The sequence below is a fragment of the Daphnia pulicaria genome, chromosome 1 (assembly GCF_021234035.1).
Source record: "Daphnia pulicaria isolate SC F1-1A chromosome 1, SC_F0-13Bv2, whole genome shotgun sequence".
NCBI lineage: Eukaryota > Metazoa > Arthropoda > Branchiopoda > Diplostraca > Daphniidae > Daphnia > Daphnia pulicaria.
This window is the reverse complement of record NC_060913.1, coordinates 23,225,791-23,297,358: the sequence shown is the minus strand read 5'-3', so window position 1 is coordinate 23,297,358 and position 71,568 is coordinate 23,225,791. Positions and strand designations below refer to the sequence as shown.

General features: G+C 44.2%; 1 protein-coding gene and 18 non-coding genes across 19 annotated transcripts; 17 read left to right on the top strand and 2 right to left on the bottom strand.

The window, feature by feature from the left end:
- Positions 1-31,199: 31,199 nt before the first annotated feature.
- Positions 31,200-31,272, top strand: Trnak-cuu. The gene has a single exon. It is a non-coding gene; the product is annotated as a tRNA-Lys (tRNA).
- A 97-nt stretch (positions 31,273-31,369) lies between these two features.
- Positions 31,370-31,442, top strand: Trnav-cac. The gene has a single exon. It is a non-coding gene; the product is annotated as a tRNA-Val (tRNA).
- Positions 31,443-31,672: 230 nt separating this feature from the next.
- Trnae-cuc lies at positions 31,673-31,745 on the top strand. The gene has a single exon. It is a non-coding gene; the product is annotated as a tRNA-Glu (tRNA).
- Positions 31,746-31,842: 97 nt separating this feature from the next.
- On the top strand, positions 31,843-31,915 carry Trnav-aac. Its single transcript has one exon. It is a non-coding gene; the product is annotated as a tRNA-Val (tRNA).
- Positions 31,916-41,636: 9,721 nt separating this feature from the next.
- Positions 41,637-41,709, top strand: Trnav-cac. The gene has a single exon. It is a non-coding gene; the product is annotated as a tRNA-Val (tRNA).
- A 230-nt stretch (positions 41,710-41,939) lies between these two features.
- Trnak-cuu lies at positions 41,940-42,012 on the top strand. The gene has a single exon. It is a non-coding gene; the product is annotated as a tRNA-Lys (tRNA).
- A 97-nt stretch (positions 42,013-42,109) lies between these two features.
- On the top strand, positions 42,110-42,182 carry Trnav-cac. The gene has a single exon. It is a non-coding gene; the product is annotated as a tRNA-Val (tRNA).
- A 400-nt stretch (positions 42,183-42,582) lies between these two features.
- On the top strand, positions 42,583-42,655 carry Trnav-aac. Its single transcript has one exon. It is a non-coding gene; the product is annotated as a tRNA-Val (tRNA).
- A 1,951-nt stretch (positions 42,656-44,606) lies between these two features.
- Positions 44,607-44,679, top strand: Trnav-cac. Its single transcript has one exon. It is a non-coding gene; the product is annotated as a tRNA-Val (tRNA).
- Positions 44,680-44,909: 230 nt separating this feature from the next.
- On the top strand, positions 44,910-44,982 carry Trnak-cuu. The gene has a single exon. It is a non-coding gene; the product is annotated as a tRNA-Lys (tRNA).
- A 97-nt stretch (positions 44,983-45,079) lies between these two features.
- Trnav-aac lies at positions 45,080-45,152 on the top strand. Its single transcript has one exon. It is a non-coding gene; the product is annotated as a tRNA-Val (tRNA).
- A 515-nt stretch (positions 45,153-45,667) lies between these two features.
- Trnan-guu lies at positions 45,668-45,741 on the bottom strand. The gene has a single exon. It is a non-coding gene; the product is annotated as a tRNA-Asn (tRNA).
- Positions 45,742-45,846: 105 nt separating this feature from the next.
- Trnav-cac lies at positions 45,847-45,919 on the top strand. Its single transcript has one exon. It is a non-coding gene; the product is annotated as a tRNA-Val (tRNA).
- A 230-nt stretch (positions 45,920-46,149) lies between these two features.
- Positions 46,150-46,222, top strand: Trnak-cuu. Its single transcript has one exon. It is a non-coding gene; the product is annotated as a tRNA-Lys (tRNA).
- A 97-nt stretch (positions 46,223-46,319) lies between these two features.
- Positions 46,320-46,392, top strand: Trnav-aac. The gene has a single exon. It is a non-coding gene; the product is annotated as a tRNA-Val (tRNA).
- Positions 46,393-52,846: 6,454 nt separating this feature from the next.
- On the bottom strand, positions 52,847-52,920 carry Trnan-guu. Its single transcript has one exon. It is a non-coding gene; the product is annotated as a tRNA-Asn (tRNA).
- A 106-nt stretch (positions 52,921-53,026) lies between these two features.
- On the top strand, positions 53,027-53,099 carry Trnav-cac. The gene has a single exon. It is a non-coding gene; the product is annotated as a tRNA-Val (tRNA).
- Positions 53,100-54,215: 1,116 nt separating this feature from the next.
- LOC124313041 lies at positions 54,216-59,762 on the top strand. The gene has a single exon (XM_046777760.1). It carries the CDS (start codon positions 54,216-54,218, stop codon positions 59,760-59,762), a length of 5,547 nt encoding a protein of 1,848 aa, XP_046633716.1.
- A 756-nt stretch (positions 59,763-60,518) lies between these two features.
- On the top strand, positions 60,519-60,591 carry Trnav-aac. The gene has a single exon. It is a non-coding gene; the product is annotated as a tRNA-Val (tRNA).
- The last annotated feature ends 10,977 nt before the right edge of the window (positions 60,592-71,568 follow it).

The window sequence follows — 71,568 nt, the reverse complement described above, 5'->3', positions numbered from 1 at the left end:
TTTTCATCCATTTATGGACTTTTACATCTTCCACCGTGAGCCAGTCGGACTTTTGGGGGTTTTTTTGGACTTTGTTTTTTCGTTGCAACCAAGTATCGGTGGCATTTGGGTTTATTTTTGGGACTTACTTTTTTCAGAGTTTGGTTTTATTGGAATTGACACAGTCCTTTTTGGGTATTTTGGGCGTTATTTTAGACTTGTACTTTTTTTCGTGGTCTTTGGGTTCCATTTGGGGACTTTGTCGTTACCCACTGTAAGGCTGTAGGTGTTGTAAGGTGTTTTGGGACTCCTAAATTTTCGAAGTATTGGTATCGGGGACTTGTGTTTAATTCCGATTTTGTTTGTGTTCTACTTGACATTTATTGATATTTACTGTATTTATTCCCACTTGACTTTATAGCAACCCATCTATTTATCCCTTACCCGTCGAGTACCTGCCCGTGTATTCTACAATTTACTGGAAACTGTCTTGAGTGTTGTTTGAACTCTGGTCCGCTGAATCTTGAATCCGCCGCTCTAACCACTGAGCCTTGGAGTTGTGAGAGAATGTTGTCAGAATTGCTATAAATCGTCATTTAATCTGCGGACAAAATTGTAAATGTGTCTAATCTTTTTACTATTTCCTGCTTGCGATTCATTTGCATGTTAGATTTTAGCTTATATTTTTTTCCCGATAGCGGGTTTGAACCAACAACCTTTGGATTACTAATCCAATGCTATAACCACTACACCATCAGCGGTGTATATAACCAAGTTCCGACGTGACCAATTGGATAACACATACTTACACAATGTCATAGTTATCACCCAGCGTGAGCAAAAGCGTTTAGATTTCATCGGAGTTTAACTTTATCGATATTAAGACTATTTGATTCAGTAGACAGTTCTTTGCCGAGAGTGGGTTTGAACCAAGATCCCTTATGTTACCAATCCAATGCTATAACCACTACACCAACAGCGGTGTTAAGTGGCAAGTCTCAACGTGATCAAATGGATAGTGCATACATCTATATTGTCATGGTCAGCGAAAATGAACGAAAAAGGGTGCATTATTTTAAGCCCGGCGTGAGCAAGTTACGGTCGATTATTTTAAGCACGTCGTGGGCGAAATAGGGTGAATTATTTTAAGCCCGCTGTGAGGGAAATGGGGTGAATTATTTCCAGCTTGTCGTGAGCGAAATACAGTGAATTAGTTTAAGCCCGGTGTGAGCAATTTAGGGTGAATTATTTTCAGCCCGCCGTGAGCACTTTGTGGTGAATTATTTTCAGCCCGTCGTGAGAAAAGTAGGGTGAATTATTTCAAGCCCGGCGTGAGCAACTTAGTGAGAATGTTTTTCAGCCCGTCAAAGCGAAATAGAGTGAATTATTTTGAGCCCGGCGTGATTAACGTTGGATGAATTTTTTGAAGCCTTGACTTAGCAATGTAGGGTGATTTATTTTCAACCCGTCATTAACGGAATGAATGAATTATTTGCAGCCCGTCGTGAGCGAAATAGAGTCAATTATTTTCAGCCCGCCATGATTAATGTGAGATGAATTATTGTAATCCCAGAGTTAGCAACGTAAGGTGAATTATTTTAAGTCCGGCGGAAGCAGCATAGAGCGAATTTATTTTCAGCCCGCCCTGAGCGAAATGGTGTGAATTATTTTCAGCCCGGTGTAAATGAAATAGAGTGTATTATTTTAAGCACGTAGTAAGCAACGTGAAATGATTTTTTTTTGCCCGTCGTTAGCGACGTATTAAGAATAATGGTCAGCCCGCCGTGGACAAAATAGGGTGAATTAGTTTCAGCCCGCCGTGAGCGTAATACAGTGAATGTTTTTATGCCCGGCGTGAGCAATGTAGGGTGAATTATTTTCAGCCCGCCGTGAGAGAAGTAGGATGAATTTTTTCAAGCCCGGTATGAGCAATGTAGACTGAATTATTTGAAACCCGTCGTGAGCATCGTAGTGTGAATTATGTCGAGTCCGGCGTGAGAAGCATAGAGCGAATTGTTTTCAGCCCAGCCTGAGCGGAATAAGGTGAATTATTTTCAGCCCGGTGTGAGTGAAATAGAGTTTATTATTTTTAGCCCGTATTAAGCAACGTGAAATGAATTTTTTTTGCCCGTCGTTAGCATCGTATTGTGAATAATGGTCAGCCCGCCGTGGACGAAATAGGGTGAATTTATTTCAGCCCGCCGTGAGCGGAATACAGTGAATGTTTTTATGCCCGGCGTGAGCAATGTAGGGTGAATTATTTTCAGCCCGCCGTGAGAGAAGTAGGATGAATTTTTTCAAGCCCGGTATGAGCAATGTAGGCTGAATTATTTTAAACCCGTCGTAAGCATTGTAGGGTGAATTATGTCGAGTCCGGCGTGAGCAGCATAGAGTTGATTATTTTCAGCCCGGCGAGAGCAATGAAGGTTTAAGCATTATCCGTCCAACAATAGTAAAACACGGGTGAATTATTTATGGCCCAGTGGAAGCAATATATAGGGTCAATAACTTTTAGCTTGTCGTGCGACAAATAGGCATTATTATTATCTGCCCGGCGTGAGCCAAATCAAAATAATTAGTCGACAACGGAATGCGTCTCGTCTTTCACGGCGAGCCGCATAGATGACATGTGTGTGTGTGCCGAGTCACTTGAAGTTGAAGTAATTATTAGACATCAATTGGTGGTTCAGTGGATAGAGTGTTCGCTAACCATGTCAGAGGACTCGGGTTCAATCCCCGGGATAAGCGACCATTAATTTCCAATAATTACATTCAGTTCATTAAAATCGAATGTGACTTGATCCGGGTTCGAACTTCGGACCTCTCGCATGCTCAGCGAGCTCGCTAACCACTATACCATGAGCTTATGTAATTTAGCAGCATAGCAGGGATTATATGCAGAATCATGAGTCGACGATGGCTTGCGTCTCGTCTCTCACGGTGAGCCGCATAGCTGTGTGTGACATATGTGTGTCGTGCCACTTGAAGTTGAAGTAAACAAAAAAAAGTGTGATATCAATTGGTGGTCCAGTGGTTAGAGCGTTCGCTTACCATGCCAGAGAACTCGGGTTCAATCCCCGAGATAAGCGACCACTAATTTCAAATAATTACTTTCAGTTCATTAAAATCAAATGATCTCTTGGGCCGGGATCGAACCTCGGACCTCTCGCATGCTGAGCGAGCACTCTAACCACTATACCATGAGTCGATGAAATACGAAAGCATATCAAGGGTTATATGCAGAAACATAAGGCGACAACGGCTTGCGTCTCGTCTCTCACGATGAGCCGCATAGCTGATGTAGTGTATAGTGTGTGCCGATCTACTTGAAGTTGAAGTAGCAATCTGATATCAATTGGTGGTCCAGTGGTTAGAGTGTTCGCTAACCATGACAGAGGACTCGGGTTCAATCCCCGAGATAAGTGACCATTAATTTCAAATAATTACTTTCAGTTCATTAAAATCGAATGTGATGGCTTGAGCCGGGATTGAACCTCGGATCTCTCGCATGCTGAGCGAGCACGCTAACCACTATACCATGAGCCGATGAGATTCGGTAGCAAGCCATGGGATGGATGGATGTAGTGTGTGGATGCGCAGAAAAAGCACCAAAAGTCGCAACGACAGCAGTTGTGTAGAGTTTCAACTTGGAATGAATATCAGTTCTGATAGTGTAGTGGTTAGAGTATGAGGTGAGGACCGTGTTGCAACGCTATCGGACCCACCAAGTATTCGAAGCCATGGTTCAAACCCAACACTCGATACAAATTAATAGAGGACATTGTGTGATAATTACCAATGGAAAAAAAAAATTCTCAAACCCCCAACCCCCCACTTGGTTCGATCCCGGGTGGTGTATACACACACACACACACTGTGAAGCGAAAGATGCAAGAAGGCACCAGCGCGCAATATGAGAGACGGATGAGTGTGTGTGTGGGATGAAGAAGCGCCTTTAACGATGTATGCGCCTCGTCTCCAATCTTTCGCACCTGGATGCGTCTCGCCGCTACAGACAAACAGCAAAGTTGGATGCTTGGTGATAACAAACAAACAAACCAACAAACAAACATCATCACACACAGAGTCAAGGTTGAATTGGACGTACCGTGGGTGGTAGCAAAGAGACTAGTATACCAGATGCCCGTCCAAGGACGGCGAACCACCTTGCTAGACGCAATCACCCAAGCGCACAGCACAGCACACATGCAGCAAAACGCCACTCGTATAATCCCACTGCCCAATTCCTTACTGTCCTGGACTTTTTTTTTCATCCATTTATGGACTTTTACATCTTCCACCGTGAGCCAGTCGGTCTTTTGGGTGTTTTTTTTGGACTTAGTTTTTTTCGTTGCAACCAAGTATCGGTTGATTTTTGGATTTATTTTGGGACTTATATTTTTCAGAGTTTGGTTGTGTTGGATTTGACACATCCCGGGTATTTGGGTTTTTGGGTGTGATTTTGGACTTGTACTTTTTTACGTGATATTTTGGTTTCATTTAAGGACTCTGTCGTTTTTCTCTGTAAGCCCGTTGGGGTTGTAAGGTTTTTTTGGACTTGTAATTTTTCGAGGGATTTGGCACCGGGGTCTTGTGTTTTTTTCAGAATTAAGATGTGTTTCACTCGACATTTATTTATATTTACTGTATTTGTTCCCACTTTACTTTACCCATCTATTTATCCCTTACCCGTTGAGTACCTGCCCATGTATTCTTCAATTATTGGTTACTGTCTGGAGTGTCATTTGAACACTGGTCCGCTGAATCTTGATTCCGACGCTCTAACCACTGCGCCTTGGAGTTGTGAGAGAATGTAGCCAGAGTTGCTATAAATCGTCATTTAATGTGCGACAAAATTGTAAGTATTGTTCTATGGTCCAGTGGAGACTCTTGTATCATTTCCAACTTGCGATTGATATTTTTAGACTGCCTCGTTTTTTCTTAGCCGAGAGTGGGTTTGAACCATCGCCCTTTAGAATACCAATCCAATGCTATAACCACTACACCAACAGCGGTATGTGTAGTCAAGTTCCGTCGTGAACAGTTGGATAGCCCATACTTACACATTGTCATAGTTATCACCCAGCGTGAGCAAAAACGTTTAAATTACATCAGAATTTGACTTTATCGATATTGAGAATAATTGATTCAATAGACAAAGGTTGCCGAGAGGGGATTTGAACCACTATACTTTGAATTACCACTCCAATGCTATGACCACTACACCAACTGCGGTGTTCAGTTGCAAGTCTCGACGTGACCAATTGGATAGAGCATACATCTATATTGTCATGTTCAGCAAAAAGAAGGAAAAAAGGGTGCATGATTTAAAGCCCGGCGTGAGCAACGTACGGTAAATTATTTTAAGCCCGTCATGGGTGAAATAGGGTGAATTATTTTCAGCCCGCTGTGAGTGAAATAGGGTGAATTACTTTCAGCCCGTCATGAGCGAAATAGAGTGAATTATTCGCAGTCCGGTGTGAGCAATTTGTAGTGAATTATTTGCAGCCCGTCGTGAGCGAAATAGGGTGAATTATTTTTAGCCTGGCGGGAGCGATGTAGGGTGAATTCTTTTCAGCCCATCGCGAGCGAAATGGAGCAAACTATTTTCAGCCCGTCGTGAGAGACTTGGTGTAAATTCTTTTCAGGCCGTCGAAAGTGAAATAGGGTGAATATTTTTCAGCCCTCTTTGAGCAGCAAAGGGTTTAATATTTTCAGCACGTCAAGAGCAACTCACGGCGAAATATTTTCATCCCGGCTCGATCAACTTCGGTTGACTAATTTTCAGCCAGTAAAGGGGAAATAGAATGAAATATTTTCAGCCTGCCGTGAGTGAAATAGAGTGGATTATTTTCAGCCCGCCATGATTAATGTGACATGAATTATTTTAATCCCAGAGTTAGCAATGTAGGGTGAATTATTTTAAGTCCGGCATGAGCAGCATAGAGTTTATTTTCAGCCCGCCCTGAGCGAAATAGGGTGAATTATTTTCAGCCCGGCGTGAGTGAAATCGAGTGTATTATTTTAAGCCCGTAGTAAGCAACGTGGGATGATTTTTTTTTGCCCGTCGTTAGCATCGTAATTTTAATAATGGTCAGCCCGCCGTGGAAGAAATAGGGTAAATTAATTTCAGCCCGCCGATAGCGAAATACAATGAATGTTTTTGTGTCCAGCGTGAGCAATGTAGGGTGAATTATTTTCAGCCCCTCGTGAGCATCGTAGGGTGAATTATGTCGTGTCCGGCGTGAGCAGCATAGAATTGATTATTTTCAGCCTGTCGTGAGCAATGTAGCTTTAAGCCCGTCAGGCGCTAGCAAAACTGGGTGAATAATTAATCGCCCGGTAGTAGCAATATATCGGGTGAATTACTTTCAGCCCGTCGTGAGAAAAATAGGGTGCATAATTATTATATGCCCGGTATGAGTGACCATTAATTTCAAATAATTACTTTCAGTTCATAAAAATCGAATGTGACTTGAGCCGGGTTCGAACCTCGGACCTCTAGCATGCTAAGCTAGCACGCTAACCACTATACCATGAGCCGATGAGTTGTGGCCACATAGCATGGGTTATATGCAGAATAATGAGTCGACGATGGCTTGCGTCTCGTCTCTCACGGTGAGCCGCATAGCTGTGTGTGACATGTGTGTGTGTGTAAGTGTGTGCCGATCTACTTGAAGTTGAAGTTGATATCGGACATCAATTGGTGGTCTAATGGTTAGAGTGTCTGCTAACAACGCAGGAAGACACGGGTTCAATCCCGGGTATGAGTGACTATTAATTTCCAATAATTACTTTCAGTTCATTAAAATTGAATGTGACTTGATCCGGGATCGAACCTCGGACCTCTCGCATTCCAAGCGAGCACGCTAACCACTATACCATATGCTGATGAAATGTAGCAGCATGGCAGGGTTTATATGCAGAATCATGAGTCGACGATGGCATGGGTCTCGTCTCTCATGGTGAGCCGCATAGCTGACATTGTGTGTGTGCCGAGTTACTGAAGTAACAAACAGATATCAAATGGTGGTCCAGTGGTTAGAGTGTTCGCTAATCATGACAGAGTACTCGGGTTCAAACCCCGAGAAATGGACCATTGATTTCCAACAATTACAAATTTCAAAATTCGTCAAAAATTGTCACTTGAACCGGGATCGAACCTCGGACTTCTAGCATTCTAAGCGAGTACGCTAATCACTATATCATGAGGTGATGAAATGTAGCAGCATAGCAGGGTTTATATGCAGAATCGTGAGTCGACGTTGGCATGCGTCTCGTCTTTCACGGCGAGCCGCATAGATGACATGTGTGTGTGTGCCGAGTCACTTGAAGTTGAAGTAACAGTCACATGTCAATTGGTGGTCCAGTGGTTAGAGTGTTCGCTAACCATGTCAGATGACTCGGGTTCAATCCCCGTGATAAGCGACCATTAATTTCCAATAATTACTTTCAGTTCAATAAAATTGAATGTGACTTGATCCGGGATCGAACCTCGGACCTCTCGCATTGCAAGCGAGCACGCTAACCACTATAACATGAGGTGATGGAATATAGCAGCATAGCAGGGTTTATATGCAGAATCATGAGTCGACGATGGCATGCGTCTCGTCTCTCACGGTGAGCTTCATAGCTGTGTGTGACATGTGTGTGTCGAGCCACTTGAAGTTGAAGTAAACATGTGATATCAAATGGTGGTCCAGTGGTTAGAGCGTTCGCTTACCATGCTAGAGAACTCGGGTTCAATCCCCGAGATAAGCGACCATTAATTTCCAATAATTAGTTTCAGTTCATTAAAATCGAAAGTGGTGACTTGAGCCGGGATCGAACCTCGGACCTCTCGCATGCTAAGCGAGCACTCTAACCACTATACCATGAGCCGTTGAGGTTCGGTAGCAAGCCATGGGATGGATGGATGTAGTGTGTGGATGCGCACGATAAAAGCACCAAAAGTCGCAACGACAGCAGTTGTGTAGAGTTTCAACTTGGTTTGAATATCAGTTCTGATAGTGTAGTGGTTAGAGTATGAGGTGAGGACCGTGTTGCAACGCTATCGGACCCACCAAGTATTCGAAGCCATGGTTCAAACCCAACACTCGATACAAATTAATAGAGGACATTGTGTGATAATTACCAATGGAAAAAAAATGTCTCAAACCCCCAACCCCCCACTTGGTTCGATCCCGGGTGGTGTGTACACACACACACACACTGTGAAGCGACAGATGCAAGAAGGCAACAGCGCGCAATGAGAGAGACGGATGAGTGTGTGTGTGGGATGATGAAGCGCCTTTAACGATGTATGCGCCTCGTCTCCAATCTTTCGCACCTGGATGCGTCTCGCCGCTACAGACAAACAGCAAAGTTGGATGCTTGGTGATAACAAACAAACAAACCAACAAACAAACATCATCACACACAGAGTCAAGGTTGAATTGGACGTACCGCGGGTGGTAGCAAAGAGACTAGTATACCTAGGCCCGTCCAAGGACGGCGAACCACCTTGCTAGACGCAATCACCCAAGCGCACAGCACAGCACACATGGAGCAAAACGCCACTCGTATAATCCCACTGCCCAATTTCTTACTGTCCGGGACTTGTTTTTTCATCCATTTATGGACTTTTACATCTTCCACCGTGAGCCAGTCGGTCTTTTGGGTTTTGTTTGTGGACTTGTTTTTTTCGTTGCAACCAAGTATCGGTGGCATTTGGATTTATTTTGGGACTTGTATTTTTCAGAGTTTAGTTGAATTGGCTTTGACACATTTCCTCGGATTTTTTCACCGCGAGCTTACGCGGCTGCTGGGGTGGCACTTCGGGGGCCCACCTTCAAGGGCTTGAGTCGCGGTCAAGGTATCTACGGAGTTTTGTAACTTGTTCACGTTTGGCTCGTCGACCTCCCCACTCTTATCCTCCCCTCCTTCTCCCTATCTTTCCTCATCCTTCCCTCCCACTTTCTCCCCTTCCACTTTCTCCCCTCTCACTTTCTCCCCTCCCACTTTCTCCCCTCATACTACCCACTCCCATCCTCCCCCTCTCTATCTCCCCACCCCTCACCATCCCCTCCTTGCACACTCCTCCCTCATGTAACCCTTCTCCTTAGACTCACATGTATCTCGTACTTATCTCGATGAGGGCTTGAACAACGGGCCGTTGTATCCTGGATCCAATGCTCTAACCACTGAGCTGTTGAGTTGTATTATCAGTTAAACAGGGGGAAAAGTCATCAGCCACTTAAGTCAATTCGGATTTGCTCTAAATACCAATAAATATTAATCGCACGACGTAATTCTTTGGCCCGTAATGTATTTGCTCCTGTCTTTTAATGTAAGTTACAAAACTCGCTTTGCGTATAAAATTCGAATAACCACTTGAGAGGTAATAGTGAAATATATGATTGGTGGTGTATTGGTTAGAGTGTTCGCATAGCACATTTGTGTCTTTAGGTTCAATACTCATAAATTATTAAAATAATAATTGATAATAATTGACAAATTGTTTGAAATAATTTACTTGGCTTTCAATCTGAATATCTCATAATTTCCTGTTTTCGTCTATACATTCCTCATGGCCGGTTTGAATAACAGCCCATCGTTTCTTGAGTCCTGTTCTCTAACCACATAGCTATTGAAAATTATTGAAGTATTTTCTTGGGAGGAAGTCATCGACATATATGAGGCAACATCGATAGTGAACAGTTGCGTTTGCAATAAATTGGTAGAATAATTCATCACCCGTCGTTAGCGAATTAGTTGCAATTACTCATGGCCCAACGTAAACAAATTTGTAGATATTATGTTTCACCCAACGTGTTCTGTAGAACACTTAAAATTTCCTGCCCGTTTTTTAACAGTTTAAAAGATTTAATTTCCTGCCCGTGGACAAATCATTTGCCAGTTTAACCAATGTCATTGAATCTCCGATACCTTGTGTTTGACCCGAAAAATTCCCTCGAATTCCTTCACCACGAGCTCTCGCGGCCGCGGGGGTGCCCCTTCGGGGGCCCCACCCCCGCGGGCTCGAGTCGCGGTGAAGGTATCCTCGGTTTTTGGTACCTTGAAAACGTTTCGCCCGTCGAACTCAGTTACGCATTTACCAGTTAAACCACTGCCATTAGATTTCTCATATATCAACTCATGGCACAGCGTATTTTGAAGGAATTTCAAAATTTCCTGCCCCTTAAGCGTGAGCTTGCGCTTAAATTTCCTGCCCGTGGACAAATCATTTGCCAGTTAAACCATTGTCATTGAATGTCTGATACCTTATGTTTCACCCGAAAAATTCCCTCGAATTCGTTCAACACGAGCTCTCGCGGCCGCGGGGGTGCCCCTTCGGGGGCCCCACCCCCGCGGGCTCGAGTCGCGGTGAAGGTGTCCTCGGTTTTTTGTACCTTGAACACGTTTCGCCCGTCGAACGCATTCTCACTTTTTTACAACTATTCTTTGTAGCTGCTTGTTAAGCGTGAGCCAAATCAAGAAAGTTAATCTTCCCACGTAACTTTTAGCCCGTCGTGATTGACTTTTGTTGAATTATTTTCAGCCCGTCGTGAGAAAATAAGGGTGAATTCTTTTCAGCCCGTCGTGAGCGGAATAGGGTGAATAATTTTAAGTTCGGCGTGAGCAACTTAGGGTGAATTATTTTCAGCCCGTCGTGAGCGAAATAGAATGAATTATTTTCAGCCCGTCGTGAGCGAAATAGATTGAATAATTTTCAGCCCGTCGTGAGCGAAATAGAGTGAATTATTTGCAGCCCGTCATGAGCAAATAGGGTGAATTATTTGCAGCCCGTCGTGACAGAAATAGGGCGAATTATTTTCAGCCCGTCGTGAGCAAAGAAGGGTGAATAATTTTCAGCTCGGCGTGAGCAACATAGATTGACCACTATTCAATGAGATCAATATTCAATATTAATTGGTGGCCATGCGGTTAGAGAGTTCGCTTACCATATGTAAGTACTCGGGTTCAATTCCCGTTAGAAGTCAATTTCTAAATTGATAATTAAATTCTGTTTCTTAATTCGTAATTAGTAATAATACAACATATTGCCCGTGATCGAACCTCGAACCTCGAACCTCACGCACGGTAGGCGAGCATGCTAACCAATAAACCATGAGAGATATGGAATTTGATAGGGTGAATTGGATGGAAAAATATGTCGTAGAGCTACGGTGCATCGTGTCGCGCTCACCTGGGTGTGGCAAGAGCAACGCGACGTGTCTGACGAACGCCGAAATGTTAGAAACTACTCTTAATTGAGCTCAGTGATGAATATCAATTGGTGGTCAAGTGGTTAGCGAGTTCGTTTACTATGCGTGAGTTTTCAGGTTCAAATCCCGATAGACACCAATTTCCAAATTGAAAATTGAACATTACAAATTAACAATTTATAACAGTGCTTTGACCGGGATCGAACCTCGGACCTCTCGCATGTTAGCCGATCGCGCTAATCAATACACTATTAGGAGATGATGTAAATAGAGGAAATGTGATGTAAAAATATGTCGTAGAGACACGGTGCGTCGCGTCGCGCTCACCTGTGCGTCATCAGCGACTTGACGCAAGACGCAGATATGTTTGAAATAACTTGTCAATAAGATCAAAGGAAAAATATCAATTGGTGGTCAAGTGGTTAGCGAGTTCGCTTACCATGCGTGAGTATTCGGGTTCAAATCCCGATAGACACACCTATTTCTGCAAATTGAACATTGCAAATTAATAAATAATAACAGCGCCTGGATCAGGGATCGAACCTCAGACCTCTCGCATGGTAGTCGAGCACGCTATCCAATACACGATTAAAACGATGAAATCTATAAAGGGAATTGGATGTAAAAATATGTCTTAGAGACACGGTGCGTCGAGTAGCGCTCACCTGTGCGTCATGAGCGACGTGACGCGAGACGCAGAAATGTTTGAAATAACTTGTCATTAATATCAAATGAAAACATCAATTGGTGGTCAAGTGGTTAGCGAGTTCGCTTACCATGCGTGAGTTTTCAGGTTCAAATCCCGATAAACACCAATTTCTAAATTGAAAAAATTGTACATTGTAAATTAACAATTCGTAACAGCGCCCTGACCCGGGATCGAACCTCACACCTCTCGCATGATAGCCGCGCACGCTAACCAATACACCATCAGAGAGTTAAAATGCAATAGAGGAAATTGAATTTAAAAATGTATGTCCAAGACAAACGACGCGCGCCGCGCACGAAACACGGGAAGCGCAACAACAACAACAACCATCTGTCCAAATTCCAACTCAATCTAAATATCAGTTCTGATAGTGTAGTGGTTAGAGTGTGTGCGACAATGCCATCCTTATCGGATGTGCGGCGGAAGCACCACTCGGACCATGGTTCAAACCCCAAGTAGTACACTCGAATCTAATAGAGGACATCGACATATAACCGATGGAAAAAAAACCTACCCGACTACTAACAAATCCCCCCCCCCTGTCCCAAAAAAAAAAAAAAAAAAAAAAAAAAACGCACACGGTTCGAGCCCGTGTGTGTGTGTATGGCGGGAAGGGCGCGCGCAAACGGACACACGATAGCTGACGTATGTGTGTATCGTCTCGCCTACTCAAATCGAAACTTTCGCCACTGGTTGCTTCTCGCCGATACAGACAAACAACAAACAGACAAACAAACAAACACACCGAATCACAGACAGGCCAAGGTCACTTAGACACGCCCGCGGTTTATAGAGCAGTTGACTAGTATACCTAGGCCCGTCCAAGGACGGCGAACCAGGCGGCTAGACATAATCACCTAAGCGCACAGTATACATGGACCAAAACGCCACTCGTATAATCCCACTGGCCAATTCCTTGCTGTCCGGGACTTTTTTTTTCATCCATTTATGGACTTGTACATCTTCCACCGTGAGCCAGTCGGTCTTTTGGGGTTTTTTTGTGGACTTGTTTTTTTTTCGTTGAAACCAAGTATCGGTTGAGTTTGGGTTTTATTTTGGGACTTTTATTTTTCATAGTTTGGTTGTATTGTATTTGACACATTTCCCACGGTCTCGAGTTTCGGTGAAGTTTTCGATTTTGAATCTTGAACACGTGTGGACCGACAAACAGCCCATTCTGATCCTCAACTCCTTCTTCCTCTCCTTCCTCATCTTCCCGTTTCACTTTTTTCCCTTCCAATTTATTTCTTCCCACTTTTTCCCATCTTCCTCCCCTCTCTCATCCTTCCCCCTCTCTATCGTCCCTCCCTCACCATCCTCTCCCTCACCATCCCGTCCCTCACCATCACCTCCCTCACTATCCCCTCCCTCACCATCCCCTCCCTCACCATCCCCACCCTCACCATCCCTTCTCTGCACACTCCTCCCTCATGTAATGTATCTCTTACTTATCTCGATGTGGGCTTGAACAACGGGCCGTTGTATCCTGGATCCAATGCTCTAACCACTGATCTGTTGAGTTGTATTATCAGTTAAACAGGAAGGAAAGTCATCAGCCACTTAAGTAAATTCGGATTTTCCTTAAATACCAATAAATATTAATCGCACGACGTAATTCTTTGGCCAGTAAGTATTTGCTCCTGTATTTTAATGAAACTTACAAAACTCAGCTTCGCATATAAAATTCGAATAACCACTTGAGAGGTAATAGTCAAATATATGATTGGTGGTGTATTGGTTAGAGTGTTCGCATAGCATATTCATGTCTTTAAGTTCAATACTCATAAATTGTTAAAATATAAATTGACAAAGAGTTTGAAATAATTTACTTGGCTTTCAATCTGAATACCTCATAATTTCCTGTTTTCGTCTAAACATTCCTCATTGCTGGTTTGAACAGCCCATCGTTTCTTGAGTCCTGTTCTCTAACCACATAGCTATTGAGAATTATTGAAGTATTTTCTTGGGAGGAAGTCATCGACATATATGAGGCAACATCGATAGTGAACAGTTGCGTTTGCAATAAATTGGTAGAATAATTCATCACCCGTCGTTAGCGAATTAGTTGCAATTACTCATGGCCCAACGTAAACAAATTTGTAGATATTATGTTTCACCCAACGTGTTCTGTAGGACATTTAAAATTTCCCGCCCGTTTTTTAACAGTTTAAAAGATTTAATATCCTGCCCGTGGACAAATCATTTGCCAGTTTAACCAATGTCATTGAATCTCCGATACCTTGTGTTTGACCCGAAAAATTCCCTCGAATTCCTTCACCACGAGCTCTCGCGGCCGCGGGGGTGCCCCTTCGGGGGCCCCACCCCCGCGGGCTCGAGTCGCGGTGAAGGTATCCTCGGTTTTTGGTACCTTGAAAACGTTTCGCCCGTCGAACTCAGTTACGCATTTACCAGTTAAACCACTGCCATTAGATTTCTCATATATCAACTCATGGCACAGCGTATTTTGAAGGAATTTTAAAATTTCCTGCCCGTTAAGCGTGAGCTTGCGCTTAAATTTCCTGCCCGTGGACAAATCATTTGCCAGTTAAACCATTGTCATTGAATGTCTGATACCTTATGTTTGACCCGAAAAATTCCCTCGAATTCCTTCACCACGAGCTCTCGCGGCCGCGGGGGTGCCCCTTCGGGGGCCCCACCCCCGCGGGCTCGAGTCGCGGTGAAGGTATCCTCGGTTTTTTGTACCTTGAACACGTTTCGCCCGTCGAACGCATTCTCACTTTTTTACAACTATTCTTTGTAGCTACTTGTTAAGCGTGAGCCAAATCAGGAAAGTTAATCATCCCACTTGACTTTTAGCCCGTCGTGATTGACTTTTGTTGAATTATTTTCATCCCTTCGTGAGAAAATAAGGGGTGAATTCTTTTCAGCCCGTCGTGAGCGGAATAGGGTGAAAAATTTTAAGTTCGGCGTGAGCAACGTAGGGTGAATTATTTTCAGCCCGTCGTGAGCGAAATAGATTGAATTATTTTCAGCCCGTCGTGAGCGAAATAGAGTGAATTCTTTTCAGCCCGTCGTGAGCAACTTAGGGTGAATTCTTTTCAGCCCGACGTGAGCGAAAAATAGTGAATAATTTTCAACTCGGCATGAGCAACCACTATACGGTGACCACTCTTCAATGAGATCAACAATAAATTTAAATTAGTGGCGAAGTGGTTAGTGAGTTCGCTTACCATGCGTGAGTACTCGGGTTCAAATCCCGATCGACCCTCCTATTTCTAAATTAAAAATTGAACATTGCAAATTAATAATTAATAACAAAGAATTTGCCCGGGATCAAACCTTGGACCTCTCACATATTAGCTGAGCACGCTATCCAATACACTATTAGAGAGATAAATCTGTTAGAGGAAATTGGATTTAAAAATATTTTGTACAGATACGGTGCGTCACGTCGCGCTCACCTGTGTGAGGCAAGAGCTACGCGACGTGTGTAACGCGAGACGCCAAAATAATTGAAACTACCTCTAAATGAGCTCAGTGATGAATATCAATTGGTGGTCAAGTGGTTAGCAAGTTTGCTTACCATGCGTGAGTATACGGGTTCAAATCCAGATAGACCCTAATTTCTAAATTGAAAATTGAACTTTACAAATAAACAATTCATAATAATGCCTTGACCCGGGATCGAACCTCGGACCTGTCGCTTCGTATCCGTGAACGCTATCCAATATACCATGAGAGAGATGGAATTCAATAGAGAGAATTGGATCTATAAATATGTCGTAGAGACACGGTGCATCGCTTCGCGCTCACCTATGCGTCCTGAGCGACGTGACGCGAGACGCAGATATGTTTGAAACAACTTGTCAGTAAGATCAAAGAAAAAACATCAATTGGTGATCAAGTGGTTAGCATGTTCGCTTACCATGTGTGAGTTTTCAGGTTCAAATCCCAATAGACACCAATTTCCAAATTGAAAATTGAACTTGACAAATTAACAATTCATAACAGTGCTTTGACCCGGGATCGAACCTCGGGTTGTCGCTTCGTAGACGTGAACGCTTACCAATATACCATGAGAGAGATGGAATTCAATAGAGGAAATTGGATGTAAAAATATGTCGTAGAGACACGGTGCATTGCTTCGCGCTCACCTGTGCGTCATGAGCGACGTGAAGCGAGACGCAGATATGTTTGAAACAACTTGTCAATAAGATCAAAGAAAATACATCAATTGGTGGTCAAGTGGTTAGCAAGTTCGCTTACCATGCGTGAGTATTCGGGTTCAAATCCCGATAAACACTCCAATTTCTCCAAATAAAACGTTGCAAATTAATAAATATTAACAGCGCCTTGATCCGGCATCGAACCTCAGACCTTTCGCATGTTAGCCGAGCACGCTAACCAATACACTAATACACCAAGAGAGATATGGATTCTAAAGCAAGTAACGGGATCTATAAATATGTCGTAGAGATATGGTGCGTCGCGTCGCGCTCACCTGTGTGTCATTCGCAACGCGAGATGCAGAGATGTTTGAAACCACACTTCAATGAAATCAACCTTGAATATCAATTGGTGGGCAAGTGGTTAGCGAGTTCGCTTACCATGTATGAGTTTTCAGGTTCAAATCCCGATAGACACCAATTTCTAAATTGAAAATTGAAGTTTACAAATTAACAATTCATAACAATGCCTTGTACCGGGATCGAACCTCGGACCTCTCGCATGGTGGCAGGTCGCGCTAACCAATACACCATGAGAGAGTTGGAATGAAACAGAGGAAATTGGATGTAAAAATTCATGTCCAAGACAAACGGCGCGCGCCGCGCACGAAACACTGGAAGGGCAACAACAAACAACCATCAGTCCAAATTCCAACTCGATATGAATATCAGTTCTGATAGTGTAGTGGTTAGAGTGTGTGCGACAATGCCATCCTTATCGGATGTGCGGCGGAAGCACCTCTCCGACCATGGTTCAAACCCCAAGTAGTACACTCGAATCTAATAGAGGACATCGACATATCACCGATGGAAAAAAAAACCCTACCCGACTACTAACAAATTCTACCCCCCTCTCCCCCCCCCTGTCCCAATAAAAAAAAAAAAAAAAAAAAAAAAACGCACACGGTTCGAGCCCGTGTGTGTGTGTGTGGCGAGAAGGGCGCGCGCAAACGGACAAACGGTGAGGAATGCTGACGTGTGTATCGCCTCGCTTACTCAATTCGAAACTTTCGCCACTGGTTGCGTCTCGCCGATACAGACAAACGACTCTGGACCTCGGTTGGGACAAACAAACAAACAAACAAACAAACAGACAGATCCACAGACACGCCAAGGTCACCTACCCACGCCCGCGGTTTATAGAGCAGTAGACTAGTATACCTAGGCCCGTCCAAGGACGGCGAACCAGGCGGCTAGACATAATCACCTAAGCGCACAGTATACATGGACCAAAACGCCACTCGTATAATCCCACTGGCCAATTCCTTGCTGTCCGGGACTTTTTTTTCATCCATTTATGGACTTGTACATCTTCCACCGTGAGCCATTCGGTCTTTTGGGTTTTTTTTGTGGACTTGTTTTTTTTTCGTTGAAACCAAGTGTCGGTTGAGTTTTGGTTTTATTTTGGGACTTTTATTTTACAGAGTTTGGTTGTATTGTATTTGACACATTTCCCACGGGCTCGAGTTTCGGTGAAGTTTTCCACGGTTTTTTGAATCTTGAACACGTTTGGAACGTCAAATACCCCATTCTGATCCTCAACTCCTTCTTCCTCTCCTTCCTCATCTACCCGTTTCACTTTCTTCCCTTCCAATTTATTTCTTCCCACTTTTTCCCATCTTCCTCCCCTCTCTCATCCTTCCCCCTCTCTATCTTCCCTCCCTCACCATCCTCTCCCTCACCATCCCCTCCCTCACCATCCCCTCCCTCACCAGCCCCTCCCTCACTATCCCCTCCCTCACCATACCCTCCCTCACCATCCCCACCCTCACCATTTCTTCTCTGCACATTCCTCCCTCATGTAATCCTTCCCCTTAGACTCACATGTATCTCGTACTTATCTCGATGTGGGCTTGAACAACGGGCCGTTGTATCCTGGATCCAATGCTCTAACTACTGAGCTGTTGAGTTGTATTATCAGTTAAACAGGAAGGAAAGTCATCAGCCACTTAAGTAAATTCGGATTTTCCTTAAATACCAATAAATATTAATCGCACGACGTAATTCTTTGGCCAGTAAGTATTTGCTCCTGTATTTTAATGAAACTTACAAAACTCAGCTTCGCATATAAAATTCGAATAACCACTTGAGAGGTAATAGTCAAATATATGATTGGTGGTGTATTGGTTAGAGTGTTCGCATAGCATATTCATGTCTTTAAGTTCAATACTCATAAATTGTTAAAATATAAATTGACAAAGAGTTTGAAATAATTTACTTGGCTTTCAATCTGAATACCTCATAATTTCCTGTTTTCGTCTAAACATTCCTCATTGCTGGTTTGAACAGCCCATCGTTTCTTGAGTCCTGTTCTCTAACCACATAGCTATTGAGAATTATTGAAGTATTTTCTTGGGAGGAAGTCATCGACATATATGAGGCAACATCGATAGTGAACAGTTGCGTTTGCAATAAATTGGTAGAATAATTCATCACCCGTCGTTAGCGAATTAGTTGCAATTACTCATGGCCCAACGTAAACAAATTTGTAGATATTATGTTTCACCCAACGTGTTCTGTAGGACATTTAAAATTTCCCGCCCGTTTTTTAACAGTTTAAAAGATTTAATATCCTGCCCGTGGACAAATCATTTGCCAGTTTAACCAATGTCATTGAATCTCCGATACCTTGTGTTTGACCCGAAAAATTCCCTCGAATTCCTTCACCACGAGCTCTCGCGGCCGCGGGGGTGCCCCTTCGGGGGCCCCACCCCCGCGGGCTCGAGTCGCGGTGAAGGTATCCTCGGTTTTTGGTACCTTGAAAACGTTTCGCCCGTCGAACTCAGTTACGCATTTACCAGTTAAACCACTGCCATTAGATTTCTCATATATCAACTCATGGCACAGCGTATTTTGAAGGAATTTTAAAATTTCCTGCCCGTTAAGCGTGAGCTTGCGCTTAAATTTCCTGCCCGTGGACAAATCATTTGCCAGTTAAACCATTGTCATTGAATGTCTGATACCTTATGTTTGACCCGAAAAATTCCCTCGAATTCCTTCACCACGAGCTCTCGCGGCCGCGGGGGTGCCCCTTCGGGGGCCCCACCCCCGCGGGCTCGAGTCGCGGTGAAGGTATCCTCGGTTTTTTGTACCTTGAACACGTTTCGCCCGTCGAACGCATTCTCACTTTTTTACAACTATTCTTTGTAGCTACTTGTTAAGCGTGAGCCAAATCAGGAAAGTTAATCATCCCACTTGACTTTTAGCCCGTCGTGATTGACTTTTGTTGAATTATTTTCATCCCTTCGTGAGAAAATAAGGGGTGAATTCTTTTCAGCCCGTCGTGAGCGGAATAGGGTGAAAAATTTTAAGTTCGGCGTGAGCAACGTAGGGTGAATTATTTTCAGCCCGTCGTGAGCGAAATAGATTGAATTATTTTCAGCCCGTCGTGAGCGAAATAGAGTGAATTCTTTTCAGCCCGTCGTGAGCAACTTAGGGTGAATTCTTTTCAGCCCGACGTGAGCGAAAAATAGTGAATAATTTTCAACTCGGCATGAGCAACCACTATACGGTGACCACTCTTCAATGAGATCAACAATAAATTTAAATTAGTGGCGAAGTGGTTAGTGAGTTCGCTTACCATGCGTGAGTACTCGGGTTCAAATCCCGATCGACCCTCCTATTTCTAAATTAAAAATTGAACATTGCAAATTAATAATTAATAACAAAGAATTTGCCCGGGATCAAACCTTGGACCTCTCACATATTAGCTGAGCACGCTATCCAATACACTATTAGAGAGATAAATCTGTTAGAGGAAATTGGATTTAAAAATATTTTGTACAGATACGGTGCGTCACGTCGCGCTCACCTGTGTGAGGCAAGAGCTACGCGACGTGTGTAACGCGAGACGCCAAAATAATTGAAACTACCTCTAAATGAGCTCAGTGATGAATATCAATTGGTGGTCAAGTGGTTAGCAAGTTTGCTTACCATGCGTGAGTATACGGGTTCAAATCCAGATAGACCCTAATTTCTAAATTGAAAATTGAACTTTACAAATAAACAATTCATAATAATGCCTTGACCCGGGATCGAACCTCGGACCTGTCGCTTCGTATCCGTGAACGCTATCCAATATACCATGAGAGAGATGGAATTCAATAGAGAGAATTGGATCTATAAATATGTCGTAGAGACACGGTGCATCGCTTCGCGCTCACCTATGCGTCCTGAGCGACGTGACGCGAGACGCAGATATGTTTGAAACAACTTGTCAGTAAGATCAAAGAAAAAACATCAATTGGTGATCAAGTGGTTAGCATGTTCGCTTACCATGTGTGAGTTTTCAGGTTCAAATCCCAATAGACACCAATTTCCAAATTGAAAATTGAACTTGACAAATTAACAATTCATAACAGTGCTTTGACCCGGGATCGAACCTCGGGTTGTCGCTTCGTAGACGTGAACGCTTACCAATATACCATGAGAGAGATGGAATTCAATAGAGGAAATTGGATGTAAAAATATGTCGTAGAGACACGGTGCATTGCTTCGCGCTCACCTGTGCGTCATGAGCGACGTGAAGCGAGACGCAGATATGTTTGAAACAACTTGTCAATAAGATCAAAGAAAATACATCAATTGGTGGTCAAGTGGTTAGCAAGTTCGCTTACCATGCGTGAGTATTCGGGTTCAAATCCCGATAAACACTCCAATTTCTCCAAATAAAACGTTGCAAATTAATAAATATTAACAGCGCCTTGATCCGGCATCGAACCTCAGACCTTTCGCATGTTAGCCGAGCACGCTAACCAATACACTAATACACCAAGAGAGATATGGATTCTAAAGCAAGTAACGGGATCTATAAATATGTCGTAGAGATATGGTGCGTCGCGTCGCGCTCACCTGTGTGTCATTCGCAACGCGAGATGCAGAGATGTTTGAAACCACACTTCAATGAAATCAACCTTGAATATCAATTGGTGGGCAAGTGGTTAGCGAGTTCGCTTACCATGTATGAGTTTTCAGGTTCAAATCCCGATAGACACCAATTTCTAAATTGAAAATTGAAGTTTACAAATTAACAATTCATAACAATGCCTTGTACCGGGATCGAACCTCGGACCTCTCGCATGGTGGCAGGTCGCGCTAACCAATACACCATGAGAGAGTTGGAATGAAACAGAGGAAATTGGATGTAAAAATTCATGTCCAAGACAAACGGCGCGCGCCGCGCACGAAACACTGGAAGGGCAACAACAAACAACCATCAGTCCAAATTCCAACTCGATATGAATATCAGTTCTGATAGTGTAGTGGTTAGAGTGTGTGCGACAATGCCATCCTTATCGGATGTGCGGCGGAAGCACCTCTCCGACCATGGTTCAAACCCCAAGTAGTACACTCGAATCTAATAGAGGACATCGACATATCACCGATGGAAAAAAAAACCCTACCCGACTACTAACAAATTCTACCCCCCTCTCCCCCCCCCTGTCCCAATAAAAAAAAAAAAAAAAAAAAAAAAACGCACACGGTTCGAGCCCGTGTGTGTGTGTGTGGCGAGAAGGGCGCGCGCAAACGGACAAACGGTGAGGAATGCTGACGTGTGTATCGCCTCGCTTACTCAATTCGAAACTTTCGCCACTGGTTGCGTCTCGCCGATACAGACAAACGACTCTGGACCTCGGTTGGGACAAACAAACAAACAAACAAACAAACAGACAGATCCACAGACACGCCAAGGTCACCTACCCACGCCCGCGGTTTATAGAGCAGTAGAAGACTAGTATACCAGATGCCCGTCCAAGGACGGCGAACCACCTTGCTAGACGCAATCACCCAAGCGCACAGCACAGCACACATGCAGCAAAACGCCACTCGTATAATCCCACTGCCCGATTCCTTACTGCCCGGGACTTGTTTTTTCATCCATTTATGGACTTTTACATCTTCCACCGTGAGCCAGTCGGTCGTTTGGTTTTTTTTGTGGATTTAGTTTTTTTCGTTGCAACCAAGTATCGGTTGAGTTTCGGATTTATTTTGGGACTTATATTTTTCAGAGTTTGGTTGTGTTGGATTTGACACATCTCGGGTATTTGGGTGTTTTGGGTGTGATTTTGGACTTGTACTTTTTTACGTGATAGTTTGGTTTCATTTTAGGACTCTGTCGTTTTTCTCTGTAAGCCCGTTGGGGTTATTAGGGTTTTTTGGACTTGTAATTTTTCTAGGGATTTTGTACCGGGGTTTTGTGTTTTATTCAGAATTTAGATGTGTTCCACTTGACATTTATTGATATTTACTGTATTTGTTCCCACTTTATTTTACCCATCTATTTATCCCTTACCTATTGATTACCTGCCCGTGTATTCTTCATTTTACTTGTTACTATTTTGAGTGTCATTTGAACATTGGTCCGCTGAATCCTGAATCCGTCACTCTAACCACTGAGCCATGGAGTTGTGAATGAATGTTGCAAGAGTTGCTATAAATCGTCGTTTAATGTGCGGACAAAACTGTAACAGTGTCAAATCTTTATTCATACCCAACTTGCGATTTATTTATGACATATTTTGGCAACTTATTGTTTTTGCCGAGAGCGGGTTTGATCCGACAACCTTTGGATTACCTATCCATTGCTATAACCACTACACCATCAGCGGTGTATGTAACCGAGTTCCGACGTGACCATGTGGATAGCGCATACTTACACATGGTCATAGTTATCACCCAGCGTGAGCAAAAGCTTTTATGTCACATCGGAGTTGGACTTTATCGATATTGAGACAATTTACTTGATTACACAGTTTTTTGCCGAGAGTGGGTTTGAACCATCATTCTTTGAGTTGCCAATCCAATGCTATAACCACTACACCAACAGCGGTATTTCGTTTCACGTCTCGATGTGAACAAATGGATAGTTCATACATCTATATTGTCATATTCAACGAAAATAAGCGAAGAAGGGTGCATTATTTTAAGCCCGGCGCGAGCAACGTACGGTAAATTATTTTAAGCCCGTCGTGGGTGAAATAGGGATAATTATTTTCAGCCCGCTGTGAGTGAAATAGGTTGAATTATTTCCAGCGCGTCGTGAGCGAAATATATTGAATTAGTTTAAGCCCGGCGTTAGCGAAATAGAGTGAATTATTTTCAGCCCGCTGTGAGTGAAATAGGGTTAATTCTTTTCAGCCCGTCGTGGGCGAAATGGAGCAAACTATTTTCAGCCCGTCGTGAGAAACTTGGTGTACATTCTTTTCAGACCGTCGAAAGTGAAATAGGGTGAATATTTTTCAGCCCGGTGTGAGCAGCAAAGGGTTTAATATTTTCAGCCCGTCATGATCAATGTAAGGGGAATTTTTTTCAGCCCGTCAAGAGCAACACACGGCGAAATATTTCCAGCCCGGCGTGATCAACCTGGGTTGACTAATTTTAAGCCAGTAAAAGGGAAATAGAGTGAAATATTTTCATCCTGCCGCGAGTGAAATAGAGTGAATTATTTTCAGCCCGCCATGATTAATGTGAGATGAATTATTTTAATCCCAGAGTAAGCAATATAGAGTGAATTATTTTCAGCCCGCTCTGAGCGAAATAGGGTGAATTATTTTGAGCCCGGTGTGAGTGAAATAGAGTGTATTATTTTAATCCCGTAGTAAGCAACGTGGGATGAATTATTTTTGCCCGTCGTTAGCATCGTAGAATGAATAATGGTCAGCCCGCCGTGGACGAAATAGGGTGAATAAATTTCAGCCCGCCGATAGCGAAATACAATGAATGTTTTTATGTCCGGCGTGAACAATGTAGGGTGAATTATTGTCAGCCCGTCGTGAGCATCGTAGGATGAATTATGTCGTGTCCGGCGTGAGCAGCATAGAATTGATTATTTTCAGCCCGGCGTGAGCAATGTAGCTTTGAGCCCGTCAGGCGCTAGCAAAACTGGGTGAATAATTTATCGCACGGTAGTAGCAATATATCGGGTGAATTACTTTCAGCCCGTCGTGAGACAAATAGGGTACATTATTATTATATGCCCGGCGTGAGCCAAATCAAAGTAATGAGTCGACGACGGAATGCGTCTCGTCTCTAACGGCGAGCCACATAGCTGATGTATTTGTGTGTTCAAAACTTCTTGAAGTTTAAGTATCACTTAAATATTAATTGGTAGTCCTGTGGTTAAAGTGTTCGCTAACCTTGTCACAGGATTCGGGTTCAGTTCCCGGTATGAGTGAACAATATATTCAAAAAATTACTTTCATTTCACTAAAATTGATTGTGCCTTGAGCCAGGTTCGAACATCGGACGTCTCCAATGCTGAGCGAAGACGCTAACCACTATACCAGGAGCTGATAAAATGTAGCAGCATAGCATGGGTTATATGCTGAATCATGGGTCGACGATGGCATGCGTCTAGTCTCTCAACGCGAGCCGCATAGCTGTGTGTGACATGTGTGTGTCGAACCACTTGAAGTGCAAGTTACTATCTGATATCATTGGTGGTCCAGTGGTTAGAGCCTTCGTCAACCATACCAGAGAACTCGGGTTCAATCCCCGAGATAAGCGACCACTAATTTCAAATAATTACTTTCAGTTCATTAAAATTGAATGTGACTTGATCCGGGATCGAACCTCGAACCACTCGCATTCCAAGCAAGCACGCTAACCACTATACCATGAGCTGATGGAATGTAGCAGCATGGCAGGGTTTATATGCAGAATCATGAGTCGACGATGGCATGGGTCTCGTCTCTCATAGTGAGCCATATAGTTGACATTGTGTGTGTGCCGAGTTACTTGAAGTTGAAGTAACCATCAGATATAAATTGGTGCTCCAGTGGTTAGAGTGTTCGTTAACCATGCTAGAGGACTCGGGTTCAATCCCAGTGATAAGTGACCATTAATTTCAAATAATTACTTTCAGTTCATTAAAATTGAATGTGGCTTGATCCGGGATCGAACCTCGGACCTCTCGCATTCCAAGCAAGCACACTAACCTCTATACCATGAGCTGATGGAATGTAGCAGCATGGCAGGGTTTATATGCAGAATCATGAGTCGACGATGGCATGCGTCTCGTCTCTCACGGCGAGCCGCATAGATGACATGTGTGTGTGCGCCGAGTCACTTGATGTTGAAGTAACAAACAGATATCAAATGGTGGTCCAGTGGTTAGAGTGTTTGCTAATCATGACAGAGTACTCGATTTCAAACCCCGAGAAATGGACCATTGATTTCCAACAAATACAAATTTCAAAATTCGTCAAAAATTGTCACTTGAACCGGGATCGAACCTCGGACTTCTAGCATTATAAGCGAGTACGCTAATCACTATATCATGAGGTGATGATATGTAGCAGCATAGCAGGGTTTATTCGCAGAATCGTGAGTCGACTTTGGCATGCGTCTCGTCTTTCACGGCGAGCCGCATAGATGACATGTGTGTGTGTGCCGAGTCACTTGAAGTTGAAGTAACAGTCATATATCAATTGGTGGTCCAGTGGTTAGAGTGTACGCTAACCATGCCAGAGGACTCGGGTTTAATCCCCGGGATAAGCGACCATTAATTACCAATAATTACTTTAAGTTCATTAAAATTGATTTGATTTGAGCCGAGTTCGATCCTCGGACCTCTCGCACTCTAAGCGAGCACGCTAACCACTATACCATGAGCTGATGGGATGTAGCAGCATAGCCAGGCTTATATGCAGAAACAAAGGTCGACGACGACTTCCGTCTCGTCTCTCACGGCGAGCCGCATAGTTGACATGTGTGTGTGTTCCAAATTACTTGAAGTTGAAGTTGATTTCCGATATCAATTGGTGGTCCAGTGGTTAGAGCGTTCGCTAACCATGCCAGAGTACTCGGGTTCAATCCCCAAAATAAGTGACCATTAATTTCCAATAATTACTTTCAGTTCATTAAAATTGAACGTGACTTGATCCGGGTTCGAACCTCGGACCTTTCGCATGCTAAGCGAGCACGCTAACCACTATACCATGAGCTGATGGAAAATACTAACATAGCAATGGTTATATGCAGAATCCTAAGTCGACGATGCCTTGCCTCTCGTCTCTCACGGCGAGCCGCATAGCTGTGTGTGACATGTGTGTGTCGAGCCACTTGAAGTTGAAGTAAACATGTGATATCAATTGGTGGTCTATTGGTTAGAGCGTTCACTGATCATAACTCTGCTATGCTGCTGTATTCCATCAGCTCATGTTATAGTGGTTAGCGTGCTCGCTTGGAATGCGAGAGTACTCGGGTTCAATCCCCGAGAAATGGACCATTGATTTCCAACAATTACAAATTTCAAAATTCGTCAAAAATTGTCACTTGAACCGGGATCGAACCTCGGACCTCTCGCATTCTAAGCGAGCATGCTAACCACTACACCATAAGATGATGGAATGTAGTAGCAAAGCAGGGTTTATATGCAGAATCGTGAGTCGACGTTGGCATGCGCCTCGTCTTTCACGGCGAGCCGCATAGATGACATGTGTGTGTTTGTGTGTGCCGAGCCACTTGAAGTTGAAGTAACTCTCAGATATCAATTGGTGGTCCAGTGGTTAGAGTGTTCGCTAACCATGCCAGAGGACTCGGGTTCAATCCCCGGGATAAGCGACCATTAATTTCCAATAATTACTTTCAGTTCATTAAAATCGAATGTGATGACTTGAGCCGGGATCGAACCTCGGACCTCTCGCATGCAAAGCGAGCACGCTAACCACTATACCATGAGCCGATGAGATTCGGTAGCAAGCCATGGGATGGATGGATGTAGTGTGTGGATGCGCACTATAAAAGCACAAAAAGTCGCAACGACAGTAGCTGTGTAGAGTTTCAACTTGGAATGAATATCAGTTCTGATAGTGTAGTGGTTAGAGTATGAGGTGAGGACCGTGTTGCAATGCTATCGGACCCACCAAGTATTCGAAGCCATGGTTCAAACCCAACACTCGATATAAATTAATAGAGGACATTGTGTGATAATTACCAATGGAAAAAAAAAATATCTCCAACTCCCGACCCCCCACTTGGTTCGAACCCTCGTGGCGCTACATGTGGTATGTATAGCGGCAGCTGCGAGATGCAGTTGAGAGAAGCGAGCAGAGCAGAGAGATGGATGAGTGTGTGAGAGGTGTGAGTAGCGCCTTTAACGATGTATGCGCCTCATGTCCAAACTTTCGCATCGGATGCGTCTCGCCGCTACAGACAAACACCAAAGTTGAATGCAAAATCAAACAAACAAACAAACTGACAAACAAACAGTTTCACAGACAAAGTCAAGGTTGAATTGGACGGACCACGGGCGATACACGAGAGACTAGTATACCTAGGCCCGTCCAAGGACGGCGAACCAGGCGGCTAGACGCAATCACCCAAGCGCACAGCACAGCAAACATGGAGCAAAACGCCACTCGTATAATCCCACTGCCCGATTCCTTACTGTCCGGGACTTTTTTTTTCATCCATTTATGGACTTGTACATCTTCCACCGTGAGCCAGTCGGTCTTTTGGGGTTTTTTTGTGGACTTGTTTTTTTTTCGTTGAAACCAAGTATCGGTTGAGTTTTGGTTTTATTTTGGGACTTTTATTTTTCAGAGTTTGGTTGTATTGTATTTGACACATTTTCCACGTTCTCGAGTTTCGGTGAAGTTTTCCACGGTTTTTTGTATCTTGAACACATTTGGCACGTCAACGTCCCACCTTGATGCTCCCCTCCTTCTTCCTCTCCTTCCACATCTTCCCGTCTCACTTTCTCCCCTTCCACTTTATTTCTTCCCACTTTTTCCTCTCTTCCTCCCCTCTCTCATCCTTCCCCCTCTCTATCTCCCCTCCCTTACCATCCTCTCCCTCACCATCCCCTCCCTCACCATCCCCTCCCTCACCATCCCCTCCCTCGTCTTCCCTTCTCTGCACACTCTTCCCTATTGCTACCCTTCCCCTTAGACTCATATGTATCTCGTACTTCTCTCGATGAGGGCTTGAACAACGGGCCGTTGTATCCTGGTTCCAATGCTCTAACCACTGAGCTGTTGAGTTGTATTATTAGTTAAACAGGGAGAAAAGTCATCAGTCACTTAAGTCAATTCGGATTTGCTCTAAATACCAATAAATATTAATCGCAAGACGTAATTCTTTGGCCCGTAATGTATTTGCTCCTATCTTTTAATGTTACAAAACTCTGCTTTGCGTATAAAATTCGAATAACCACTTCAGAAGTAATAGTCAAATATATGATTGGTGGTGTATTGGTTAGAGTGTTCGCATAGCATATATATGTCTTTAGGTTCAATACTCATAAATTGTTAAAATAAATATTGACAAAATGTTTGAAATAATTTACTTGGCTTTCAATCTGAATTCCTCATAATTTCCTTTTTTCGTCTATACCTTCCTCATTGCCGGTTTGAACAACAGCCCATCGTATCTTGAGTCCTGTTCTCTAACCACATAGCTATTGAGAGGAAGTGGTGTACTTTCTTGGGAGGAAGTCATCTACATATATGAGGCAACATCGATAGTGAACAGTTGCATTTTCAATAAATTGGTAGAATAATTCATCACCCGAATTTAGCGAATTAGTTGCTATGTTTCACCCAACGTGTTTTGTAGGACACTTAAAATTTCCTGCCCGTTTTTTAACAGTTTAAAAGATTTAATTTCCTGCCCGTGGACAAATCATTTGCCAGTTAAACCAATGTCATTGAATCTCCGATACCTTGTGTTTGACCCGAAAAATTCCCTCGAATTCCTTCACCACGAGCTCTCGCGGCCGCGGGGGTGCCCCTTCGGGGGCCCCACCCCCGCGGGCTCGAGTCGCGGTGAAGGTATCCTCGGTTTTTGGTACCTTGAAAACGTTTCGCCCGTCGAACTCAGTTACGCATTTACCAGTTAAACCACTGCCATTAGATATCTCATATATCCACTCATGACCTAGCGTATTCTGAAGGAATTTTAAAATTTCCTGCCCGTTAAGCGTGAGCCTGCGCTTAAATTTCCTGCCCGTGGACAAATCATTTGCCAGTTAAACCATTGTCATTGAATGTCTGATACCTTATGTTTGACCAAAAAAATTCCCTCGAATTCCTTCACCACGAGCTCTCGCGGCCGCGGGGGTGCCCCTTCGGGGGCCCCGCCCCCGCGGGCTCGAGTCGCGGTGAAGGTATCCTCGGTTTATTGTACCTTGAACACGTTTCGCCCGTCGAAGGCATTCTCACTTTTTTACAACTATTCTTTGTAGCTACTTGTTAAGCGTGAGCCAAATCAGGAAAGTTAATCATCCCACGTGACTTTTAGCCCGTCGTGATTAACTTTCGTTGAATTATTTTCAGCCCGTCGTGAGCGAAATAGGGTGAATTCTTTTCAGCTCGTCGTGAGCAACTTAGGGTGAATTCTTTTCAGCCCGTCGTGAGCGAAAAAGAGTGAATAATGTTTGAAAATTCTCTTAAATGAGCTCAGATATGAATATCAATTGGTGGTCAAGTGGTTAGCGAGTTCGCTTACCATGCGTGAGTTTTCAGGTTTAAATCCCGATAGACACCAATTTCTAAATTGAAGAAATTGAACATTGTAAAATAACAATTAATAACAGCGCATTGACCCGGGATCGTTCCGCGGACCCTCTCGCTTCGTAGTCGGGCACGCTATCCAATATACCATTAGAGGGACGGAATCAATAAAGGGAAATGGATCTATAAATATGTCGTAGAGACACGGTGCATCGCATCGCGCTCACCTATGCGTCATAAGCGACGTGACGCGAGACGCAGATATGTTTGAAACAATTTGTCAATAAGATCAATGAAAAAACATCACTTGGTGGTCAAGTGGTTAGCATGTTCGCTTACCATGCGTGAGTATTCGGGTTCAAATCCAGATAGGCCCTCCAATTTCTGCAAATTGAATATTGCATATTAATAAATAATATTGGGGCCTGGATCCGGGATCGAACCTCAGACATCTGGTATGATAGCCGAGCACGCTAACCAATACACCATGAGAAGGATGGAGTTCATCAGAGGAAATTGGATGTAAAAATATGTCGTACAGATACGGTGCGTCACGTCGCGCTCACCTGTGTGACGCAAGAGCTACGCGACGTGTGTAACACTACTCTTAAATGAGCCCAGTGAATAACATCAATTGGTGGTCAAGTGGTTAGCGTGTTCGCTTACCATGCGTGAGTTTTCAGGTTCAAATCCCGATAGACACCAACTTCTAAATTGAAAAAATTGTACATTGTAAATTAACAATTCATAACAGCGCCATGTACCGGGATCGAACCTCGGACCTCTCGCATGGTAGCAGTGCACGCTAACCAACACACCATGAGAGAGTTGGAATGCAATATAGGAAATTGGAAGTAAAAATATGTCCAAGACAAACGGCGCACGCCGCGCACGAAATACGGGAGGCGCAACAACAAACAACCATCTGTCCAAATTCCAACTCGATATGAATATCAGTTCTGATAGTGTAGTGGTTAGAGTGTGTGCGACAATGCCATCCCAATCGGATGTGCGGCGGAAGCACCTCTCCGACCATGGTTCAAACCCCAAGTAGTACACTCGAATCTAATAGAGGACATCGACATATAACCGATGGAAAAAAAACCCTACCCGATACTAACAAATCACCCCCCCCCCCCCTGTCCCAAAAAAAAAAAAAAAAAAAAAAAAACGCACACGGTTCGAGCCCGTGTGTGTGTGTGTGGCGAGAAGGGCGCGCGCAAACGGACAAACGATGAGGAAAGCTGACGTGTGTGTGTATCGCCTCGCTTACTCAATTCGAAACTTTCGCCACTGGTTGCGTCTCGCCGATACAGACAAACCACTCTGGGCCTTGGTGGGGACAAACAAACAAACAAACACACAAACAAACAGAATCACAGACACGCCAAGGTCACTTGTCCACGCCCGCGGTTTATAGAGCAGTAGAAGAAGAAGTAGAAAGAAGAAGAAGAAGAAAGATAGAAGAGCAGTAGAAGAAAAGAAAGAAAGAAAAGAAAGAAAAGAAAGAAAGATAGACAACTAGACTAGAACAAGTAGACATCTGGAAACTACACACAGACAACCAACCAATCATAGTAAAAGTTATCTCACGGTTCCTTGAAAGGAAAAAATGTCGTCAATAAGACTTGGTTCATTACATTGGAATAGAGCGTAATGGTAAGCCTGGCTAGCTCAGTCGGTAGAGCATGAGACTCTTAATCTCAGGGTCGGGGGTTCGAGCCCCCCGTTGGGCGTCATTTATTTGCAAATAATTGCAGATGAAAGTTAGAAGTTGGGAGACGATCGTTAGAATTTTGTAATCATTCCAGAATAATTCTATAGCGGATTGTAGTTTCCATAGTGTAGTGGTTATCACGTCGGCTTCACACGCTGAAGGTCCTCAGTTCGATCCTGAGTGGAAGCATCAGTAAAACGTTAGGAAAAAATAATCGTAGGAGAAAAGGAAATGAAATGGAATTAATAACTTGTAATGTATCTTATCTTAATGACAAATAGACTAGAACAAGTAGACATCTGGAAACTACACACAGACAACCAACCAATCATAGTAAAAGTTATCTCACGGTTCCTGGAAAGGAAAAAATGTCGTCAATAAGACTTGGTTCATTACATTGGAATAGAGCGCAATGGTAAGCCTGGCTAGCTCAGTCGGTAGAGCATGAGACTCTCAATCTCAGGGTCGGGGGATCGAGCCCCCCGTTGGGCGTCATTTATTTGCAAATAATTGCAGATGAAAGTTAGAAGTTGGGAGACGATCGTTAGAATTTTGTAATCATTCCAGAATAATTCTATAGCGGATTGTAGTTTCCATAGTGTAGTGGTTATCACGTCGGCCTAACACGCTGAAGGTCCTCAGTTCGATCCTGGGTGGAAACAGGACAATGTATTTTTAGAAAGACTATCAAAAAAGCACATTTTGGTTTTTTGAAAAAGCCAAGCATTCATGTTTCTTGTGAAAATGAAATCTACATTATGACAATGTGAAGATATTCGCAATGCTGTATCCGGAGGAAGTCAACAGAAAGCGGGAAATCAATGATGACTGTGGTTGTTGAAAAAGGTGCTATAACCCCGAAGAGACGTCTTCTGTAGCCAAACGTCAATGACTGTTGTTTTAGGGAAATGAGAAATGACTTGCTCTGGATGGGGAAGAATTCCATAAACACCGGAGGGGAATCTATATAGATTACACCTGAACCTGGAACAGTAGCTCCGAACAGAGGAAGAACATCATGAGCGTGCACCCTACGCTGCAAATGTTCAGTAGATTTAACAGTTATCAGTAAAAGAAGCCATATCGCGAGTGTGCGCTCTTCATTGGACGCTTTAGTTGGTTAAAGGAGTCATGAGGCGAAGAAATTGAATTAAAACAACAGTATTCATTCACCATGCGCCCCTGGGTGGGATCGAACCACCAGCCTTCCGGTTTTTTTTTAATATTTAAACGATTTATTGTCACAATTAAAATTAAAATTTCTTTACAGATACTTGGGGCATTTACGAGATTTGTGACATAAGTGACTTGCTGTGGCCAAGGAGAAACATTACAAAGAGAAAAAGAAAACATTTCGAGACGAGACGAAATGATTGAGGACAAATGATTTTAGTTAAAAAAAATGTGGAATTTAACAATACGACATCTGGGGGGGGATCCAAGAAATTATAATTGTAATGAGAGAAAAATGTTGTATAAAGATAAGACGAAATTTGTGGAGAATTTTGAGAAAGAATAGTTAAGGATTAGGAGGTGACATCTGGGGAGAATTTTTTGAAAGAAGGAGGCTTGACCAGAGAGACTGTATTTCGTTTATGGCTGGGGTGAGGTTTTGGCTGCGGGCGGTCCAGACGGTGATGATGTAGGATTGGATGAGTGGCAGTATTTTCTCTTTATTGGGGCCATTTCCAATGTCTCCATTTATTGTTGATTTGAGTGGTTTTTGACATCCAAGTTTCGTTAGTTGAATTCGGAGCCATAAACTGATGTGAACTTTCTCAGAACATAGTAACATAAGATGGTCGTCAGTTTCTTGGCCGCCATTGCATAGAGGACATTGGTCATTTCTAGAAAGTCTGAGGCTTGTGAGGCGCATTTTGGTAGGGAGCTGATTATGGTTGAAATCCCAGACCAGTTCAGCGTTTCTTCCTTTCATTTTGGCCACCCAACGCCAGATGGAAGCCCAGTCGAGGTCTGGTTTCGCAACTTCGGTTCTCCCTGGTTGCCCAAGGTTAGCGATCAGGTGATTGTAGGTGGCTCGGTGATTGGATACGGTTGACGATGTGAAGATGCCAGCTTTAAGTAGATCGGTGATGGTTGAAAGTGCGGTGGTGAAGTATGGATGTGATGAATGGGTTGCATTAAATCTGGGCTGGATGATTTGTTGAAGGAGATTCTTGAGGTGTGGACCCAACCAATAAACGGCTGCAGCTCTCTCAATAGCCTCGGGATGGATTAAAGATTTAAAGATTTGACGGGTGAAAAGGGATTGGAAGAATTGAAAAAGTAAGGTGACTCCAAGTCCACCTTGGAGTCGGGGGCGGATCAAAACATTTAGGGGTGGGTGCTCTCTTCGTTGTGCCCAAAGAAATTTGTTGCATTTTTGTTGGAGGAGAAGGGCTTGGGTTTTGTTGCAAGGGAGTACATGAGCTATATGAACAAGTTGTGAAAGTAAGAACCACCAGCCTTCCGGTTAACAGCCGAACGCGCTAGCCAATTGCGCCACAGAGGCATGGTGATTGGTTAACCCTTTATCAACCGCCACAAAACCGATGGTCGGATTCGATTGAATGCTCGATCGAAATATCATTGAGTGGTCCTAAGACCACTCATTAAAAAAAAATTCGGAATATCCGATTTTTTCCGGCCTAACCGCGTTTCGGCCACCGTTGTCCCGACAGGAATGTCCCTTCAGGCGGACATGGTCTCTAAAAAGAGACACTTTTTTCGACTCGAGCCGTCTAGCGGGACAAAAAATTTGTCCCGACAGTTGCATGCAACTACCACTTGTTCAAATTTTTGTCCCGACAGACGGCTCGAGTTTTTTTCGTCATATTTGTCCCGAGAGACTTTTGCCGTTTAATGTGCCTCTTGTGTCCCGTCAGGCGGGCTTGACTCTCATTCACCTGGCAGAATGAAAGGCGCCCCGCCTGACGTTGAGGTCTTTACCATCGACCAGGGGTCTTTCCAGTCGACGGCTCCTTATGAAAAGGAATAGGATCTCTAATTAGAAAAGTCAGTCAGATCCTTTGTCGGACACCACTCTGGCAAGTAGCCGCACTTTCGAGTAAAAATGCACAAGGACGTAAGAAAAAACACAAATTTATTGTTGGAAATCATCATAATCATCAATCATATAGCCTTCACGTCGGTTAGAATATTCTAGCTCGTCGGCATCAGCGGATGAAGAAGAACACTCCTTGTTGGTTGGCTCATGGTCAGAAGCTTGGCCGTCTGATTCCTCCGAAGCGGAATAGACAGCTTCCACCTCGTCCAGCGAAGCATCCTCAGATGTGTAATTATCATCGTGAAACTCGACAAAGCAATTCCTCTTCTTCCCGAGGCACAAAAACACATTACATTGTTTGCACTTTGAGAATGGTCTTGATTCCAATTTTTTGGGTGTCGTTGCCTGGCACCACTCGCACCTGCCTCTCGCCTCCCCAAAGATGGGTAGATGGTTGCCCACACAAGTTAATCGAATGTCGTCCCTTACACTCAGTCGACTTTTCCGCCGCTTTGCTCCTGGTTCAGCGGAAGGGTGTATGGTTGGCATCATTCGCCCGGCTCGACCAGCTTTGGTTTTATTTTCGTTCAGGGCGTGGGACAAAAGACCCATCGTGACGTTCCGTTTGAACTCGAGAAATGGCATCTGAACTTCGTAAGCCTCCAGATAATTTTCCTCGACCTAAGTCAAGAAAAAAACGGAAATTATTGTGTGTTTAAAGTTTTAATTTCCGCCATCTGTGATCTCACCATATCATTGAAGCATATCCAGCTGTTCACCAGACATGTCTCCAAGAGAGAGTATAAGAGACGGTGCCACCATTTTTTGGCTTTACGGTCTCTCTCGTAGTAAGAACGCAGCTGGTTCGCCGTGTCTACACCGCCCATGTTATTGACGTAATCGTCAATAGCCTTTGGACAAGACTTGGATCGGAACGAACCATCACGCTGCTTTCTCCTGACCTTGACAATATCTGAGCCGTGATAGTTGGAAGCGACCCGAAACGCCTTAGTGTCTCTCCATACGAAGATTCCCTTTCGGCATGTTCCGGGCTCACCACCGAACTTGGCTGCAAATTCGTCCGGCCGCAGGTTCGACTCATTCTTCGTCATGATGGGTTGGTTGACCCGACTTGGAAGAATCGTTCCAACGGCGTTGACACCATTCTCGCGGAGCTTGTCCAGGAGGGCAATGCTCGTAAAGAACCGGTCAAAGGCCACTACGAAACCTTGATCTGTCAGGGGTTGACAAAGATCAACGACAACTCTCTCCACCGCCTCGTTATTACGAGATCTTTTTTGCTTTTCCCCAAAGCGAGCTCCTTGATAGATCTCAAACTTATAGGTATACCCACGAAGGCAACAGCGGCTCCAAATTTTGAAACCAGACTTGATCGGTTTGTTCTTCATCGTCTGCCTCAGCATTGAGCGGCCTTTGTATTTGACCATAGACTCGTCGATGCTCTGACCCCTAGGAGGCTTTCTACACACATGATAGCTTTCATTGAGTCTTTTGACCAGAGGACGGATCTTACGGATAGGATCCGGTCGCTCTGGCTCCTGATCCGGGTCGTCAGAATTAGGGTCAACATCATCCCATGGGCTTGCGCAAGCTATGTGTTTAGAAATGAATTTGAATCGCTCGCGAGTCATGGCCTGTTGAATTATTCCGAGCCCGAGACCAGTGTCTGGTTGCTGCTCCCAGAACATCGACAGCTCGGGCAGACGGTGATATCCGATCAAGAACTGTATGCCAAAGAAGGCTATAAGTTCGTGGTCTGTGACAAAACCTCCAGCAGGCAACCGCGGGCCGATTAACCTGCCTTCAGGCTTGCCACCCACTTTTCGAGACGGTGGCGTCTTCCTTGAATTCCAGAATTCAGCGATGTAGTCATTTGTTGCCTCCCGAAGAAGGTACAAAGTGTCCTCACCACCAAGCATCGTCTTGAAAACTCCGAGGGGACTCGAAAAACGACTGAATTGACTCAACACGGGGCCTGGTTCTTCTAGGGGTGCAAACTGAATTGCCCTTTCCTGGAACTGAGGCCTCGGTGAATCATCATCAGCCCGTGATTGTCTCCCAACGTCGCCCCAGACTTTGCATTCTTTCCAATTCCGGTTGACGGCTTTATGTTGGGCGACTTTTTTGGCATCGGCCTTCTTTTGCATGTTCAGCTTGGCCGAATCTGAGTTCGTTTTTTTGGCCAGCCGGAACGGATGCGCTGTAAGAACGCGAGGCCCACGACACCTCAAAGTCGCGTTCGTGAGACCGACCTTTTTCCCTGTGTAGTGCCGTGTTACTTCACCATCGGGATCGGCCGTTTCAGAAGAAGACCCTGCACTAGTTGGTCTTCGGGTCTGACTTCTGGTTCGTTTTGGTGGGGAGGAGCCACTCTTTGAACTGTCTTCACGTTCCTTTCTTTTTTTCGCTTTTTGAACTCTTTTGAGTCTTTGAAGCGTCGCCGGTGATAGTTCCAATCGTTCAAGTTGAACTGTAACGTCTTTCGGGGTTAATGGCTCTACCACCGGCTCCTCTTCTTCTGTCCCAGCTTTTTGTTCATCATCCTCTGAGGCAGATTGTTCATCCTCTATTTCCGGATCCTGATCAAGTTCCGGCCGCTGCGAAGCAACCAACTCCTGACCAGGCTCCTCATCCGGCTTCTCAACCGGCTCCTTGACCGGCTCCTCGACCGGCTCCTCGACCGGCTCCTCGACCGGCTCCTCGACGGCAACCGCCTCCTCCTCCTGATCTTGAGCCTCCGGTACAGTATCAAAATTGATTACCGGCTCTTGATCTCCAGCTAAACGTTCTCTTTCTTCTTTCAGCTGCCTCCTTTTTAATACAGCTGCGGCGGCGGCATTCTTGGCTGAATTTTTCACGGCTCTCGACTTAGTATATCTTGGGTCTCTCTTTTTTTTATTTTTCGCCATTTTTAATCAATCTGAAAATACAGAATCGAAAAAAAAGGCACGATTAGTCTTTGTGAATTCGGCAAAAGGATAACGAATTGCCTTACGTCCTAAGCCTTATACGACGGTCTTATTTTATCATGCAGGGGAAAAGCATGCACATGCAGGAGTTACCGGGGCTGATTCTTATCCAGCGCCTTTCACCGCCTTTCGGAGTTTCCTCACGAGACAGCAGTAATCAACGCACGGATAAGAAAGTACAAGAGGCTTTGTGTAAAATTTAATTACACGGGCACTAATAGCGCCTCGAAGACGCCTCGAAGAGCTACGGTGGAAATGAAACTACAACTAACGCCGAACCGGACAACTTCCCATTCTGCGTCTTCGTTCCATTTCCCAAAGCTCCCCATCGATACCAAAGTTTTTGCGTCGAAGCTACTAAAGAAATTTCGCGCTTTCCTTTTCGCCTCTTTCGCCTTCCCTTCGATATCTATCCAACCACCGGCTTCAAATTCACTTGAACCCTTTTTTTATTTGTATTTGAGGAATCGCGGACACTTAAGTCGCGCAGCACCCAGATAGGAATAAAAATAAATAAGGAGCGTCGGGCGGAAAGGAGCTCAGCTACGATGGAAATGAAACTACAACTAACGCCGAACCGGACAACTTCCCATTCTGCGTCTTCGTTCCATTTCCCAAAGCTCCCCATCGATACCAAAGTTTTTGCGTCGAAGCTACTAAAGAAATTTCGCGCTTTCCTTTTCGCCTCTTTCGCCTTCCCTTCGATATCTATCCAACCACCGGCTTCAAATTCACTTGAACCCTTTTTTTTATTTGTATTTGAGGAATCGCGGACACTTAAGTCGCGCGGCACCCAGATAGGAATAAAAATAAATAAGGAGCGTCGGGCGGAAAGGAGCTCAGCTACGATGGAAATGAAACTACAACTAACGCCGAACCGGACAACTTCCCATTCTGCGTCTTCGTTCCATTTCCCAAAGCTCCCCGTCGATACCAAAGTTTTTGCGTCGAAGCTACTAAAGAAATTTCGCGCTTTCCTTTTCGCCTCTTTCGCCTTCCCTTCGATATCTATCCAACCACCGGCTTCAAATTCACTTGAACCCTTTTTTTATTTGTATTTGAGGCATCGCGGACACTTAAGTCGCGCGGCACCCAGATAGGAATAAAATAAATAAGGAGCGTCGGGCGGAAAGGAGCTCAGCTACGGTGGAAATGAAACTACAACTAACGCCGAACCGGACAACTTCCCATTCTGCGTCTTCGTTCCATTTCCCAAAGCTCCCCATCGATACCAAAGTTTTTGCGTCGAAGCTACTAAAGAAATTTCGCGCTTTCCTTTTCGCCTCTTTCGCCTTCCCTTCGATATCTATCCAACCACCGGCTTCAAATTCACTTGAACCCTTTTTTTATTTGTATTTGAGGCATCGCGGACACTTAAGTCGCGCGGCACCCAGATAGGAATAAAATAAATAAGGAGCGTCGGGCGGAAAGGAGCTCAGCTACGGTGGAAATGAAACTACAACTAACGCCGAACCGGACAACTTCCCATTCTGCGTCTTCGTTCCATTTCCCAAAGCTCCCCATCGATACCAAAGTTTTTGCGTCGAAGCTACTAAAGAAATTTCGCGCTTTCCTTTTCGCCTCTTTCGCCTTCCCTTCGATATCTATCCAACCACCGGCTTCAAATTCACTTGAACCCTTTTTTTATTTGTATTTGAGGCATCGCGGACACTTAAGTCGCGCGGCACCCAGATAGGAATAAAATAAATAAGGAGCGTCGGGCGGAAAGGAGCTCAGCTACGGTGGAAATGAAACTACAACTAACGCCGAACCGGACAACTTCCCATTCTGCGTCTTCGTTCCATTTCCCAAAGCTCCCCATCGATACCAAAGTTTTTGCGTCGAAGCTACTAAAGAAATTTCGCGCTTTCCTTTTCGCCTCTTTCGCCTTCCCTTCGATATCTATCCAACCACCGGCTTCAAATTCATTTCATTCGATTACACGAACCGGAACGGAATAAAAATACCGCCTGGAAAAAAACTATTTAGAACTGACACTTCCCGTTCTGTTTTCGCTAATTCCCAGGGGAATTCATTACAACCACCCCTTCATTTTTCTTTCATCCGTGTTGTCCAATATATTTCTGACATATCTGAACTTTGAATTTCTGACATCTCTAACCGGCCAGTCTGCTCTGGCTTAATCGAATTTGCACCCGGCTCTAGGTTAAATTAGGAGCCAATTCACGAGACATTCGTCTCTACGCCACTTCCAAAAAACTCTTAGGACTTTATTTTTTATTGCCATGTTTATTCAAGGCTTCTATATTGGCCAAAAGGATCCAATTTTATTTGGTTCGACGGTCTCCTCATGCTGGGACATGCATGCACATTCAATAATACGGGGTTTGTTTCTCATCTTATCCAGCGGTTTTCACATCTGCCGCAGATTGCCGCACATTTGTGATCAACGCACAGAAAAGACAAGACAAGAGGCATTGCTGACCACCCAACGGGCACTATAAATCCGGAAAGATTTCTGGTTGAATCAGGATCATTTCTAGGCGGCCCAAAACCCGGCAATCGGGCAAATGAATCGGAGTTACTCTTGTATTGGAAAGATTACTAGGTTTTTAAGTTTCATCAGTATTCGAACAAAAAGTTCAGCAGGATGAATTGCACCGTTCGTCTATTATTTTGTCTTCCACAAGCTCGCATTCATCCAAGTCCCGGCAACGACGTCACTACCCCGTCGTCGGGACTTGGCAAGGTTCGATTTTTCAAGACTCGGCGCCTGGCGCATTCGCCCGGTACTGCAATGGGCACGGGGACCAGCCCAAATAAACGTGTTAGGAGTTATCTGCCAAAACGCTTTCGTCTCTGATTCGAACCATTCACCGACCGCTTCGACCATATCCATCATTTAAAACCATTACGCGAACTGTGTACAGAAGTGGAATTCCACGATCTTGGACCGGTGAGTAGAACACGAAAGATGAAAACTACTAAGATTCGAATTGGGGATGAACTCTCCTCTTTTCGTCTCCAATCTTTCGCTTTGCTGTTCCATCGGTAATCAAGGAAGAATTAATAATACCATCACCATCAGGTATTCACTTCCTGATTAAGCAACCGACTTTCGAGACTTCCTAGGGTAAAATTGCTTTCGCGGGTCGATACCCTCGTCTCTCTCATAATCTTTCGGTTCGGATTTATATCTTCCGGCCGTAGACAGGTGGGTACTATAAGACCGAGAAGCGACGCAACGGAATCGAAACTGAATTCATTTGAAGCGGCGGGTAGGTTCAGGAGCTCTGGCCACAAGGAATGAAACTAGTAACTTTGAATCGGACACTTCTGATTCTTCGTTTTTGACCCATTCCAACAGAGCTTCCCATCCAAACACAACTTCGAATTCATTTCTTTCACCCGCCATGCTCTCGAACTCATATATGCCCGTGCGGAATCAAAATAAAACCAATTGATGGTCGGAAAGGAGCTCACTTACGATGGAAATGAAACTACAACTAACGCCGAATCGGACAACTTCCCATTCTGCGTCTTCGTTCCATTTCCCAAAGCTCCCCGTCGATACCAAAGTTTTTGCGTCAAAGCTACTAAAGAAATTTCGCGCTAACTCTTCGCTTCTTTCGCCTTCCCTTCGATATCTATCCAACCATCGCTCGATCCCATTTCTTTCGACCGCGCCTGCCTGGCTGGTCAGCTCTACTTCTTTGTTTTTTTTTAATGAGGAACACAAATAAAACCTCACAATTTCTGACATCTCTAACCAGGGTGGTTGGTTCCCTTTTATCAAATATCTACTGAGCGCGGCATCACTAATTCTGACTCCTGAAATGATCCTACTATCGAAATGAACCGAATTTCAGATCATCCCAGTGCACGTTACACTAGGAGCTCACCACTGATCAATACTTGAAAAAGTGCCCAACCACCTGGTGGTTCAAATCTGGCCGGGCTTTTGATAAAATTGCAGCCGCCTGGAGGGACATATCTGGCGGAGACTTATATGTCCCGACAGTCCAGATCGAAGGTTCTCGTGTAGACTTCGATCAGAGCCGCCTGACGGGCCAGAAATGTCCCGTCACCGAAAACTCGGTAAAACACGAGAAATACTCGTTTTAATTTCTCCTCCTTTTTATCATTGAAAGACGGTAGGTCAATTAATTTATCGTTGTAAGGCAATTCAATTCTGTAGGATGGATTTCGAGATATCAGCTTTGATAGGAATGAATTTAGCCGATTTGAAATCTCTCGTGTCTGTGGGCGAGGTCCCACCAGACCCTACTGAAAGCGGTCGAAAAAGAAACGTCCCGTCAGTCGAAAAAGGGTTAACGACACACTCGTCAAGTTCAACAGGCAAACCAAACATTACATTTTTTTAGTGTGGCCAACGCTAATAAAATGTTGCAGAAACATTGTGGGGCTTCCATAGTGTAGAGGTTATCACGTCGGCTTCACACGCTGAAGGTCCTCAGTTCGATCCTGAGTGGAAGCATCAGTATAACGTTAGGAAAATATAATCGTAGGAGAAAAGGAAATGAAATGGAATTAATAACTTGTAATGTATCTTATCTTAATGACAACTAGACTAGAACAAGTAGACATCTGGAAACTACACACAGACAACCAACCAATCATAGTAAAAGTTATCTCACGGTTCCTTGAAAGGAAAAAATGTCGTCAATAAGACTTGGTTCATTACATTGGAATAGAGCGCAATGGTAAGCCTGGCTAGCTCAGTCGGTAGAGCATGAGACTCTTAATCTCAGGGTCGGGGGTTCGAGCCCCCCGTTGGGCGTCATTTATTTGCAAATAATTGCAGATGAAAGTTAGAAGTTGGGAGACGATCGTTAGAATTTTGTAATCATTCCAGAATAATTCTATAGCGGATTGTAGTTTCCATAGTGTAGTGGTTATCACGTCGGCTTCACACGCTGAAGGTCCTCAGTTCGATCCTGAGTGGAAGCATCAGTAAAACGTTAGGAAAAAATAATCGTAGGAGAAAAGGAAATGAAATGGAATTAATAACTTGTAATGTATCTTATCTTAATGACAAATAGACTAGAACAAGTAGACATCTGGAAACTACACACAGACAACCAACCAATCATAGTAAAAGTTATCTCACGGTTCCTGGAAAGGAAAAAATGTCGTCAATAAGACTTGGTTCATTACATTGGAATAGAGCGCAATGGTAAGCCTGGCTAGCTCAGTCGGTAGAGCATGAGACTCTTAATCTCAGGGTCGGGGGATCGAGCCCCCCGATGGGCGTCATTTATTTGCAAATAATTGCAGATGAAAGTTAGAAGTTGGGAGACGATCGTTAGAATTTTGTAATCATTCCAGAATAATTCTATAGTGGATTGTAGTTTCCATAGTGTAGTGGTTATCACGTCGGTCTAACACGCTGAAGGTCCTCAGTTCGATCCTGGGTGGAAACAGGACAATGTATTTTTAGAAAGACTATCAAAAAAGCACATTTTGGTTTTTTGAAAAAGCCAAGCATTCATGTTTCTTGTGAAAATGAAATCTACATTATGACAATGTGAAGATATTCGCAATGCTGTATCCGGAGGAAGTCAACAGAAAGCGGGAAATCAATGATGACTGTGGTTGTTGAAAAAGGTGCTATAACCCCGAAGAGACGTCTTCTGTAGCCAAACGTCAATGACTGTTGTTTTAGGGAAATGAGAAATGACTTGCTCTGGATGGGGAAGAATTCCATAAACACCGGAGGGGAATCTATATAGATTACACCTGAACCTGGAACAGTAGCTCCGAACAGAGGAAGAACATCATGAGCGTGCACCCTACGCTGCAAATGTTCAGTAGATTTAACAGTCATCAGTAAAAGAAGCCATATCGCGAGTGTGCGCTCTTCATTGGACGCTTTAGTTGGTTAAAGGAGTCATGAGGCGAAGAAATTGAATTAAAACAACAGTATTCATTCACCATGCGCCCCTGGGTGGGATCGAACCACCAGCCTTCCGGTTTTTTTTTATATTTAAACGATTTATTGTCACAATTAAAATTTCAATTGCTTTACAGATACTTGGGGCATTTACGTGATTTGTGACATAAGTGACCTGCTGTGGCCAAGGAGAAACATAACAAAGAAAAACAAAAAGAACCAATTTCGAGACGGAATTGAAAGAGGACAAATGATTTTGGTGAAAAATATAAAATTTAACAATACGACATCTGGGGGGGGATCCAAGAAATTATAATTGTAATGAGAGAAAAATGTTGTATAAAGATAAGACGAAATTTGTGGAGAATTTTGAGAAAGAATATTTAAGGATTAGGAGGTGACATCTGGGGAGAATTTTTTGAAAGAAGGAGGCTTGACCAGAGAGACTGTATTTCGTTTATGGCTTGGGTGAGGTTTTGGCTGCGGGCGGTCCAGACGGTGATGATGTAGGATTGGATGAGTGGCAGTATTTTCTCTTTATTGGGGCCATTTCCAATGTCTCCATTTATTGTTGATTTGAGTGGTTTTTGACATCCAAGTTTCGTTAGTTGAATTCGGAGCCATAAACTGATGTGAACTTTCTCAGAACATAGTAACATAAGATGGTCGTCAGTTTCTTGGCCGCCATTGCATAGAGGACATTGGTCATTTCTAGAAAGTCTGAGGCTTGTGAGGCGCATTTTGGTAGGGAGCTGATTATGGTTGAAATCCCAGACCAGTTCAGCGTTTCTTCCTTTCATTTTGGCCACCCAACGCCAGATGGAAGCCCAGTCGAGGTCTGGTTTCGCAACTTCGGTTCTCCCTGGTTGCCCAAGGTTAGCGATCAGGTGATTGTAGGTGGCTCGGTGATTGGATACGGTTGACGATGTGAAGATGCCAGCTTTAAGTAGATCGGTGATGGTTGAAAGTGCGGTGGTGAAGTATGGATGTGATGAATGGGTTGCATTAAATCTGGGCTGGATGATTTGTTGAAGGAGATTCTTGAGGTGTGGACCCAACCAATAAACGGCTGCAGCTCTCTCAATAGCCTCGGGATGGATTAAAGATTTAAAGATTTGACGGGTGAAAAGGGATTGGAAGAATTGAAAAAGTAAGGTGACTCCAAGTCCACCTTGGAGTCGGGGGCGGATCAAAACATTTAGGGGTGGGTGCTCTCTTCGTTGTGCCCAAAGAAATTTGTTGCATTTTTGTTGGAGGAGAAGGGCTTGGGTTTTGTTGCAAGGGAGTACATGAGCTATATGAACAAGTTGTGAAAGTAAGAACCACCAGCCTTCCGGTTAACAGCCAAACGCGCTAGCCAATTGCGCCACAGAGGCATGGTGATTGGTTAACGACACACTCGTCAAGTTCAACAGGCAAACCAAACATTACATTTTTTTAGTGTGGCCAACGCTAATAAAATGTTGCAGAAACATTGTGAGGCTTCCAAAGTGTAGAGGTTATCACGTCGGCTTCACACGCTGAAGGTCCTCAGTTCGATCCTGAGTGGAAGCATCAGTATAACGTTAGGAAAAAATAATCGTAGGAGAAAAGGAAATAAAATGGAATTAATAACTTGTAATGTATCTTATCTTAATGACAACTAGACTAGAACAAGTAGACATCTGGAAACTACACACAGACAACCAACCAATCATGGTAAAAGTTATCTCGCGGTTCCTGGAAAGGAAAAAATGTCGTCAATAAGACTTGGTTCATTACATTGGAATAGAGCGCAATGGTAAGCCTGGCTAGCTCAGTCGGTAGAGCATGAGACTCTTAATCTCAGGGTCGGGGGTTCGAGCCCCCCGTTGGGCGTCATTTATTTGCAAATAATTGCAGATGAAAGTTAGAAGTTGGGAGACGATCGTTAGAATTTTGTAATCACTCCAGAATAATTCTATAGCGGATTGTAGTTTCCATAGTGTAGTGGTTATCACGTCGGCCTAACACGCTGAAGGTCCTCAGTTCGATCCTGGGTGGAAACAGGACAATGTATTTTTAGAAAGACTATCAAAAAAGCACATTTTGGTTTTTTGAAAAAGCCAAGCATTCATGTTTCTTGTGAAAATGAAATCTACATTATGACAATGTGAAGATATTCGCAATGCTGTATCCGGAGGAAGTCAACAGAAAGCGGGAAATCAATGATGACTGTGGTTGTTGAAAAAGGTGCTATAACCCCGAAGAGACGTCTTCTGTAGCCAAACGTCAATGACTGTTGTTTTAGGGAAATGAGAAATGACTTGCTCTGGATGGGGAAGAATTCCATAAACACCGGAGGGGGATCTATATAGATTACACCTGAACGTGGAACAGTAGCTCCGAACAGAGGAAGAACATCATGAGCGTGCACCCTACGCTGCAAATGTTCAGTAGATTTAACAGTCATCAGTAAAAGAAGCCATATCGCGAGTATGCGCTCTTCATTGGACGCTTTAGTTGGTTAAAGGAGTCATGAGGCGAAGAAATTGAATTAAAACAACAGTATTCATTCACCATGCGCCCCTGGGTGGGATCGAACCACCAGCCTTCCGGTTAACAGCCGAACGCGCTAGCCAATTGCGCCACAGAGGCATGGTGATTGGTTAACGACACACTCGTCAAGTTCAACAGGCAAACCAAAAATTACATTTTTTTAGTGTGGCCAACGCTAATAAAATGTTGCAGAAACATTGTGGGGCTTCCATAGTGTAGAGGTTATCACGTCGGCTTCACACGCTGAAGGTCCTCAGTTCGATCCTGAGTGGAAGCATCAGTATAACGTTAGGAAAAAATAATCGTAGGAGAAAAGGAAATGAAATGGAATTAATAACTTGTAATGTATCTTATCTTAATGACAACTAGACTAGAACAAGTAGACATCTGGAAACTACACACAGACAACCAACCAATCATGGTAAAAGTTATCTCGCGGTTCCTGGAAAGGAAAAAATGTCGTCAATAAGACTTGGTTCATTACATTGGAATAGAGCGCAATGGTAAGCCTGGCTAGCTCAGTCGGTAGAGCATGAGACTCTTAATCTCAGGGTCGGGGGTTCGAGCCCCCCGTTGGGCGTCATTTATTTGCAAATAATTGCAGATGAAAGTTAGAAGTTGGGAGACGATCGTTAGAATTTTGTAATCATTCCAGAATAATTCTATAGCGGATTGTAGTTTCCATAGTGTAGTGGTTATCACGTCGGCCTAACACGCTGAAGGTCCTCAGTTCGATCCTGGGTGGAAAAAGGACAATGTATTTTTAGAAAGACTATCAAAAAAGCACATTTTGGTTTTTTGAAAAAGCCAAGCATTCATGTTTCTTGTGAAAGTGATCACTTTTCTATGAAGTGAATGGTTGTAACCATATAGTCTTATATAAGACTATCTGGCAACAGTGTTTCCAACACTGTAGCAGACTACTATTCACAAGCAAGTCCCGGTCGGGGAAACACGTGAAATTGTGTTACAGTCCTTCAATTTAGTGAAAATCAACATACTTGGATTAACTTGACATTGAATTCGAAGAAAAAGTGCTACTATGGCGAAACCCTTTTTCCCAAAGGACTGGAAAACTCTCACGGCAGAAGATTTGGCCACTGCCAGAGCTAGATCGGCGGGATTCATCGAGGCCGTTCCGGATCGTGAAAAAGTTCTCCGTGAGGTAATAAGATTTTTAAATGCAAATCGTTCACCTGGAAGAATTGTATGTCACTGACGGGACATGATAGGCTGCATGTAACCAGTCATGAGCCAATTAAAATTTATTAAAATTTTAGCCAACAACGACGACACGACGACGTAATATTTCATATTGCATGTCCCAGTCATGAGTATTGCATTGTCGTTTGTTTGGCTGCTGTATCTTTTACCTTTATTTTCAGCAACTAAGTTCAATTTAACCAACGCCGGATAGGCAAGTGGCGTCAAATAAATTCAAATTTTTTAATGTAGATCGAGAAAAGCATTACCTCTCCGCCGGTGCTTTAATTAGCCAACATGGGCCCGTTGCCGAAAAATGTCAGAACCTAACGTGCTTAACGAACGTTATGTCTGAGAAAATCGAATAATTTGTGGTTATGATTCCATTTATCCTTTCACTAATTGTGCTGCATGTTATAGACATGAGCCAAGACTCAACCGCATGTATTCAGCCATGGGTTGCAGTAATTGTAGATTACTTTGACGATGTTTTCCATCGATTCTTTTTTAACCTGTGAGCTGCATGTAATCAGACATGAGCCAGGACCGACCGCATGTATTCGGCCATGGGTTACAGTAATTGACAGATACTTCGACGTTGTTTTCAACCGATCTTTTTAAACTAAAGCTGCATGTAACCAGACATGGGCCGGGAATTAAACGCATGTACACAGCCATGGTTTGAGAGAATTACACCAACAGTCGGACTGCATGTAACCAGACATGAGCCAAGAGAGAAACACCACCGATCCAATCTCTGAGAAACGTTTCTATCCGATCATAGGATATAGCCAAGATCTTTAGTCATAAGATGCTTGTTTACTGTAAATATGGAATTCCCCAATGACAACAACTGTTATTTGTTTGTCTATTGCAGCAACTGGAAACTACACAAAAGACCCTGCTGCCTCTTCAAAATGGAATCCTTACATCAATAGCCTTGATTAATACAATGCCCGCCGGCGTCACGAAACAAGCAGCCATGAATACTCTTGCCGAGTTCCGAAAATCGGATGAATCCATGCGAGATCGCCTCTTTTTACTACAAGTGTGGCGCAAATACGATCAAGAAACTGCCGACAAGCTTGCACGACGAAAGGCTGGTGAGTTCCTGGACCCGGAACTGGCAAAGGTGTTGGAAGAGCGGGAGAAGAAGATGGACCGCGAGAAACGTGAACGTGAGAGAGAAAAAGAGAGACACGGTAGCCGATCAAAACGCTACAAAGGTGGCGCATCCTACCACGGCGACTACTCTTTAAGCCGATCGGATCATGGACCCTACCAATCTACCGGACGTGGTGGCCATGGACACGGTGGTGGTGGCTATGGACACGGAGGTCAAGGTGGGAACACGAGAGACGGAAAACGACCAGACAAGTCGGAATTCAAATGTCATCTCTGCGGGCAACCGGGACATTTTTTCAAACAATGTCCAAAGCAACACAAGTAAACATTCCGCTGTCTACTACTAATGAGTCAATAAACAATAAATGTGTTGTACAGGAGACTTATACGGAATTTTTTATTAATTGTGTTCAACTACTGCAGTGAACTGGTAGACACTGGTGCCTCTGACACTGGACAGCATGTTGCTGAGGCAGACAGCCCGAGGCCAGACGAGAGTTTTGCTCAACAAAAGAGCACTCCTGTGATAGAGTTCTATCCTGGTTCAATCCATTCAGAAGATGTCAGGGCTTTCTGGCAGAATGACCTACAGGCCGGTGAATGGGTTATGGACGTATTAACCCAGGGATATGTAATCCCTTTCGTTGAATCACCTCCAGCTTACGAGGAGGCCAACAAAAAATCGGCTCTGCAAGATATGCCTTTTGTTATTCAAGCGGTCGCTGAACTTCAAAAACGTGGAGTTATTGAGTTCAGAGACAAGAAGCCGCTCTGCGTATCTCCTTTAACGGTATCAAAGAAATTCGGCCGAGACGGTATAACCAAAAACAGACTCTGTTGGGACGGGTCCAGATGTGTCAACTTGTATGTAAAGGAACAAAAAGTTGTGCTCTCCCATCTTCGGAGGTCGTTGGAGATAACAAGAGAAGGGGACTTCCAAGTGACGTACGATCTCAAGGCGGCCTACCATCACGTCCGGATTCACCCGTCACAAACAAAGTATTTAGGTGCTGCCATACCAAAACCAGACGGTGGTAAACAGTATTTTGTCTTCTTATACCTTCCCTTCGGACTGTCCTCAGCTGTACACTGTCTGACAAAGCTCTTCAAACCTGTGAACGCCTATATTCACGAAAAGGGGATTCGACATTCAATTTATCTGGACGACGGCAGGATCGTCGCAGAAACAAAGTGCAAAGCAGAAGATCAACGTACGTTCGTCTACAAAGTTCTAAAATCTTCGGGATGGATACTGGAAGTCGAAAAATCCGACAAAGACGGAGATGCTAACCAGTCCAAGGAATACCTCGGATTCATTATCGACACTGCCAGCATGACAGTCCGTCTTCAGGAAGCCAAGAAACAACGCATACTACAACAAGTTTCGGAGACGATCTCACACGGATCAAAATCGTTTCCAGCCAAAGAATTAGCCGGAACTATCGGGAAAATAGTAGCAACGGAACCGGCACTAGGGCCGATAGTTGTAATAGCAGCCAGAGCTTCTTACGCAGTTTTAGAGGAGGCCACACAACGGAGAGGATGGAATTCGTCGTTGGTGATGAGTAAAGAAGCTCAAGACGGCTTACAATTCTTCGTCGACAATTGCTCAGAATTTAACAATTCCCTCATTCGATCGGCGGCTACTGAAATTTCTGTCCTGTCCATCATCGGACTTCCCAGTTCATTCATGAAATCTAGTTTCGTCGCTAATCATGTGCGTACAAACGAAGAAAAAATCTGGGCCAGCGACGCGTCCGGATATGCAACCTGTGCCTACTCAATTAAAGGAGATCACCTTTATTTCCGTGGAATTTTAAACAAAGACGAAAGAATGTTGTCTTCCGGTCAACGAGAACTACTGGCTGTCGCAAAAACAATGGAATATTATGAACAAACAGGCACGTTCACCACCAAGGCCACCAACATCTATTGGCTCACTGACAGCCAAAACTTGGTGACTTTTTTGACAAAAGGATCGGGAAAACGTCACATCCAAAAGGATGTTTTTCAAATAATGATTCGTTGCAAGAGACTTAACACCAGAATTATCCCAATCCATCTACTACGAGACGACCCCCGAATTAAGATAGCAGACGATGGTTAAAAGACGACTGACACGGACAATTGGCAAGTCGATGACCAAACTTTCCAAAGGAACAGGACAAGATTTAAATTCACCATCGATCTATTCGCTTCCGACCGCAATTCAAAATGCCAACGTTTCTATTCCAATTTCTTTTGCCCTGGTACGTCAGGCATTGACGCTTTTTCCCATTCGTGGGATGACGAAGTGGCTTGGATCTGTCCACCAATACAGGAGATCATCAGAATTGTTAGACGATTAAAGACTTCAAGAACTACTGGAATTTTGTTCGTACCGAAATGGAAAACGGCGGATTACTGGGTGGAAATCTTTAACAATGAAGGCAGACTTCTGTGGCCTTTTAACTACATGGCCTTTCATCATTCAAGGAACTTACAATCCACATTCTCCATTTGCAGGGAAAACCAAATTTGAATTTCTTCAACTTTGTTTTGACTCACGTCTGTAGGACCAAACAATGTTTCGATTAAATAAATGACGAAACGGCGAATGTGACAAAGACTGCCAGTTACCTTAATTATTATTTGTACAACTCAAACTTTCTTTTGCAACAACTCCGACATAGAGAGACGACTTGGGATGGAGAGATCAACATATTTGGCGGGCATTGCATCGGAACGCCACCCTCCCAGACGTTTCAGCTGTTTGTCAGTAGCTCCATGAGCTGCTGCTGTAGTCGCTCCACCTCTCTTTCCAGAATGCTCACCGTAGAGTATCTCGTCGTAACCCAACAAGTTCATCAACTTCTTCAGGTCAGTCAAAGCCCCACTGTACGGTACAGATTTGGCAGGATTTGGGGAATTTTTGGCAGTACACAAAGGAACGAGATAACCATCGTAGGAAAGGCCAAGGAATCGGAAATAGTTCAACGTAAGCTGAACAGGAAAGCGTTTAACGTCTGGATTTGAGGCTACTACACGCTCACCACCCTCGGTATACTGGTCGTTCTTCCCACCTTTGAATAAAATCCTCAGATGGGGCGAAGGGTCCGTGACGTAGTTGACGTCTTTTCTACAAAGCTTGACGATGTCGCTAAACCTTCCGAGAGTGTGATACTCCATCGAGATCCTCGTCCATACTGTTCTCCAGAGAACAACAGACGCCCGCAGTCCGTCTCTTCCATGTTGAGTTTGGTAGAGGTGGGCATACATCTTGTCCAGAATTTCTTCAGTAATTGGCAATTTGGCAGCACGAGTCTGTGGGTGTTCATTACGAAACCCACGAAACAAAGTGGATATTGTTTCATGAGTTGTCGGCGACGGCAGCATACGAATCCGATGCTCATTAGCAATGGCAGCACTCAGCATAACAACCTTGGAATAGGACTGGTCCCGCATCATCACGAGGGATAGACAAGCGGCCAAATGCTCATGACCAACCCCAAACTCTGGTACTTGGTTTCGGCAGCAAAAATCACGCCAGATTCCGTACACGCGGTCGTACTATGGGATCGAAGGGAAGCATGTTTTCACTGGCATACCACTATAAGTAATGAACGAAGGAATACCTGCTGCTTTGTTGAGCTTCGTACGGATTTCGACAGATAATGCTGAGCGGCTTCAAGACCCAAAGACAACTCGGATTTCTGACCCTGGGCAGTTGACACGATATCTAGACTTTGGCTCTCCATTTTCTATACTACAGATTTGGACAATACCGCTCACGAAATAACAGCAGCCGATGGTACTTTAAGACCGACGTTGCCTCGTATATGTTTTTTATTCTCATATAGGCATCATACCAAATCGATTGCCTCAATTTAGTTCCATTTGCTTGCCACTTTTATTTCAGAGGGTTACAGGCACTAATCACCTGGTATCTGGAATGAAGTGTTAGGGGTTTTTATGACCCAACCGCTTGCTTGGAACCTAATTATTTGATAGAGTATACAGTAGTATACAGTAAGGTACAGTAGTGAACGTAAGAGAAAAGTGTACTTTTCAAACGTGTTAACATTGAAAAGTGATCACTTTTCTATGAAGTGAATGGTTGTAACCATATAGTCTTATATAAGACTATCTGGCAACAGTGTTTCCAACACTGTAGCAGACAACTATTCACAAGCAAGTCCCGGCCGGGGAAACACGTGAAATTGTCCCACCCACCCACCCTCAGGAGTGCTACGCACTGAGTGTTGGAACCAGAGGGTTACAGAACCAATTCAGAGGGTTACAGGCACTAATCACCTGGTATCTGGAATGAAGTGTTAGGGGTTTGTATGACCCAACCGCTTGCTTGGAACCTAATTATTTGATAGAGTATACAGTAGTATACAGTAAGGTACAGTAGTGAACGTAAGAGAAAAGTGTACTTTTCAAACGTGTTAACATTGAAAAATGAAATCTACATAATGACAATGTGAAGATATTCGCAATGCTGTATCCGGAGGAAGTCAACAGAAAGCGGGAAATCAATGATGACTGTGGTTGTTGAAAAAGGTGCTATAACCCCGAAGAGACGTCTTCTGTAGCCAAACGTCAATGACTGTTGTTTTAGGGAAATGAGAAATGACTTGCTCTGGATGGGGAAGAATTCCATAAACACCGGAGGGGGATCTATATAGATAACACCTGAACGTGGAACAGTAGCTCCGAACAGAGGAAGAACATCATGAGCGTGCACCCTACGCTGCAAATGTTCAGTAGATTTAACAGTCATCAGTAAAAGAAGCCATATCGCGAGTGTGCGCTCTTCATTGGACGCTTTAGTTGGTTAAAGGAGTCATGAGGCGAAGAAATTGAATTAAAACAACAGTATTCATTCACCATGCGCCCCTGGGTGGGATCGAACCACCAGCCTTCCGGTTAACAGCCGAACGCGCTAGCCAATTGCGCCACAGAGGCATGGTGATTGGTTAACGACACACTCGTCAAGTTCAACAGGCAAACCAAACATTACATTTTTTTTAGTGTGGCCAACGCTAATAAAATGTTGCAGAAACATTGTGGGGCTTCCATAGTGTAGAGGTTATCACGTCGGCTTCACACGCTGAAGGTCCTCAGTTCGATCCTGAGTGGAAGCATCAGTATAACGTTAGGAAAAAATAATCGTAGGAGAAAAGGAAATGAAATGGAATTAATAACTTGTAATGTATCTTATCTTAATGACAACTAGACTAGAACAAGTAGACATCTGGAAACTACACACAGACAACCAACCAATCATAGTAAAAGTTATCTCACGGTTCCTGGAAAGGATAAAATGTCGTCAATAAGACTTGGTTCATTACATTGGAATAGAGCGCAATGGTAAGCCTGGCTAGCTCAGTCGGTAGAGCATGAGACTCTTAATCTCAGGGTCGGGGTGAATCGGCGAAATCTGTATTATTACAATCTGGCAACGTCTAATTATAATTTGCGCCTCTCTTTATCTCTCCTCCCTTCTTCTTCTTCTCGCTGTCAGTTCCCTCGCCATTTTATCGTCTGCTGAAGCGTGATTTGCATGAGCAGCGTGTAGTTTCTGTTCTCTGACAGACTTGCTTGTTCCCATTCTTGTGGTCAGTTACGATAATTTAGTGATATTTCCGTCATTTGTATCAGGTACAATAATTCCTTGTTCTTTATGTGTGCCTGAATCTAAAACATCATTTATTTATTCAGTTGAAGTCCTTTGTGACATGATTTGATTGTGAGGCATTGTAACTGTCAGGCATCGTGATTCATGCTCTTTACTTCAAGTCATTGGTAACTTTCCTTCATTGTCATAACCTACACCTCTTTCTAATTTAATGTGTTCCCTCATACCAGGTGGGTTGTCATATTGTACGAGTGATTATCACCCTCTATTCTTGTACATGAGTATCCTGTTATTCCCAGGTATTATTACGCCTTATAATTTATTTCCCTTTCGCTTTATTAAACTATTCAATTATTAGGAACCAAAAGATACACAAGTCCATTACTGACTTTCTAGTCGTTCCAGTCAGCTGCTTACAACAGCTGATGCACCCACTCATTTCAGGTTCTCGTATAGTGAGAACATTTGGTCCTTCGAACCGGAGCTGAATTCTCTACAGCTCCATACAAGATTTATTTCATCTTTATGTTCACTGGTTCAGCCCGTTGAGTCTTACGGCCGTTATCCCAGCTCGCTTCTTATCATCTCGTAGCACGTCGGTGCACCTTATTTCGGCCCCAACATGGATGGTGGCTCGCAAGTCCTGGAGGAAGAAGCTATCGACGAGGCCATCTTAAGACTAGCAGCCTTAAAGTCAAGAAGATCGACGTTGCGTCGCCAGATCACGATGACCAACAGACAGATCAAGTCTTTGATCAGTGTAAGGGGTTCAAGAAGAGCCTTGCGCGGATGTCTACGCCACGTTGAAGAGTTGCTGCTGGAGAGTACACGGCTGCATTCCGAGATATTATCGATCGAAGACAACGACGCGGAGGCCGAAAGACAAGATTCTAATCATTTAGGCTATATCACGCGTTCGAGTGATCTGGCCATTGCTGCGCAAGTCTATTTGAACAGTCGAGATGGAGACGCCGAGTCGGTCATCGGACAAAACATCATCCCGAACCCAGCGCCTGTGATCCCAGCGCCTGTAATCCCAGCGCCTGTAATCGACCCAGTGGAAGCACAGAGAAGAGAACGTGCTCGTCAGGAAGAGGTTGCCAACGCGTTGATGAGAGCAGAACAAGCTCGTGAACGAATGGATAGGGCTTGGGAGGAAGCGGATGAAGCTCAAAATGCTCTCAGGTCTCTGGGAATAGAGAATCCAAGAAGGAATCAGCTGCCCGAAGAGGACCGGTTTACGTCAGTTAGTCAACGCCCTATTACTCCAGCCGAAGATGGATCGGAGCAGCAACGCCGAATGAACATCAACAACAATCAAGAGAATCCTGACACCTGGATCGACCTATACAGTGCGGGCCTGCTTCCACCCGTCGTTGCCACTCATAGCACGCGTTCATCAGTGTCGGCCGAGCTAGAGTCTTTTGAAGGAAAGGCACTCGAATGGTTCTCTTGGATTGATCTATTCAGAGCACTAGTACATGACACTCCTAAGTCAGCTGGTGAGAAGTTGGCGCTTTTGAAGAGATACTTACGCGGAGACTGTTTGGATTTAGTCTACGGTCTAGGAGGTGGTGAACCAGCGTACATTGAAGCTCTTGTGCGTCTGAAGCAGACTTGCGGACGACGTGACGTCATGAGAGCAGCCCATCATCAAGCCATCGGGAAACTCGAACCAAAGCAGGACCCGGGATCATTCAAGCGATTTGCGGAGAGGATCCGCACTCATCTATTTGACCTCAGCAGGATCGGGGAGACCGGCACAACGGATCTGATCGAGAAAATTTGCCTGAAGCTTCAGTTGCACGATCGATTGGCCTGGAATGAAGGGAGACGAGGACGGATTGAAGATCGGAGCCTGAATGATTTCGGTATGTGGCTGTGTTCTCGCGCCTCCGCGTATCAAAACGCGTTCAGCATAGCAGCAGACCAGGTCAATCCAAACTCGAGCAAGCTATCCAATCAGAAACGTCAAGCCCGGACAAATCAAAGTTCGACCAAGTCATTTGACGGGCAGAAAAAGGAGTTTAGTCGTTTTAACGGTAAACCGTTCTGTTTCAAATGTGAGAAGGAGCATCGATTGGTTGATTGTGAAGATTTTAAATCGCTTTCCGTCGGGGAACGTCTTACATTTTGCATGCGTCGACGTCTTTGCTTCTACTGCTTTTCAACCAAGTATTCAGTTCGTGAGTGCGACAGACGGAAGATATGCAAGCATGCCGGTTGCGGTTTTTATCATCATCAGTTGCTGCATAGTTCCACCAAGGAAGGTTCGCCGTCGGAAAAGGAGAGTGAAGAGAAAGCAAGACCTACGACAGCGAGGACTGGTGCCCCCCAACGCGTAGCCATGGGTATGCTGCGACTACCAGTAATGGCTGAAGATGGCAGTTGGGTTTTAGCCAACATTTTTATCGACGAAGGAAGCGACACGACTTTAATGCGTAGTGCATTCGCCAAGGTGCTGAAGCTTCGTGGGCCACCTCAGTTTCTAACCGTGGACGGAGCCGGTGGAGTAATCACTCGTCATCGTTCGAGTAGGATCCAGTTTCGAGTTCAAGCTGCTGATGGAGATATCCTGTCTCTGGAAGGATCCACTATGAAGAAGGTGGCTAGTCCAACACCGGTGACAGACTGGAATAAAGAAAAGGTCCAATGGCCTCACCTGGCGAGTCTCCCGCTCGGAGAGACAGGAGGAGGAGTTGACATTTTAGTTGGATTAGATCATGCCCATCTAGTAGCGGTCATTGAATCAAGAGTCGGATTGGAGAAAGAACCTATCGCCTCCAAGACGGCGTTCGGGTGGATCGTTCGAGGTGTTGTTGAAGGTCGAGTAAACGTTACATCCGTTCGGAGCTGCAAGATATCCGGAAGCGCCTCGTTAGCCAATCTCGCCACGGAAATGCGTCGGTTTTGTGATACTGAAGACTATGGAACCGAACATCAGATTGGGTGTGTCTCACCTGAGAATAAACGAGCTCTCGAGATCGTCCAGGAGAAGACGAAACGATTGGAGGTTGGTTACGAGGTACCAATCATCTGGCGTGAAGGAGAGCCCAACTTGGACAGCAATCGTCCGATGGCGGAGAATAGATTCCGGAGCTTGCTGAACCGTTTCAGACGTCAACCGGAGTTCGAGAGGGACTATCAAGCGGCCGTTCAGAAATACCTAGATCAAGGTTATGCATCCCGTGTTCCAGATCCGGCCAGCGCTCTATACTTTCTAGCACATCATGGAGTATATAAAGGGACGAAACTACGAGTAGTTTACGACGCCGCCGCCGCCTTCAAAGGAAAATGTCTGAACGACGCCATCATCAGTGGTCCCGCCTTGCAGCCATCATTGGCTGCGGTCATCATCCGTTTCCGTGAAGGAGAGATTGCCTGGGCCTCAGATATTGAGGCCATGTTCAGCCGTTTTCGTCTTTCTAGTGAAGATCGTAACTACTTCTGTTTTTTATGGCAGGAGAAGGACGCTGCCGAGCTAATTGTTTGTCGAATGGATCGACTCCCATTCGGAGTCAACTGTTCACCGTTTGTAGCTATCTACACCGTCCGTCGCATTTTAGAAGACGCCGGAGTGCCAGAAAGTGTGATTCAAGCCGTCAAGGAAAGAATGTACGTCGACGACTATTTGGGTTCCGCTCCATCAGTAAAGGAAGCAGTTGAAGAAGCCGTTACCGTCAAGGATGCATTGGCCAACTCGGACCTTAACCTCCAAAGCTGGATTTCAAATTCCATTGACTTCCTGCGAGCAGTGTCAAGAACGGAGCCGGAACCTGATTCAATCTCTGCTCATCCGCTCACGGGTGAGAACACAGAAAAGGTGCTCGGAATCGTCTGGGATCCAAAGGCTGATCTGCTGGGATTCAAGGTGGACAAAATGCTCGATTCTTCCTTTTCAAGAGTTGATTTGGTCAGCAAAGTGGCCAGCGTCTTCGATCCGTTGGGTACAGCATCGCCCTTTATCGTCAAGGCTAAGATCCGTTTGAGAATTTTGGGTCTCAAAGGGCTCGGATGGACGGATTTAATTACTGGTGACGACGAAATTTGGTGGAGAAAATGGTTTCTCTCTTTAGAGCAGCTCAACACGATGAAAATGCCACGATGTCTGTTTCCCGATCGAGCCCAGATCTCCACGGTTGATCTTCACGCCTTTGGAGACGCTTCGGAAGAAGCCTATGCTGCCGTTATCTACCTTCGCGTTGTCTACTCAGATGGCAGGATACTGGTACGTCAAGTCAAGGCAGCGAATAAGATCGCCCCGAAGAAAACTATTTCAGTGCCCAAGCTGGAATTGAATGCTGCGTTACTAGCTGCTCGTCTTCTTCGAACGGTTCATTCCATCCTCGAGCCAATGATTCAACGGCGTTTTCTCTGGACGGATAGCAGTACGGTCCGGAATTGGATCCGGGCGACCGCGGCTTACTACCAAGTCTTCGTGAGCTATCGCGTCGGAGAAATTCAGACCATCACGGAGCCAGAAGAGTGGCGTTTTATTCCAGGAGTATTAAACCCAGCCGATCTCGCCACCCGTTCATCGATTGATGAACAGCCAATTCCGTCCATGTGGTTGGACGGACCGGAATTCTTACTTCAATCGGAAGATAGCTGGCCAGTGGATCTCCCATGGATGGCTGTAACTGAAGAAATGCGCTCGTGCCGTTCATATTCTGCCGCCGTAAAGAAGGATCCTGGTGATTGGAAGGAGATTCAAATAGGATCCGGCGACATTCCAGCCCTATCCAAGCTGGACGAGAAATATCAAGAGCTGGTCAAGGCGTGTCAGTCGGAGGTGTACGAAAAGGAGTTGCATCGTCTCAAGAAGGGCAAACCGCTCCATTCTACTTCGAGTCTGTTGGCCTTGGCTCCTGTGCTCGGTCCAGATGGCGTGTTACGGCTTGGAGGACGGGCTGGACGCGCAAAACTACCATACGACCAGTTACATCCACCTCTGCTTCCCGGGAGTCATCCATTCACCGAGAAAATCATCATCGCCTTTCATGAACATCTTAAGCATGTTGGTACGGACTTCCTGCTGTCTTATATTCGCCAGCATTTTTGGATAACGAGCGGGCGAGAAGCAATAAAACGGATCCGACGGAATTGCGTTATTTGTCGAAGAAACCGAGCGCAACCTGGCGAGCAGTTGATGGGAGATCTCCCCGATTCGCGATTGGACTCCGGTTTTCTTCCCTTTACACGGACCGCCATCGATTTGTTCGGCCCATTTGAAGTCGGTCTCATTCGGAATCGCACGGCCAAACGATGGGGCGTGCTATTTACGTGTATGGTCACCCGAGCAGTTTTTCTGGAGCTCGTCCCATCTCTTTCGACGTCAGACTTTCTTCTAGCATTGAGAAAGTTCATTTCTTTGTATCGAAAGCCGGAAGTCATACATTCCGACAATGGAACCAACTTTGTCGGTGCTGAACGAGTGTTACGAGAAGCAGTGGAAAAAATGTATGCAGATGAAGCTATTCCAAAATTCCTAAAAGAAGTCAACATCAAATGGACCTTCCAGCCAGCCCGGACCCCACATTTTGGTGGCACGCACGAATCGCTGGTCCGATCCACCAAACGAGCCCTGTACAACGCCTTAGAGCAAGAAGGGGACAAATTTCGTTACCCAACAGAAGACTTGTTCCGCACATTGCTGTATGAAGTAGCTGGACTTCTAAACACCCGGCCGTTGACCTACGCTAGCTCGGATCCGGAGGATTTTCGGCCGCTCACTCCGAACGATTTCCTAAATCGGCCGCCGACGTCATATCCGCCTGCTGGATCCTTCGACGATGCTTCGCCTCGAGAGCACTATCGCTACCTGCAGCGGGTGCTAAATTTGTTTTGGAGCATGTGGAAAACTACGTATTTGCAGTCGTTAGCTGCAAGAAAGAAGTGGAAGATCAAGCGTCCAAATCTGGAAGTGGGCGACGTCGTATTGGAGATCAACAAGAACTTCCGGCGTGGAGAGTGGAGTATTGGACACGTCGCCAAGGTATTCCCAGGCACAGATGGATGTGTTCGAGCTGTCGATATTCAACTTCCAACCGGAATCTTTCGCCGAGGAATAACTGAACTTTGCCTACTAGAATCCAGATCGTCCGTCCAACCGGACTCGGGGGAGAATGAATCGGCGAAATCTGTATTATTACAATCTGGCAACGTCTAATTATAATTTGCGCCTCTCTTTATCTCTCCTCCCTTCTTCTTCTTCTCGCTGTCAGTTCCCTCGCCATTTTATCGTCTGCTGAAGCGTGATTTGCATGAGCAGCGTGTAGTTTCTGTTCTCTGACAGACTTGCTTGTTCCCATTCTTGTGGTCAGTTACGATAATTTAGTGATATTTCCGTCATTTGTATCAGGTACAATAATTCCTTGTTCGTTATGTGTGCCTGAATCTAAAACATCATTTATTTATTCAGTTGAAGTCCTTTGTGACATGATTTGATTGTGAGGCATTGTAACTGTCAGGCATCGTGATTCATGCTCTTTACTTCAAGTCATTGGTAACTTTCCTTCATTGTCATAACCTACACCTATTTCTAATTTAATGTGTTCCCTCATACCAGGTGGGTTGTCATATTGTACGAGTGATTATCACCCTCTATTCTTGTACATGAGTATCCTGTTATTCCCAGGTATTATTACGCCTTATAATTTATTTCCCTTTCGCTTTATTAAACTATTCAATTATTAGGAACCAAAATATACACAAGTCCATTGCTGACTTTCTAGTCGTTCCAGTCAGCTGCTTACAACAGCTGGTGCACCCACTCATTTCAGGTTCTCGTATAGTGAGAACACGGGGGTTCGAGCCCCCCGTTGGGCGTCATTTATTTGCAAATAATTGCAGATGAAAGTTAGAAGTTGGGAGACGATCGTTAGAATTTTGTAATCATTCCAGAATAATTCTATAGCGGATTGTAGTTTCCATAGTGAAGTGGTTATCACGTCGGCCTAACACGCTGAAGGTCCTCAGTTCGATCCTGGGTGGAAACAGGACAATGTATTTTTAGAAAGACTATCAAAAAAGCACATTTTGGTTTTTTGAAAAAGCCAAGCATTCATGTTTCTTGTGAAAATGAAATCTACATTATGACAATGTGAAGATATTCGCAATGCTGTATCCGGAGGAAGTCAACAGAAAGCGGGAAATCAATGATGACTGTGGTTGTTGAAAAAGGTGCTATAACCCCGAAGAGACTTCTTCTGTAGCCAAACGTCAATGACTGTTGTTTTAGGGAAATGAGAAATGACTTGCTCTGGATGGGGAAGAATTCCATAAACACCGGAGGAGAATCTATATAGATTACACCTGAACCTGGAACAGTAGCTCCAAACAGAGGAAGAACCTCATGAGCGTGCACCCTACGCTGCAAATGTTCAGTAGCTTTAACAGTCATCAGTAAAAGAAGCCATATCGCGAGTGTGCGCTCTTCATTGGACGCTTTAGTTGGTTAAAGGAGTCATGAGGCGAAGAAATTGATTTAAAACAACAGTATTCATTCACCATGCTCCCCTGGGTGGGATCGAACCACCAGCCTTCCGGTTTTTTTTTTATATATTTAAACGATTTATTGTCACGATTAAAATTTAAATTGCTTTACAGATACTTGGGGCATTTATGAGATTTGTGACATAAGTGACTTGCTGTGGCCAAGGAGAAACATAACAAAGAAAAAGAAACATTTCGAGTCGGAAATGAGAGAGGACAAATGATTTTGGTGAAAAATGTGAAATTTAACAATACGACATCTGGGGGGGATCCAAGAAATATTAATTGTAATGAGAGAACAATTTTGTATAAAGATAAGAAGAAATCTGTTGAGAATTTTGAGAGGGAATATTTATGGATTAGAAGGTGACATCTGGGGAGAATTTTTTGAATGAAGGAGGCTTGACCAGAGAGACCGTATTTCATTGATGGCTGGGGTGAGGTTTTGGCTGCGGGCGGTCCAGACGGTAATGATGTAGGATTGGATGAGTGCCAATATTTTCTCTTTATTGGGGCCATTTCCAATGTCTCCATTTATTGTTGATTTGAGTGGTTTTTGACATCCAAGTTTCGTTAGTTGAATTCGGAGCCATAAACTTATGTGAACTTTCTCAGAACAAAGTAACATAAGATGGTCGTCAGTTTCTTGGCCGCCATTGCATAGAGGACATTGGTCATTTCTAGAAAGTCTGAGGCTTGTGAGGCGCATTTTGGTAGGGAGCTGATTATGGTTGAAATCCCAGACCAGTTCAGCGTTTCTTCCTTTCATTTTGGCCACCCAACGCCAGATGGAAGCCCAGTCGAGGTCTGGTTTCGCAACTTCGGTTCTCCCTGGTTGCCCAAGGTTAGTGATCAGGTGATTGTAGGTGGCGCGGTGATTGGATACGGTTGACGATGTGAAGATGCCAGCTTTAAGTAGATCGGTGATGGTTGAAAGTGCGGTGGTGAAGTATGGATGTGATGAATGGGTTGTATTAAATCTGGGCTGGATGATTTGTTGAAGGAGATTCTTGAGGTGTGGACCCAACCAATAAACGGCTGCAGCTCTCTCAATAGCCTCGGGATGGATTAAAGATTTAAAGATTTGACGGGTGAAAAGGGATTGGAAGAATTGAAAAAGTAAGGTGACTCCAAGTCCACCTTGGAGTCGGGGGCGGATCAAAACATTTAGGGGTGGGTGCTCTCTTCGTTCTGCCCAAAGAAATTTGTTGCATTTTTGTTGGAGGAGAAGGGCTTGGGTTTTGTTGCAAGGGAGTACATGAGCTATATGAACAAGTTGTGATAAGACATGTTGTTTGATGAATAGGACGCGACCATAAAAAGTGAAATGACGGTGTGTGTTTGTGATAAGAATATTTTGTATGATGTTGAACTGTCTTTGCCAATTGTCTCTTACTGTTGTTTTTATTTCAGAAGAAAAAGTAATTCCAAGAATTTTCAAATTGTCTACTTGAGTTATCCAATCATGTGGCCAAGTACGTTTAGGATGAGTTTGATTGAAATTGCTTCTACGTGGGATCGAACTCCTAACCTCAGGAAATCCCAGCCGACGCCGCTACCGTCTGCGCTACTACGGCCTGTGGACATTGATTTAAGGTCCAAGTGCCTAGACCAAGTAATTTTGTCTTCCCCTTGTTAATACGTGCATTTGTCCAGGCACAAAATTCTAGAATAATCTCGCATGCACGACGTACATCTTTCATTGATGAGACAAAAACTACTAGATCATCTACATATGCACGAACTTTGATGCGTTTTCCGTAGTGTTCAATTCCGTCAATACCCCTAGACAAGCAAACTAAAAGTGGTTCAATATAGAGGGCAAACAGATGGACTGACAGAGGGCACCCCTTCGCACGGATTGTGCATTGTCCACAGTACCGACTATGTCATTACCGTTCAATGGGCATAGTTCAGTTATACTGCACAGCGTTTTCAACCAATCAACAAAGAGGGGGGGATAGCCCATGGCTGTCATTACTTCCCACAGAACGTCTCGATTGACAAGGTCATATGCTTTCTCTAAATCGTACGCGATAATGGCGGCCGGTTTGAGAGAAGATACCTCTTTTGATTTACGACCTGTATTATCAATGACATCTCGGATTAAACACAAGCTGTCAAAGATATAGCGGCCGGGTACACCACCTTTTTGATGTGAGTCTAGAGAGTTTTGAAGAGATTTTCTCAGACGAAAAGCCAATACTGACGCGATTAACTTGTAATCGGTATTTAACAAAGAGATTGGTCGGTAATCGGTGATTTTACTCGGTGTTGGGATTTTTGGGACTAATCTTATAGCTGCCCTTCCCTGCGACGGCTGGAGTTTTCTTTTGTCGAGGACGCAATTCATCATTTCCAGAAAATGAACACCAATAACATCCCAAAATTTTATATAAAACTCGAAAGGAATACCATCTGTACCCGGGGCCTTGTTCTTTTTAGTTGCCTTAAGGGCGTTGTTAATTTCATCTACTGTGAACGGATCTACAAGAAAGTTGTCACTCTCCGGGATCGAACCTAGTACTCCTCGATTCAACGCTTGAGCGTTTAACGACTGAGCTACCACTGATACACCCGAATCGTTTTTAGTGGGTTTTGTACGGGTAAGTGCACCTCTAATCCCTTCTAGAAATTTTCCAGCTAATTGGGTATTGGGGGAGGGCTGGTTCTGAAAAATTCTACTAAAGTGTTCAATTATTTCTTGGTTAATCTGCTCAGGTTGGGTAATTTTACAGTTATCATTAGTTTTGAGCTGAGTGATCAGAGACTTCTGGAAATTGCTCGTTGACTTGTTCATATGAAAGGTAGATGGCTCTTCTTCGGCTATACTTTGAACGCGTGAACGTATTGCAAATCCCCTCAATGCTTCTCGCTCCCAGGCTAGAAACTCACGTTTCAACTCCATGTAACGCGCATGATTGAAATTTACATTGTTCACGGTTTCTTTTAGTTGATGTTGGAGCAATTTCCTTTTGACTCTCTGATCACAGATTCTCTTTTTACAATAGTTCATTGATAATCGCCTGAGGCTAGGTTTGAAAATAATCTCCCACCAATGATCTACGTTTTCAATACGGGATGGGTGTTGAGACATTTCTTCAATAAAGACATGCACCAAGTTTATATATTCTTCTTCCTCAAGAATTGATGAGTTAAGTTTCCATAAATTCCTTGACTTGTTCCTCACTACAGTAGGAGGGGTGGTGCTGTTTATATACCCTACGATTGGTCTGTGATCCCCGAGTGGTAAGTCGTGCAAATGGATATCAGAAAATTTTACGTGATGGTGGCAATAAATTCGGTCCAATCTAGCCTGGCTAGCCGCACAATTGTACGTCCAACAAAGTTCATTTTTCCGAATTTGTCTCCAGACATCTGTTAATGAAAGGGCTTTTACTAAATCTCGGAGGGGTTCTAGTAATGCTAGTCTAATTTTAGGTGGTGTTGTCTTGCTACTTTTACGGTCATCGATCTCGTCAACGGCATTAAAATCTCCCAATATAATTGCTGGTGCCTTATACTGGGCAACATAAGCCGGAATAGTTTGCCGGAGGAAAGAATCTCTATAACTTTTATTTTGGTCACCAGATGGGGCGTAAATACACACGAAAGCAAGACAATTTACTTCCATGGCTATCAGCCTCCCCTCCGGTTCAAACAAAATGTTTTTGGCGCTCAGCCCGTGTCGTACTAGGATGGCTGTCCCATGTTGTCTAGGACCGAGATTTGTGTGCATCTGGTAATGTTTAGTAAATACGGTGCTAGAGTGAAATACTACTTCTTGCAAACATATTATATCAAGTTTATTATGTAAAAAGAAATTGAGTATTATTTGAAGTTTGTCAGGTGACGATATTCTGTTGATATTATATGTCGCGATGTTAGTCATGATTAATATTTAAATTTGGGTTTAGAGGGTTGGGTTTTGTTATTGTGGGCTTTTTTCCTTCTAACGGCCTCCATTGCTTTGAGAGTTTTATCTTCTATGGGGGTTGATGGAGTGCCGAGGGGGACGCCCAAGGACTCCTGAGTCTCACTCACATGACTAGCCTCCTGGCTATCAAGTGGGCGTTGTCCTGGCTGAATACTCCCACCAGAAAAAGAAATGTCTTCATCAGGATTTGAAATCGAAACCACCTCGGTTGCATCCATCTCTTCAACCACCTCGTTATCCATCTGATCTATCGTGGATGGAATAGATGGTACTACAGGTCAGAATCGTTGTCAGAAGAAGATTCAGTTCCATCGGGTCTCGAAATTGGATCTTCTGGAGCTCCATCAAGAACGACAACAGTCGACGTCGTTGGCCTCTGGGCTAACTCAGGGAATGAATCAGCGTCAACAGTTGGAGCAATTGGCATTTTCCCGCCACCAATCGGGTCTGTCTCCTGGGGCTTCCTAGCAGTTGTCCTAACTGGCCCACGATTTGTTAGTACACTACTATAGCTACGTGTTCCAATGGGGCCTTTTGAAATGGTGCTAGGAGTGGTTAAACTACGGGGTTGCTTTGGGGCAATTAGCTAAAACATGGGTGGGAGAATCACACATGCGGCATGTCTGCATTTGCCCTGCATAAGACACCATTATTGGTTCCTTGTAGCTTCCAAAGGTGATATAAGACGGGATGCTCTTGTGGATTTCCATATCCACATTGACAACTCCAGTCTTTATCCCGTTCCACATTGGAAGCGATCTATCTTGGTACGTGTCCCAAAAAATCCGAGAAATCACTCCATACTCACGCAATCTCTTGTTGAGCAGGCTAAGGTCATCATCGAATTTGAAATGTTGGATTCTAACGCGTACAAGGTTAACTGACCTATCTCTAACTCTAATTCGGACCTCTTTGCCACTAATAACAACAGACTCTTTAGCACTAAATTTATCCAAGAATTCAATGTGGTCTTTGACGGTCTTGAACCCAATTCGGAAAACACAAAAAGCTCGTCCTGGTAGGCGACAAACTGCATCAAAGATGCAATCAGATTCGTTACTGTTGTGTTTATTCTCTCTACAACCCAAATGCGCGTTGCCAAACCAGATTTGAGTTGCTGAAACCCACTCCCTTCCTATCACCAGATGTCTCTCTCACTTCGTCTGCTAGAACTCTAGCTTGCCTTTCTTCTTCTTTGTGACACCTGACAGGAGATAGTCGTCCGACTTGTAACCAGGTTATATTTGATATCTTTAAGTTGAACAGTCTTATTTCTGTGCTTTGTGAAGGTACGTGTTTATAAGTTAATAAATTATTGCAGAAGTGTTCTTGTGTCTAATTGTAGAGTTTATTATCACAACAGGTTATGGGCCCAGATTAACGTAGCTTTTAACTACAATGGCCGAACACGTTGCACAAGACTTTAATTCTTTGAGAGCAGTTTCTCACGTGCCAAAATTTGATGGCACGAATCATAGAGAATGGAACTATGAGATACACTTATGCTTCTTTCAATGGAGATTGATCATGTTGTGTTGGGAACAGAGTTATGTCCAGAGGAGGTAACAAACTTTTAATTTATCACTCAACTAGTCTCTGGTTACAGAACGTGTTGAAAAGTTTTCCCTATTGCACATGTTAAGCGTCAAATGCCCTATGGTTACTGAACATGCTTGCCCTATGGCACATATAAGTGTGAAATGCCACATTCCATTCCATATAACTTCAGTCTAAATTCTTTAAACTTTATCGTAGTCATCAATCTTGCAATTCTCCTCTTTTTGTCATATGTAAATTTTGATTTCCACATTCACAGACCCATCTAAACCACGTCACACCAAATGATCATGGTCTAAGTGCCATCTGTGAATGTTTCTAAATTCCTTTTTTTTTTAATACTTTCTTTTGTCTCCTACGTCAAGTAAGACTCTTATTTTAAAGGGCATTTCTCACCTTGCTAGTTACTAGCTCAAATCAGCCCTGACGCTGATAGTCATTCATGCTGCAATAATTATTGATTTATTTCGTCCTATGACGATGTCATGCGATAACATGTGAAAATCTTAACAACTTCATAATTTCTTTTCCTCCTAACAGGAACGCAATGAAGAAAATCTACTTTTGAATGAAGCAGCCATACGGCAATGGACACGAAAGGACGTCTTAGCTCGAAACTGCATCATGGCAACTATAACTAAGGAAATGAAGGAAAACCTGTATATTTGCGTGAACGCAACTCAAATGTGGACAAGGCTGAACCAACAGTATCAACTGCAGACAGAAGAGCATCTGCACCTACTCTGGCAGAACTATTACGACTTCAACTACACGACTGGTATAATCTTGTATAGTCTACTACAAACTAAATTCCTCAAAGCTAATTATACATTCAATCTTCAACCCTTTCAAGGCGACGACATGAGGACTCACATCCAAAAGCTCTCAAACGTGGCCGACAAGCTCAGAGAGCGGGAACAACCACTCAGCAACATCCAACTGGTGTCAAAGGCCTTAGCCACTCTTCCAGAAACCTTTCGCATCGTGAGATCTGTATGGGCAAGCGTTCCAGCCGCAGAACGCACTCTAGATCATCTCCTTCAGCGACTTCTTACCGAAGAAAATGTCGTGAAGTCCTATCAAAAGATCGGCAACGTGACTGAAGGAGCTTTTGTCGCGAATGAAGGAGCAAATAGCGGTTACACCCATGGTCGCGGTGGATATCCTGGTGTTCGTGGAAGAGGAAAGAAACACTTTGGAGTTCGAGGAGGATTTGTAGACAAGCGATCGAGACAACATTACAGAGCTGATCAAGACTCACGCCCAAAATGCGAATATTGCACAAAACCGGGCCACCAAGAGAAAGATTGCTACTCAAAGCATGGCTACCCAGACGTCGGGGGTAAAGGCAAACACTCGACTGGACTGCTTTCGTTATCCAAACCTGATCCAAGAAGCATATTTGCTTTCTTTGCTGATTCAGGTGCCACGAAACATATGTCCGACCAGAGAAGCTTCTTTTCAGATTTCAAACCAATCGAAATTGGCAGCTGGTCTGTGTCAGGTAACAATTCTTTCTTTTTATAAACAAATTTTACAACTTTACTGAAATCCTCTTTCCTTATTCAGGAATAGGAAACAGCAAGCTGGACGTAAGGGGCACAGGCAGCATTAACGTCACAATTATGATGAATCAAATAAAAACCTCAAACACACTGATGGAGGTACTCTACATACCAGGCCTTGGCGTGAATCTATTTTCCATCGGAGCCGCTACTGCCAACGGATTAGTAGCGCACTTTGAGCAAAACAAGGTACTGTGAAAATACATGCATACACTTATAACGTATATGCTCACTTAAATCTCTCATTTAAGGTATCGTTCATGAGAGGAGAAGATATTGTTCTCACCGGAGAAAGAAAAGATGACACCCTTTACCATCTTGATCTTGAACCTGATATCCAGACGACTCAAAAAGATGTACGAAGAAGCGCTGAACTCTCCCTCTATAGCGCACATGGTGCCGATATCCGAGCATCACTCATCACATGGCACAAGCGCCTCGGCCACCTTGGCTATCAAATGCTCCTGAAGATGCTGCGACAAGATCTGGCCGTTGGTCTTAACATCGATGGTGACTGTGAAATTCCAGCATCACTCTGCTCTGGCTGCGAGATAGGAAAGTTTACAAGAGTCTCGCTCAAAGAAGGCCGACACAGAGCTGGCAGGATAGGTGAACTGACTCATTCGGATGTCTGGGGCCCCATCGCGTCCCCGAGTCTTGGAGGAGCTACCTATTACGTCACTTTTAAAGGCGATTTTAGTGGTCATCTTACGGTCTACTTCATGAAAAGAAAATCTGAAGTACCCTCACTAATCCGACTCTACCATGCGACGCTGCTCAACGAAACTGGAAATTACATGCTCACTCTGAGGACAGATAATGGGCGAGGAGAATACGTAAACAGCGAGAACGACGCTTGGTTCAAAGAAAAGGGGATCCGACATGAGACAAGCGCCCCGTATACACCTGAACAAAATGGCACAGCCGAACGTACCAACAGGACCCTGCTGGACATCGTCCGATGTATGTTACTTTCCAGTGGACTACCCTCACCTCTGTGGGCAGAAGCCGTCTCTTACGCCACCTACATCCGAAACAGAGTTCTTTCCAGAACTGGTGAGCTCACTCCCTACAACTACTGGTATGGCAGGAAACCTGATTTGTCAAAAATCCGAATCTTCGGTTCACGAGCGTTCATAAGGGATCCATCAGTATCATCAAAACTGGAAGCCCGTAGCCAAGAAGGAGTCTTCGTTGGGCGCTGTAACACTCAAAACGCTTTTCGAGTCTACATTCCTTCCACCAAGAAGATTCTCATTAGCAAAGATGTTAAGGTGGACGAAACTATGTACTACAATGACATGAAGAAGCAATCGGTGAGTACTCTTTCTTCACTCTGAAACAAAAACTGAACTAAAAGATTTCTTTCTTTTTTAGAAGGAGCCACAAACAGATGAGCCCGTCTTTCAAGAATTAGACCTTGACGAAGCTCCCACCGACATCAATATTCCTCAAGAAATTTCAAGGCCACTTGATGATGGAATACAAGATGGCGCGAAAATCAACAATGAAGCTATAGATGAAGAAATCGTCCAGGACACATCTCCTAACGCAATCAACACAAGTTCTCGCGTTGACCGTCAAGTTAACAACGAGAGAACCCGTCAATCGGCTCGCCGTCCCAAATTTTCTGAGCGATACCTCCAGTATAGGCAATCAATAGCCAAACAAGGTATAAACAAGCACACCGACAAAACAAACAAACAGACATCAGTTATAACCTTATTTTTTTTTAGCAATTATCTTTGGCTTGCCTTCAACAACGTCCAATTCAAGCACAAAGTCTCGACCAATAGAGCCTAGCAGTTATCTCGAGGCCATCTCCTGCGCCGATTCAGAACTCTGGATTCCAGCGATTATTGAAGAGTATGAGTCACTCATCCAAAATAATACATGGAATTTATGTCAGCTACCACCAGACCGCAAAGCAATTGAAGGAAAATGGGTGATGAAGTTCAAACCCGGATTCAAAAGCACGCCCGCAAGATACAAGGCCCGCTTTGTCATCAAAGGATATTCGCAAATCCCAGGGCTAGATTACACCGAGACCTACGCTCCAGTAGCCAAACACTATTCTCTTCGCGTGATCATGGCCATTGCTGCTACAAGGGACTTAGAAATGGTCCAACTGGACGTCAAGACTGCCTTCCTTTACGGCACCCTAGACGAGGAAATCTACATGAAACAACCCGAGGGCTTCATCGTTCCAGGAAGAGAAGAAGAAGTCTGCCGTCTCATCAAAAGCCTGTATGGTCTAAAACAGGCTTCCAGAGTATGGAACATCAAATTCAACGAATTCCTCATCCTTTTTGGACTCACAAGAAGCATAGCTGACCCATGCGTGTATTATCGTCATCTTCGTAAAGGGGAGGCGGATGAAGAAATCACTATTTTCATCCTTTACGTCGACGACGGACTCATTCTCAGCAGCACCAAGGCAGTCCTCAATGAGATGATGGAATTCCTTGGCAAGGAATTTGACGTTCGTTCCATTCCACCCGATCGATTCATCGGAATCGATATCAACCGCAACCGAATCCAACGCACAATTCATCTCTCACAGCCAGACTACGTCAAGACCGTACTCGAGAGATTCAACATGAGCAACTGTTCCACTTTGTCCGTTCCGGCTGATCCATGCGCCAAGCTCACACAACAGATGTGCCCACAAAATGAAGAGGAGAAACAAGAAATGACCAAAATCCCCTTCATGGAATGCATTGGCTCGGTGATGCACCTCACCCACTTAACACGACCAGACATCGCCTACGCCGTTGGGCAAGTCTCGAGATACTCGCAAAGCCCAGGACAAGAACACTGGAAAGCTCTCAAGCGCATCCTTGCTTATCTACGCAAAACCTTAAACTTCGGCCTCCTATTTGGAGGTGGTGACGACGAACTGTACGGCTACTGCGACGCGGATTACGCTGGAGACCTGGGAAACCGGAGATCAACATCCGGAGCCGTATTCACACTACACAACGGCCCGGTTTCATGGTTCAGCCGTCGCCAGCCATGCGTCGCTCTCTCAACCACGGAATCGGAATTCATCTCTGCGGCGGAAGGAGCAAAAGAGGCCATATGGCTCAAGCGCTTTCACTCTGAATTAGGAGCTCCCACCTCAGCCATGCCACTAAGATGCGACAACCAAGGCGCCATCGCCCTCATTCGCGATCCTGTGTTCCATCAGCGAAAAAAGCACATTGACGTGCGTTTTTTCTTTGTGCGGGAGGCGCAAGAACAAAAGAAGGTTGACATCTCCTACATCGAAAGCGAAAATCAACTGGCGGATATATTCACCAAGGCGTTGGCTGCTCCAAGATTCGAGAAATTGCGTGAAAGATTGAACATTTGTGAGCAACCAGAATAACGCTCTTGACTTTAGGGACGTTTTGGATTTCATTCCTATTTCGTGTTTATTT

Coding starts and splice junctions, on each gene's coding strand:
- LOC124313041 (XM_046777760.1), top strand. CDS start 54,216: ATGGATGGTGGCTCGCAAGTCCTGGAGGAAGAAGCTATCGACGAGGCC.